Source organism: Amblyomma mixtum, chromosome 4 (assembly GCF_055824585.1).
Source record: "Amblyomma mixtum isolate Tamu chromosome 4, ASM5582458v1, whole genome shotgun sequence".
NCBI lineage: Eukaryota > Metazoa > Arthropoda > Arachnida > Ixodida > Ixodidae > Amblyomma > Amblyomma mixtum.
The window spans coordinates 89,808,740-89,880,828 of NC_143015.1; the positions used below are offsets into that span (position 1 = coordinate 89,808,740).

Sequence of the window (72,089 nt, forward strand, 5' to 3'; positions counted from 1 at the left end):
TAAAACTGGCTGTGGTTTAGCTCTGATTAAACCTGGAGTGACGTGATAGCGACAGCTAGCCGAGTGGAACTCGCTCAGTAGAATTGCAGTCAGTCTTTCTCGGTTCTATTTGGGTGGGCGTTCCTTCTTAATCTTCGTGCCTGGACGTGGATTCACTCTCTCCGCCCATCCCCCTCTTTACTTCTACCCCACTCGGTTCAGCCGGCGCGCCATGCTGCCGGCAGCTGCTCCACACCACGTGACCAATCGCGTGACCAGCCACGGCGCCGCCACGCTGAAGGCTCTAAATGCTAGCTTAATCTAGGTGTGTGGCACGCACACCAGCTTCAGGCTATGACGTCACTCCACGCAAGCGCACAACTGGCGGAGCGGTGGTGCCACGGCTCAGAGCACAGCCACGCTGACCTCGCGAAGCGGCTGGCGTAGTGTAGCTGCCGCTACACAAACCCGCTCTGATGTTTCGCTCCGATTCAATGTGCGCCCTTTGTGGTGCAGGGACAAAAATGAGTTTTGTGAAAATGCAGTTTAATAGTAGTGAGGTGCGAATAATAATTTATACATCTACCTTACCCAGAATACACGTTGTATCCAATTTCGAGATAGCATTCGCCGCAGCTGGACCAGTAAGAGCACCGCGCCGAGCATGCGTATTTATGATCGGTCGGATCGCCAGCTAGGAGAGCGAAGTTGCAAGCCAGTTGGTGCGGCATTATGAAGAACAAAAGAATTAGCTGCGGTTAAACTAATGGTTTAAGGTGGTTTAAAACCCCAAAATGACTCTGGCTATGAGGGACGTCGTAGGGATGGGCAGCGGAAATTTCGACCACCTGGGGCTCTTTAATGTGCACTGACATCGCAGAATCTAGAAGTTCGCCTGTATCGAAATTCGACCGCTGCGGCCGCGATCGATCCCGCGTCTTTCGGGCCAGCAGCCGAGCACCATAAACACTCAGCCACCGCGGCGACTGCTGAATCGGGTCAGAAAGCGAAAGCTGTGGCGTATACGAGGCTTGGCGTCTGTAACGTCGACTGTGTTCTGGACACTGGATCGACAGCGCGCCCACCCTGTCATCCTAGCAGGTGGCAGTTAATTGTTGACTACGACAGTTTGCTCACACAGTGAATTCTGCTGCCTATTCTATAGCTGGAGTACCGTGTGCGTGGCACAACGTTGTCAGCGCTAACGCCTGTCGCCCACATCCCTCTCTCTCTAGCACTACCCCACGAGCCCCAAAGTGCAATTCAGGCGTCCACTGATCCAGGGAGCCAGTTACGTCCACTTCGTTACCTTAAAATCACCTAATTCTAAAATGATCTGAACGCGAACGCCAATGAACACAATGAACGCTGACGGCGTATGGCCTCAGTGCTAAGTTGCTGCCACAACGTTGTCACTGCCAACGTATGTAGCGCACATCTGTCACAGCCACCAGGTAGATTAAAGCCCGACAGGTGTGCACTGTTTCAAGGAGGCAGTAATGTTCCGAAGCTCGCGCTCCATCGGTTTCGTCGACTAAAGCGCGACTAAGATGTCCACAGTTCCATAGGGGCCAGTTACTCCAGCTCAAGGTCATTTGAAGGCGAAACTTGGCGCCACCACGAGCCTGGCTTTACCTAGCGTCGAAATTATTGGAGGAGACACTTTAACTCCACCTTAAAGGTGGGCCTTAGTAGATTAATGCCCATATATGCAAGACTAGTCTTTCTCTACTTGAAGTTCATACATAGATCCCTGTTGATCCTCATATCCCACTGGCGCAGTGATGCAGCGTTGAAGCGATGCGATGGCAGGCGTTGCCACGGGTGTGGCGTGTGCACCTTGGTTAATCTTGCCGCGCAACGTTTAGCGGCCGGTATTTACTTGACTTCCACCTGCCACGGCCGTTTGCCCACAATCCGATGGGCAGGCTGTGTTGACGCCACAAGGTTTCGTAACCTGGTAGGCACACCTGCCTCTTACTTTGATTCTCCGGTGATTTGTCGTGAATAGTCACACCGTTGAGAACGCCGACGGCGATGCCGGATTTTCTGTGGCTGGGTCTCCTTTATGCTATCGCGTTAAAAACCGCAAAATGAGATGGGTCAGAGACTGGGACGGTCCTCTGTTGTCGCCAGCCTCTTGCCCGTCCCTTTTTGCGGTTTTTATTCTTCATAATGTCGGATTGTCAGCAGGCTGCTGCTCGTGCGCCTTTTCTGTGCGGGGTCTCTTTGCCGAACTTAAGCACCTGACATGCCGGACGTCATGGGGCCTCGCAAGCGACCACGACCCACAGAAGAAGAGCATCATCATACAAAACATCACTGCGCAGCCGGCAAGCGTCGCCGATAGGAAGCGCAGCGAGACCATGTCAAGCAACAGCGCCTACATCAGACGCGGGAAGTCTGCCATCGGCGATGCCCAGCGGAGGCTGAGATGCAAAGGAGACTATAACACAAGCATTGAGCCGACCGACAACGACCCGACCGCTAGACTGCCGAAGAACACGCAGTGAAATTCGAAAATATGCGTAAAGTTAGGCGTCGGCGTGTGCCAGGACAACCATATACTGGTGGGGTATTTGGCGCATTACACGTAGGCGCAATAACAGGCGGAGGAAACTAGAGTAGGCCATCGTTTCTCTAGTGGCGTCACTACCTCAAGCTCACGCTTCCTCTGCTAGTCAGTACATTTATTCGATCAAGGCAGCCTACTTGACGCCACATTCGGTTTGACTGCACAAGTGGGGAGCTTTAGGAAATAAAGCGCCAACGCTAATGTTCTTTTAAGGTCTCCGGCCACAAAGCCTAATTCCTCCCTTTGTTTGCCGTAACGCCACCATGCGACAAGTTGCAGTTGGCAAAACTTTCTGCACCCTTGTTAAAAGCAGCTGGCGCTTTAAGACTGCTTGTGCTTCGGGTTCTGCCGTTTAACTGTGATAAATGCTGAATACTTGGAGCTGTATCAAATATTCATTCTGGTGCAGTACTGTGAAGTCCAAACAAACACTACCATTCATTTGCTGCAACCACATTTATGAAGGTCCTGTGCGGATTTCTTTTTTGTTCGGTGTGCGGGGGCCTATTTTATGTTTCCTTGCGAATTTCAATCCACACATTTAGCACTTATATATATCCGCAAATATCCCCTAAATAGCCTTACTGGATTCTCTTTTCAGCGCTGCTAATATGTGTTTTGCGACAAGTCGAGAGCCGGTAAAATCACCACACTCACCCAACTATACGCGGTACGAACAGAAAGAAACCTGCGCCAAGCTGGAGGGCCACAAAACAGGGCTGTGCTCCGCTATAGATGGCAAACTATGCTTTCAATGCCGTTCGCCTATTTTGTGACGCATGAGCGGATGCACTTTCTATTCTTTCTTGACTGCTCACCTGTGTCCCATAGAATTTTTCTGTTTCCGTTGCAGCTGCCTTTCTATTGGTAATTTTAGTTTTTGATTTAAATACAATATTTTTTTATATCTCCCCTCGTTCTTCTATCACACCACTTTGTCTCCGGCCGTTCACATTTATCTTCTCAACACGTGCGAAAGCATAGCTGAATGCATATTCTCCCGACTGCTGTCGCTTTTGTACGGAAAGGGCTGAGCCGGATTTAGCTGAAGCACTGCTTGTATTTTTATGGATATAATTCCCGCCACATTTTCATGAACCTTACCCGTCAACGAAAAAAAAAACCGCAGCCAATTTACACTGTTAGGCCAGATGTGAATGCGTGTGTGCTTTGAGATATCCATTCAAAAATTTCGAAACACATCCTGCTAGCACAGTGGTACGCAGGTGCCACGGTCACAAAAGGCCTTCGCTGGGGCGAACAGGTGCGATTCGTTCGGCGCTTGAACGATATTTTCGCAAGCACCTCGGGATGCCTGACGCGCTCTAAATTGTCTCGCTCTAAATTATCTCGTAGTGTTGGGATGTTATCGCGCCGGCGATTTCTTTTGCCCCCAAAACATAAAATTATTGCTCTATCATAGCCTCTTTTTTTCAACTTTAAGATTTTGTTACCTAGTGTGGGGCACCACAACTGCTACTAAGTTTGCTAAAATACACAGGTTGCAAAAGAAAACTGTGCGCATAATTTCAAATGCTGCTTATGATGTCCACACCAAGCCCATTTTTGAAAACTTGAACCTAATCTCATTACCAAATCTTTATAATTCAGTGCTTGCACCACGCTATCAGACGTCGATGAAAAATAATGATTTTTATCTCAAGGAACTTGCAGAAATGGAATTACGGCACGCTGATTATAATACAAGGAGCACAGAACAATGGCAGTTACCATATACACTAACCAATTACGGTCGCCAGATGCTACGCTACACCTTACCAAGTGTATTAAGTGGTGCCCATATCGCTCACTCGAAATCAATGTGCTCTCAAACTTCTTACCACACTTCTGTGATTTTTATTTCTATATGCATTTTTTGCGAGTTTTCAATTTCCTAGAATTCCATAGCTATCCCTTGCCTTGTAACTAGTCTTTTTCGCCTTTCTTGTATCTTGTATTCTTGTATTGTATTTTTGTACCTTGTATTCTTGTATTTTTCGCCTTTCTTGTATCTTTGCTACTTGCACTGTAATTCCTACCTTGATGTATGTTTGTTTCTTCTTTTTTTGTACATGAAATAAGAATGTACTTGCCTTTCTTTTCTTATCATGTCGGTTTCTGCGTCGCTCCGCCATCTGCAACGGAGTGGAGGCCCTGTCAAGCCTTTTTCAGGCTTCTCGCTTGCCTCCCCCCCCCCCCCCCCTCAACATCACACCTGTCTAGCGGACGTTTGATGTTGAAACTAAATTTGACTTTGGCTTTGGGTAGACCGCTCAGAACCTGCAGCGTCTCGGTGGGGCCAGCTATGCACTGCTCCGACAGCCGCGCTTAGTGGGCCTTTTCTTTTTAACGCAGTAGCGCTGAGGAGCCCTTGTCGCAGGCAAGGCGCTGTGGTTGACGGCGTCACTGTCCTTAAGGGAGAGCGAGAGAGGGAATGAGAAACAACTTTACTTTTCAGCAAATCAAATGGCGGGTGTAGTGGGTCAATGAGCTCCTTTAGGTGGCCGGCAGTTGTAGTCTGTCGGTGACCTCTGGCGTTCTCGTCGTAGCCCTGGACTGAACGCCGAGGTGCGAACTGCCGAGAACAGGGTCACACTTTTCAGGAGAGGGAGTTGTAACTAGATCTACCGGTGGCGGATCCTCTGGCCAGGGCCAGATTATGTGATCCAAAGTGGCAGGCTCACCGCACAGCTGACAGAACGGATTTGCCAGATCGAAGAATACGGTAGAGTATGTCCACAAGAGGCTACCACAGGCGTCGCCCTGTGGTAGCCTCTTCTATGTTGAAGGAATCGTGCTTAGGCATGAGCACTCGTAGCTCTCTGTATATTGCGTTAGGGCCTAATACGAGACCAGTGCCTCAATTCGGGGCGCTGCCTTGTCAGAAGGCTCCTCACCTGCTCGGCTAACAATAAAAAAACCCAGAGAAGCGGCATAGGTGTGCTACCTAGATCAGGTGGGCCATCTAGATCATGTGGCCTTGTGGCGTCATCACAAGCTGCTCTGCGGAGCGTGAGCTAACTGCCAATCGTAGTAGGTAGCAGTTTACTTAACGATTAGTCAGTAGGGTTGCTTTCGAAGATCAACCTGAGTCGCACGAAGCACACAGGTGGTGTGAGTGGCGAAAAAATGTAATATGAAGGGATAGGAGGAACGGTTTAGAGCGCAGCTCTTTGGCGTCCGTTCCTGGGTTTCGCGTCGTCGTCGGCATCGGCCTCGTAACCAGTTCCGCCCCCAATGTCACGCTTTTCAATTGGTCGAAATGCTCGTGACGTCACAGTGCGCGAATTTCAAATGGGGCCAATTGTACTTTGGCTAGTAACCATGCAACCAATCAAAGGGATCGTATAGTGAAGCTGCAACTAAGTTGGACGGAGTTTAGTTAATTGCTTAATTAATCAATTAGCCTAATTAATATAGAGGAGAATGAAGAGGTCAGAAGAAAAGAAAAGAAAGACGTGCGCCGCAGCGACAACAGCGTCCGCGGAAGGAGACGCTGCTGAAAAAAAACAGATAAGTACGAAGCCGCGTTCCCTCCACCACCACGCACTTCCCCACTCAGTAAGTTGTTGTTGTTGTTGTTGTGTGACTGAGAGAAGGATGAAAAGGAAATTGCACGGGCCTGCTACTGGCTCGAGCCAAGCCACCACCGCTGCCTCGTGCAGATAGAGGAGAGTCAAAAGATCAGAGGAAAGAGAAAAGGAAAGAAAAGACGCGCGTCGCAGCAACAACTGCGTCTGCCGGAACGGACGCGGCTCAAGAAACATATAAGCGGCCGAAGCCGCGCTCGCCGAAGCGAGGACAGATACCCATCCACTCTGTGAAACGTTGCTCGTTTCATATACGTTGTGTCGAACATCCTAGACAGTTCCAACAATTGACAGGTTAATTACAGAACACGATGGATAGAAATACAAGAATATAAATATGAAATAGCCTAATTAACCTTTCTAGTTAGACCGCATAAATCAATAAAGCCGAGAACGAAATTGGTCGAGTTGGGGAATCGAACCAGGGTCTCCGGAATGCGATACGAGCACGCTAGCCACTCCGTAATGCCAGCTGAATGGTTTGGAATGAACAAAGGCGCGTCTAGCTAATACGGCGTCTTCGTTCACTCCCATCTTCCCCCTTTCCCTTACGGCGAGGTGCAGGTGTCCACCCAGATATGCGAGAGAGATACATTTCCTTTCCTCAAAAAATAAATTTACCGTCCAGCAAGGCGTACAGCCGAATTGGCGATGGCGTTCTGTGGACTCCCTGGCAGCGTTGCAAGACGCTGTCGCGTTCCACTCTTACAGGCGAAGCTTAACATGTTAACCACACATCAGTAACACACGCAGACAGCCAATGGACGCGTCATTAGCTGGCAGCACTTGATTCATCATTCACAACCACATTCTTAACGTACGCTCCCTTGCCGCACATGCCAAGGACGTACACCACGATCACATTCTGCGCCATTCCTCTGTACTTTGCTTTGTTGAAACCTGGATGGATCCCGAAGGAAGGAAGGAAAAACTTTATTTTACTCTAGTCCTTTTTCCTGCGGTTTGGGAGCATCTTCAGAGACGTTTTCTCCTTGATTTTACCCCCAGGAGTCTTCTCTGTCGAAGTCGTCCGCCTCTAATCAGTGGTCGGTTGCCCTCAGTCCAGGGCTCCGCTGGCCACTGCCGCCCGTTGAGCTCGCTGTACCAGACCTTCTTGGTCTTCACAGCGGTCGCTGGACAGCAGAGTCTCCCACTGCTCCGCACTCGGGTTTTGTATTTTGGGGACCACGTCTATCTTTTGGCAGGCCCATGTGATGTGATAGAGAGTAGGTTTTCCGTCGCACCAGGGACATTTGTCCGCGTATATGGTAGGGTGCATTTTGTTTAGTATATGTAGGTTTGGGAAAGAGCCTGTTTGTAATTGTCTCCAAGTGACAGCTTCCTCTCTGCTGAGAGATTTGTGCGGTGGGGGATACCGCAATCTTCTGCCTCTGTAGTTTTGTAGTATGGCCGAGTAATCCCTGGGTGCTGGCGCGAGTTCCGCGGGCTCATCGGATGGATCCCGAAGAGCCTCTCGAAATCATAGATTTCCTATACTGCTGTGGTGCTCGCAGAGACCACAACAGAGCGGCGGGAGTCGCTATCTACTTGCGCACAGGTCTCTCTGCAATACCAGTCGAAATGTTTGGCACGTCACATGAAGTTGGCGAACTGTGCGCCGCAAAGTTGCCCAACGGCTTGCTGGTAGTAGCTGCCTACTTCGCCCCTACCGCACTCACGAAAGACGTCGTGCACTTCCTGCAACTCGCATTAACCGTCCATCGATCCACACCGATGTTAGTAGTGGGGGACTTTAATGTTGACATAAAGACAAACAGCAATTTCCTAACACTTATGTGGGAGAACATCCCGTTCCTCTCGCTCGTAACGCGTCCCACGGCTGTGACAACCTCGCGAGGCACTTGTATAGATCTCGTCTTTGAGAATCAAGCATTGGTGTACCAAGTCGAACATATAACAGCCTATTTCTCCGACCACAAAGCTTCCTTCATGACTGTCAAGAACTGTTAGTGGAGTCTTTGTTAAAGGAATACGTGTGAAAAATAAAAAAAAAATTCTGTGATAGCGCATACATGTGTTGCTCGATTTCTTTGCCTCAATCTATCGAAAAGGTGAAACAGCTTATTTGCTGCGCTCAAATTTCGCATTAGGAAGTAACGTAATCGTCGGTACTTTTTTATCAGCTCGTAAGGGACCGATCCATACAAGCACAAGGTGGAGGTCCTAGTTTGGGACCCCCGTGGCCGTGGCCGCCGCCCAAGTAAGGCTTGTTGGGCCTGTAAGTCATGGCAGCCGAACAGGGTCGCGTCCCAGTCCTCTCGGGTTGGTTTGTGGATGGAGAGAGTAGCCGGGTTGGAGTGGCAGGTACACAGGATAGAATAGGTGTCATAAGACGCCGTTCTACAGTGGCAGCAACTGTCATCGCAGGGCAGTGGCACATCGCTTAACCACAGCATCACTGCGCCTGGAGTAGTATGAGGACTCTCAGGCATGAATGAATATAAATAGATCATGACCAATTCCGCATATATGGACATCAAGCCATGGACATTATCGCCGCATAATCTTAAAAGTGACTTCAAAATTTTTTTCCGCCCTTTTTCGGCAACTCACCGCATAGGTTCGCTCCTCTTTTCTGTACTTCTATCATTTTGCATCTCTCATATTTCTGTGTTTGTCCCAGTTAGCCACGCCAGCTTTGAGAGGTGTTGCGCGATCTCGAAACCCGGTCCCTTGCCCTGACACTCATGTGTGCAGAGGCAGGCGATCATACCTCCTCGGTCGTTCAGTGCATTATAATGACTGAATTGAATGTTGGGATCCAGCAGTGACTAAATTTTTGTTAGAACAGCGCTTTTTTGCATAGATTTGTCAGCAGTGGAGTGTATCAGAATACAGCTACGACGTGATAACTAGCACGATGGTTAACTAACCTGAAAAGTTAAGTTTCTATCTATTGCTATTAGGCTCCTTAAGTTTTGAGAGGCATGTAGCCTACCGCAGGTAATCTCCATATCATTTCTTAGAATTTCGGAAATGGCTTTTCCCTCGGCGGTGCGGCCCAACAAATTTTAGCTACACCGCGCTAAATTACATGCGGTTTCCAGAGGCTTGCAATAAAAAACAATCTCTCCAGTACACGTAACTCGTAGAAACAGCCAAAATTTGTTGAGCCGAAGCGCCGAGAGTAACTGCGTTATCGAAATTCTCAAAATTCATATAGATATTACTTGCGATGGGCTACATGCCTCTCAGTAATTAAGGAGCTTAAGAGTAACGACTAAAAGCTTAATTATTCACTATCAGTTAACCGGCCTGCTTATTAGCACCTCGAAACTGTATTCTGAAGTGCTATACCGCATACATGTTATGCCGAAAAGAGCACTGCTGTAATTCAAAAACGTATATTTAAAACTCCTATAAGGTCTTGGGTGAAACACCCTGGATAGGTGAACTAAACCTTAAGCAGCGACAATCGATGTCATTGTCAAAAGTAGGTGTAAGCATGAAAAGCATTGCAGGAAATGCGTACACCGTTCCAGGACGGCTCATGGATGGAGGTAGCTGCACTCGAGTAATGAGGATGCATCAGCAGCATTTCTTACTTATTAAACACTGCGCTCGGCCTGCCGGGTTCAAATACTGTCGTTGTGGCTGCGTTTCTTTGGATTCGAAGGGAAAAGGTGTCCGCGTGCTATGCGATGCCAATGGGAATTAATATCCCCGCGTTGTGGAAATTATTTGCAAGAAATTTGTTTAGAGAAAAGGAAGGAAGGAAAAACTTTATTTACAGTAATGGTTCTTCTGCGGTTTGGGGGCTTCTTCAGAGACGTCTTGGTTCTACCCCCAGGAGCCTTCTCTGTCGAAGTCGTCCGCCTCTAACCAGTGGTCGGTTGCCCTCAGTCCAGGGCTCCGCTGGCCACTGCCGCCCGTTGAGCTCGCTGTACCAGACCTTGTTGGTCTTCGCAGCGGTCGCTGGACAGCAGAGTCTCCCACTGCTCCGCACTCGGGTTTTGTATTTTGGGGACCACGTCTATGTTTTGGCAGGCCCATGTGATGTGGTATAGTGTAGGTTTTTCGTCGCACCAGGGACATTTCTTCGTGTATATCGTAGGGTGCATTTTGTTTAGTATATGTAGGTTTGGGAAAGAGCCTGTTTGTAATTGTCTCCAAGTGACAGCTTCCTCTCTGCTGAGAGATTTGTGCGGTGGGGGATATCGCATTCTTCTGCCTCTATAGTTTTGTAGTATGGCCGAGTATTCCCTGGGTGCTGGCGCGAGTTCCGCGGTCTCGTCGGAAGCTCGGAAAGTAATGTATCCTCGAGCTATCCTGTCGGCCTCTCGGTTCCCTGCAACCCCCGTGTGCCCCGGTACCCACACAATTTTGTGTAGGATCTTGTCGTTTTGTTCTTCCCGGTTTTTAATTCTGTCACTCGCTGCGAGGAGTATACGGAGCGCGTGACGACCTATCCTGCCATTCATGTAATTTCGGCAGGCTGTTTGAGAGTCCGTAAGTATTGTTAGTGACCGCCCGGTTCTATAGCCCTCCGCCACCGCTAGAGCAACGGCTACTTCCTCGGACTCTGCAGCTGTGCAGCCTCGGAGAGACGCGCTGGTCATTTCGCGTAAAGACGAATCGACCACCGCCGCTACAGCGATTTTGGTATCTCATCCTCTCCAAGACGCGTCTGTATACACGGTCGTGGCTTGAGGAGCGTATGTTTTCTCGATGAATTCGGCCCTCGCTTCTCTTCTGCCTCGATGGAGGTTGGGATCCATGTTTTTTGGTATTGGCGCTACCTTGAGGGTCTTGCGAAGCTCGTCGGGGATCGTTGCCGTCCTCGACATTTCTCGCATCTGCTCGCGGTATCCGAGCCTCTGCAGGAGCGCTCTTCCTGTCGTTGTTTGCAACAGCCTGAGTTTTTGCGACTCATGCTGCGCCTCTCGTAGCTCCTCAAAGGTGTTGTGTAATCCCAGGGCCATGAGTTTTTCTGTAGACGTGTTGCGTGGTAGTCGGAGCGCTGTCTTATACGCTTTGCGTAGCAAGGCATCCGCTTGTTGTATTTCATTTTTGTTGAGGCACTGGCAGGGTAGGCTGTACGTGATTCGACTAACTACTAGGCTTCTGACTAGTTTTAGTGTGTCTTCCTCACGCATGCCATGTCGCCTGTTGGTGATGCGGGTGATCATGCGTGCGACTTGTAGCGTTGTTGCTTTCAGTAGGGTAATAGTGTGAGTACTGCGCTGGTTGGATTGAACCCACATGCCCAAAATTCTTATTGTTGTCTTTTCGGGTATGGGCGTCCCATCTAGGTAGACGTTGAGTTTTAGGTCCTCGTTGGTTGGGATGGTCCGGTTTTGCTTGCCTCTCCAGACTCTCAGCAGTTCCGATTTCTCGGTCGAGCATGCGAGTCCTCTTTCTGCGAGGTATTGCTCTACACAAGAGGCCGCTTGCTGTAGCCTTTGTTCCTTCTCTCCGAGACAGCCCGTGTTTGTCCAGACTGTTATATCGTCAGCATACATTGCATGCCTGATGCCTTCGATGTTCTCTAGTTTTCGAGCTAGGCCTATCATAGCTATGTTGAAGAGTAGGGGTGAGATAACTGACCCTTGGGGTGTTCCTTTGTTTGGAGTGCGAATTTTTTCCGATCGAAGGTCTCCTATGCCGATGGTGGCAGTTCTATCGGACAGGAAGGCTTTGACGAAGCCGTGGATTCTGCGTCCGCAATCCAGGTTGTCTAGGCCCGTAAGGATCGCTTCGTGGCTGACGTTATCGAATACCCCCTTGATGTCCAGGGCCATTATGACATTTTCTCCCGTCCGAGGTACGTTTCGCAGGACATCTTCTTGTATTTGGAGGAGAACGTCCTGCGTCGAGAGCTTCGCTCTGAAGCCGAACATGGTATGTGGTACACAGTCGTTGTCTTCCATGTAATTTTGCAGTCTGAAAGTTACAACCCGTTCGTAAAGCTTGCCAAGGCACGACGTGAGTGATATGGGCCTGAGGTTTTCAATTTGTAGCTTTTTACCAGGTTTAGGTATCATTATTACTTCGGCGTGTTTCCAATCTTCGGGAACCGTCTCCGCCTCCCAATGTTTGTTAAGAAAGGTGACGAGCTCTTTTATGAGGTCGTCGCTCAGGTTGCGGATTAAGGCGTTGTCGATTCTGTCCGCTCCGGCTGCCGTGTTTCTGGTGGTGTTTCTTATGGCCGCGTAAACTTCTTCCACAGTTATGGGGCGGTCGAGTTTCTCGTTTTCGGCTCCTCGATACGTTCCTTGGTATCGCGGGGGGTTGTGATCGCCGAAACATTTTTCTCGTGCCTTCTCCAGTAGGGCGATGTCTGATCCCTCGAAGGAGTGGATGAACCGGTGGATGGCTTTATTGTTCTCTGATTTTATTTTGGTCGGATCGATTAGTGCTCTTAAGAGATTCCAGGTTCTGGCCGTGCCTAGAGTTCCCCTAAGTGAGTCGCTGAGTTGTTCCCAATTTTGTTTCGCGAGTTGCATCGCGTATTCTTCCGCCTTTGCCGTAATTTCTGCTATCTTTAGTTTTAGTTTCCTGTTGTGTTTTTGCTTCCGCCATCTTTTGGTGAGACTGCGTCTCGCTTCCCATAGTCTGAGGAGGTGGGCGTCTACTTCAGGCGTTGCTGTCGTTCTCCTTAGACTTTTTGTGCATCGTTGTCGCGTTTCTCTCAGCATGCCGCTCCATTCCTCCAGTGATTGGATACCGCCTTCAGATTTGTTGCAAGCCCCACGAAACGCGTTCCAGTCAGTGATTTTCGCCTGTCCAATCTGGCGTCTTATGGTGTCGGATGCTATTCGTGTCCGGAGGATAAAGTGATCGCTGCCTAGATTTTCCATCATGTTTTCCCACTGTGACTCTCTGCTGTTCCTTACGAAGGTGAGGTCCGGGCATGTGTCCGTGCTGACGCTATTCCCGATTCTCGTGGGGGTCGCAGGATCTGTGATTAGACTGCAGCCAAAGTATTCCGCTACTTCCACTAATGTCCTTCCCTTGATGTCTTGTTTCTGGTATCCCCAACTCCTGTCCATGGCGTTGAAATCTCCTACGATGATGAGTGCATTTTCTTTGGCCAGCTTGTGCGCTCCATAAAACAGTTCGAAGAGTTTGGCTTTTCTTTGTCTCGGCGGGCTGTACACGTTCAGTAAGAACGTGCTGCGTCCCTTTCGCTTTTTCGGAATAAGTTCAACAAGCGCGTGTTCAACGTCGGTGTCGGCGATGGTATCGTGCCTGATGGCGGTAATGGTTTTGCTGACTAGGACGGCCGCTTTACCTTCGTTTTGACTCTCGTAAACCTCGTACCCTTGTAAGGTCGGCTTGATTCCGGTCTCTTGGAGCGCAATTACATCAGGAGGTGTGAGTTGTGTGTTTATATATTGTTTTAAGAGGGCCTGCTTTTTGCGGTAGCCTCTGCAGTTCCATTGCCAAATATCTAAGTATTCTTGTTCTTGCCGATACGTATTGATCATGTTTACGCATTACTGCTGTTGCCTTGTTCGCTTGCGAAAGCTGTTAGCGCTGGACGGTTGTACGCCCTTTCCCTAATGTTTTCGGTATGTTTTTGTTTTCGAAAAGCGCTTCTCATCTCTGAGATTTGCCCTTGGAATTGTACTTGCATCTGTTGCATTTGCGATTGGATTTGCTGCATCATATCCTGCATCATCTGCTGCATCATCTGTTGCATTCGTGTTTCAAGGTCTCCTTCGTTCGATGCCTGTGGTTGTCGTTTTGGAAGGGCTCTAGTCATGTCGAGTTCCCGCTGTTGTTCCTTTAGTGTTTTTGTGAGTTCCTCAACTTTGCGTTCAAGCTCGTTTTGTTTGATTCGAGCGAGTTCTAGCTCGCGTCTGAGCGCATCGCTGTTCGCGTCCTTCGGTTCTGTGACACGACTGTCTTTGTTGTTTGTGTTGTTTATGTCACTACCCTTTCCTACCGAGTGCGAAGCAGTGGTAGAAGCCCAGCTCACCTTGCCGCCGCTTGTCTGGGAAAGCTTCTTCTTTTTCTTTTTCTCTTGTTTCTCCCCCTCCTGTGGGCCGGCTGGTGGTAGAGGCGGGAAGGAGTTGGACCTCGATCGGCTCCTCGATGTGTCTCCCTCTGAGCTGAGCCATGGCTTGGGTGGTCGCCCGCGTTGGTCGCTCCGTCCTCTTCCTCCTGTGGGTTTTGGCCTTGCTTTTTTCAATCTCTCTCGGCACTCCTTGGATCCGGTCCGGTGTGCCTCGCCACAGATTATGCACTTGGGCGCGCACTCGTGGTCGTCGGGCGGGTTTGAAACTCCGCACAGTCCGCACACAATAATGTTCGGTGTGGGGCAGACGTCGGAGCGGTGTCCTTGCTGGAAGCAGACGTAACACACTTGCCTAGTGGGGCGGTACTGGTAGCATAGTACTTCTCCTCCGTAATATATGACGAATTTCGGCAAGACCGGGCCGTCGAACGTGAGCACTGCCGTCTTGGATTTTCCGAGCATCCTTGCCTGAAGTATGGTCACTCCTTGAGTTCTGACTCGTAAGTGTGCTTTGAGTTCTTCAGGAGGGGTACCTGGGTCTACACCGTGGATCACGCCGCGCAGGACGTCTTCCGGTGCTGCCACGTAAGCGTTTACATCATAAGTCTTTCCGTCGAATTTGAGACGGGTAATGTGCCGCACTAGCTGGGCCGTTTGCTCGTGCGGGGTGCTAACGATAATGATATTGGATCCGGTGCGAAGCCTTACAAGTAGGTCATCGTCCTTGCATTGCTGGCCGCACGCCATGACAATGGAGCGCGCTACTTGGTGGGTGGTGAGGGACTTCACCATGAGTCCTTTCTTAAGTCGAATAATGATCTTGTAGTCGCTTATGGGGAGTGGCGGCATTCTTCGCCTAGGCCTGCTCTGCTCCCTTGATCCATTGTTGTTGCAGCCGGTCGCATCACCCGGTAATTTTCCATCTTGAGGTTTGGCGGCCGGGCCCGTTCCCGTGCCTTTGCGTTCTTTTCGCCTTTGAAGTTTTCTCTGGCGCTTGGATTGTGCAAGCTCCCAGCTGGCATCGTTGTTGTACCCGGCTGGCCTCGACGAGGAGTCGGACGGGATCTCGTCCTCACTTCCGAAGTCGGCGTCTCCGAAGTCGCCTTCATCCATCTCTTGGAATTCGTTGAGAAGGACGTTTGGTGATTGTAGTGGCACATCGTTGTCTTGGCTGGGCCCCGCCATTCGGTCTGTCGTTGAAACGGCGTCGATGCTAGGCGTCGGCGTCGTCGACAAGGTTAGCGGCCCATGCTCTCACGATGTCGAGCTGGGTGGCCCGTTAGGGTTAGCGGGCCGGCGCCCGCTGTATAACTTTCAAGTCCGGTAGAAAGCCGAAAACTGGTCCTACCGCTTGAAATTTCTATCCCGGGGATCCAGCACTTGATATCTTTCCGTTCCGAAGAAAATCCGGTGGCGAGAATGATTCGGTCCGGTCGAATTCGGTCAAAATGTGCGGAACCGATGCGACGCGCGTCCGCTTGCTTGAACCGCCATGTAGCGTCCCTTTAGAGAAAACGAGGGACGCTGCAACTGTCCCACTTCTCTGTGGACACATCAACCAAACCGTGATTGTAAAAAGGAAAGTGAGAGTCAACGAAGGAGTCAACACAAGTCAACAGAAGCACTGAGGGAAAAATGCTACGGCACAATCATGCACCCAAAGCAAGACCAAGTATACACCGGCGAAAACAACCCCGAGATGGATAGGCCAATCACCGAGGAGGAAGTAAGGGCAGCCATAGGGGAAGCAAAAAGAATACGGCAGCCGGAAAGGACAGAATAAATAACGCTACCATTAGAAACATGGGAGACAGGGCCATCGCCGAGCTTACGAAGTACCTAAACGCTATCTGGGAAAAAGGAATCGTGCCGGCGGAATGGAAACATGCAGAGGTAATTATGATACCCAAGCCGGGTAAAAGACTTCAAATTGAAAACGTAAGACCAATCTCCCTAACCTCCTGTCTAGGGAAGATATACGAGAGGGTGATTAATGAAAGGATCACAAACTACTTGGCGGACAAGGGATATTACCCTGATGCCATGTTTGGCTTCAGAAGGGGACTGTCCACGCAAGACGTACTCCTACAATTAATGGAAGATGTCCTCAATGAAATACCAAGAAGCGGCGAACACATAGTGCTCGCACTCGACATAAAGGGAGCCTTCGATAACGTGGGACATGCGGCCATCATGGAAGGTCTCAATAACATAAACTGTGGAAGCAGAGCTTTCCGTTATGTCAAAGCCTTTCTCACGGAACGAACAGCTATGATAGGCATCGGATATACAAGATCGGAGAGCTTCACGGTGCCAAACAAGGGTACCCCGCAAGGCTCAGTAATATCACCGCTACTATTCAACATAGCGATGATAGGACTCACGAAAGTACTAGACGAAATAGAGAACATCAGCTACGCAATGTATGCAGATGACATAACAATATGGACAACCACAGGCTTCCTAGCAGCTAAACAAGAGCGGCTACAAAGAGCGATCGACCATACTGAACAATACGCCAGGGCCAGAGGATTATCGTGCTCAGCAGAAAAATCAGAATACGTAAGAATCAAAAAAGGTACACGAAAATACGACTCCCAAATCACCCTGAAAGTCGGAAACTAGACAATACCTGAGGAAACGGAAGCCAGGGTACTTGGAATGTGGCTGCAAAACACAGGACGATGTAGCAAAACCATTGCCTCTATTAAGAGTACAACAGAGCAAGTCGCAAGAATCGTGCGAAGAATCAGCAGTAGAAAGAAGGGAATGAGAGAACAGGACACCCTAAGACTCATAGAAAGCCTCGTCACGAGCAGGGTTACGTACAGCCTACCCTACCACGAACTAAACAAGCAAGAGACTACAAATCGACACCATACTACGCAAAGCGTACAAAATGGCGCTCAAACTTCCAATGTCCACACCAACCGAAAAACTAATGGCCCTGGGAGTATCAAACACCTTCGACGAACTACGAGAAGCGCAATGTAGTGCGCAATTAGACAGACTCACTCAAACCAGAACGGGAAGACACCTACTGGAGAAATTACGGCTACCTCTAGGTACACAAAGAGACAAGGAACAGATAAATAATGAAGACAGAAACAACATCCGGGTAAGACCAATGCCCCGACACATGAATCCGAATTTACATCATGAAAGAATGAAAGACGACAAGCCAGAGTCCGAGCACTCACCAGGGAACTCAGCGACAATCCCAACGTAGTCTACACGGACGCAGCAAAGTACCGATACCAACGCAAAACGATCGCCGTTGTAACAGACGAAGGAGGACAAGAAATAACCAGCGCAACGATAAACAACCCAAACATAGAAGCAGCTGAAGAAGCCGCCATTGCTCTGGCAATATCGCACGGCAACGCAACAGGACACAACCTCACTATAGTGACGGACTCCAAACAAGCATGTAGAAACTATACACAAGAGGCAGGATCGACAGCATCGCCAATCATATTCTACACACGACGAGAAGACACAAAAACACTAAACATAGTATAGTGTGGGTTCCGGGACATGAGGGGATGAGGGCAACGTGGCAGCAGACGAGTTAGCTCGAGGATACGTCAACCGAGCACACTCAGCACTTTGCACCACAGGCACCTTTGACCCAGTTACCCCCACGTACTCAGATATACTCGATCATTACAGGGGTCAGCGGAAACGCTACCCAGCCCCACACAAAAGGCTCACCAAAGAGGAGGCGGTAGACTGGCGCAGACTACAAACTGGTACCTACCCACACCTGCACAAACTACACAAGATTTTCCCTACACAATATGCAGACGAATGTCCGTGGTGTCAGGGTAAACCTACACTAGAACATATCACATGGACCTGCCCAAAGTCAGACTTAGAGCCAAGAATAAACCCGAGTGTGATGCAGTGGGAGCACTTGCTGGCCAGCGAGGACGAGGAAGCGCAACGATTCCTTGTGCGCCGAGCCACGATGGCAGCAGTCAAGTGCGGCATCCTGGACCAAGGATCGACCACGGCGCCCAGTGACCCGTAAGGGTCAAGAACACCAATTTATTGACAATAAAGATTTTTTTCCATCCAGCCATTCATCCGTATAATTTCGAGAACCTGAAGATCTTTAAAGGGCAGTGATATCGTAAAACACACCGGTGCCCTTTGGGTATCATCGAAACGTGGCCGCCGCAGCCGGGTTTCAACCCCGTTACTGAGCGCCCTAGCTACTCAGCCACCGTGGAGAGCAATGTATTTTTGATTCCCTCCATAACGGACCCGGTTTGTCTCTCTTCTTTCACTATCACCTTCCCCCTTCTCTAATGGTGCCGTTGAGGTGTTCACCGAAAAGTCATAGTTACCGCGCCTTTTATTTCCTGACAAATCAATCTCAGTTGGCACCGTCGAGGTTCCCGCAAGTAGAGAGAGCGTTACTGTGTCTTTTCTCCCTACAAAAACTTATTTCTTCAGCCGCCTGTTTCGTGTTTAATGGCAGAACCAAGTATAGTGAACTCTAGCTGCTTACCGCCGAATTGCGCCTGCTTGCGCCATCTACTGTTCCGGAGATGTTCCGACCTGCTCTCGCTTCGCGGTTGACATGTCCCCAAAGAAGCGAGATAGTCCCATACTGCGTCCTTCTTTTTCTCAAAACTAATTTTTCGCGTAGTTGTGCGAAGAAGAGAAAAATAGTATGAACACAGAAATTTAACCAGCGAGAACTGAATAGCAATAGCGGCTGAGAGATCAGAAGCGTCAGAACGCTCCGGTACATCCGCGTCATTGTAGTCCGTAGTTAGGACGGCTACTCAGCCGGTGGCTCCTCCTCCTCCTCTATCCTCCCCATTCCTTCTCCTCCTCCGCGAATGATTATTCCTTCTGGCGCCTGACTCAAGTAGCAACTCGCCGCGATGGCTCGATGGTTACGACGTTGGACTATTGAGCTGGAGTGCGCGGGTTCGATCCTGGCTGTTCCATCGAGAACTGAGACAGTTACTGCTGTTTTCACTTCCTCAAAACGAATTTTCTGAACCTCTTTCTTTCTTTCATCTATCACTCACTCCTTTACCCTTCCCTTACAGCGCTGTGCAGGTGTGCACCAAGATAAGTGAGACAGTTACTGCGCCATTTCCTTTCCTCAAAAACAGTTTTCATTTTTTGCTTGATGCTGAGAATATTTTAATCACTCATGCCACTCTTTATTGTGTTTTTCGCTCTCCCTTATTTTGAACGGAGTGTCTAGCGTTCCTTTCAGACGGAACATTTGCTGCCGCTGCAGTTCCGTCCAGACGGAATATTTACTGCAGCTAGGGTTCCGTCCATACAATAGACAGTTTTAATTTGACGTACGTAGAAGCTTCACGTAAGTAGAGCGCTTACGGGTCACGAGTGGGCATGCGCAGAACGTGAAGTGTCTGCGTGGGTCGCACGGACCTAAGCGAGATTCGGATCTTTGCGTTGCGGTCTTCACGTTGCTTGCGTACAGGCTCTGCCATAAGTAAACGGAGCAGGCTATTTCGTTCGAAGTGCAATCACGCCTTCTCGACTGGAAATGAAGAAGCCTTGTTTGTCTACAAGAAAGCCCACCAACGTCCGCTACCAGCATGCGGGCACCACTGCTGGAAATATCATTTAGGTGTCGCGTGAAAAATATTCGAAGGCAGTTGCGTGCTCCGTTTACTTTTGTCCGCGCCTGTACGTGGCGTTGGCAAGATGGCGGCGCCCTGCCCGTCCGCTTCAGAGCGAATACAGCATGGAGGAAAGAAGGAAAAGAGGAGAGGCTGCTACGTCACATTTTTTGAAGCCGGAAGCGAGGGCTCCGCCATGACACTTGGCCACTGTCTCAGCCAATGGCATGCGAGCGCCGCGAGCAGACGATTTCGCGCCGCGCCAGGCTGTCGGCAGCTGTCAGACACGGCGGAAAGTGAGACTTCAGTCCTCCCATTGACAACAAAGACGCTGCGATGCCCAGCTGCTGCGTTCCTGGATATCAGTTAGTTAGTTAGTTATAAGGGGTTTTATGGCGCATAAGCAACTAGGGCTATCATGCGCCAAACACAAGGTTAGATGATGTTATGTCAAGTGTACAGAGGTTACATTATAATAGATTTAAAACATTGGCTTTCTTTAGAAACTTACAAACAAGTGAAAATTCGACAAGTGTTTGCTCGCCTAAAAGCAATGCGGGATGAAATGGAATGTGTTCATTGTAAAATACCGTAAAAATTTTTTTTCTAAGTTCTTCGAGATGTGAACAAGAAATTAAAATGTGATTTACTGTGAGCTCCTCACCACACATTTCACACACAGGTTTGTCTTTTTTTGTTAATAAGAAGTTATGGGTGATGTGTGTGTGACCTATGCGTAAACGACATAAAATTACTTCGATAAAACGTTCTTTATGGCGGCATGATTTCCATTCTTTTAAAATGGGCTTTATGGTATGCAGCTTGTTGTGTCGTTCATTTTCCCAAGAAGCTTGCCACTTGGCTCTTAGTCTGCTATGCAATAACTTCATGTAATCCCTAGGAGGCAAATTCACATGTTTTATTTCCATGGTTCTGGTTTGTGCAGCACACATGTCGGCTCTTTCATTGTCCCTAATGCCAATGTGACTGGGAACCCAGCAGAATTTTATAACATGTTTTTGTGCTGTGACCTTTACTATATTGTGTATGATGCTTCCAATCATTGGTTCTGTGGCATTTTTGGAGTTTAATGCTGTAAGGACGCTCAGTGAATCTGTATATATGATGCTGTTTTTGATGTTTTCATTTGTTATTTTCTGTACCGCAACACTAATAGCATAACACTCCGCGGTGAAAACTGTAGCACATGAGGGAAGTCGTACTGCATGTTCATTTTTTCCTTGTATTACTGCGCTTCCTACATGAGCATGAGTTTTTGACCCGTCAGTATAAAATGCAGTGTAATTTCTGTATTTTTCTTGTAGTGCTAGATATTCTTGTATTATATGGTCGTGTGGTGCACAGGTTTTACTGAAGCGTGTTAGTGTGACGTCACACACTGTGGGGAGAGTGTACCACGGTGGTAGGGCTTCGTGTCTTGGGGCAATATTTTTAAATTCGTTTAGTATGTCCAGAGCTTGGCATTTTTCTTCGAAGCGCAAGAGCAACGGCTTAATCGCGTGAGGCTTGTTATTGAAGAGTATTCGGGATGGGCATTTCGTCACAATTGGGTAACAGAGATGTTTGGGCTGAGAAAGAATTTTGAGGATGTATGTACAAGTTAGTGCAGTTCTTCGATCTTCTAAGGAAGGTTCATTCATTTCCACATACAGACTTGCTATTGGTGAAGTTTTGTAAGCACCTGAAGACAACCTTAAACCAAGATTGTGGATAGGATCCAGTCGTTTTATGTAGGATGGTCTTGCTGAGCCATATACGATGGACCCATAGTCTAACTTAGAGCGAACCAGAGAACGATATATATGTAACAGGCATGCCCTATCAGACCCCCAGCGTTTTCTTGACAGTAGTTTCAGTATATTAAGGGCCTGGGAACCTTTTTTCTTTAAGCTATTTATATGTGGCAAGAAAGTGAGCTTTTTATCGAAAGTTACTCCTAGAAATTTATGCTCTTGTTTGACAGGTAATGGGGTCTGGTTTAGATATAGTGTGGGGTCGGCCTGTAGGCCTCGTCTCAAAGAGAATAGAACCGCTACTGTTTTCTGAGGAGAAAATCTAAATCCGTTTCTATCTGCCCAGGTGGCCAGTTTATTTAGTGTTATTTGTATCTGTCGCTCACAGGTAGGTATGCTGGAAGACGTGCATGCTATTTGGAGGTCATCTACGTAAACTGAGTACATTATGGATTTTGGGATTACTTTGCCTATTGAGTTCATTTTGATTATGAATAAGGTCGTGCTGAGGATGCACCCCTGGGGTACACCAGTTTCTTGAATAAAAGTTTTGGAGAAGGTTGCGCCTAGGCGGACTCGGAACGTGCGGTTGGTTAGGAAGTCGTTCAAACAGCTCAGCATCCTGCCGCGGATACCTAGGTCCGCTAGGTCACGGAGGATACCGAACCTCCACGTGGTATCGTAAGCCTTCTCCAGGTCGAAGAAGACCCCGATACAGTGTTGCTTGTGGATGAACGCTTCCCGGACTGTGTTCTCAAAGCGAACAAGGTGATCAGTTGTGGAACATGTCTTTTTAAATCCGCATTGGTGTATATCTAAAAGTTGCCGGGACTGAAGTATGAAGGTTAGTCTGATGTTTAGAATGCTTTCGAATGATTTTGCTATACAGCTAGTGAGTGCTATTGGCCTGTAACTGGTGGGACTAGTTGGTGGTTTGCCAGGTTTTAGAAAGGGTACAATGATTGCTTCTCTCCATGCTTGGGGGATTTCTCCACTCATCCATATTTTATTGAAAAATTTCAGGAGAGCTTCTATGGCAGTCTCAGAGAGGTGAGCAAGCATGGCATAATGTATATTGTCTGGGCCTGATGCTGTCTTTTTACCGGATGTTAGTACTGCGTTTAGTTCCTGCATTGTAATTAGCTGATTGTAGTTTTCATGTACGCATGTTCTGAAGGGAAGTTTTTGTTTTTCTACTATTTTTTTGTGCTTTTGAAAAGAGTGTGTGTAGTTGGCTGAGCTTGATACTGTAGCAAAATGCTCACCCAATATGTTGGCCTGCTCTTCTAATGTTGTTTGAGTACCGGGTGTTGTTAGCATTGGAAATGTGAAAGGAGTAAAATTTCCAGTGAATTTCCGCACCTGCTCCCACATTTTTTTGGATGTTATTGAGCTGTTTATCGAGGATATGTACTGTTGCCATGATGCCCTTTCTGCGTTGCGTCTGATGTATCGTGCTTTTGCTCTTGCTTTTTTAAAGTTTATGAGATTCTCATGTGTTGGATATCTCCGAAAAATGCCCCAGGCTTTGTTTTGTTTCTTTTTTGCATCTTTACATTCTTTTGTGTGCCAGTATTTGTGATTTTGTTTTACTATTCCAGAGGATTGAGGAATAGCTAAATGTGCGGCAGCTAAGATACAATTTGTGAACTTTTCATTGATCTCATTGATGTCAGTATTTTCTAAAACTATGTTCTCTAATGTGGCTTGTGCACTAAAAAGTTGCCAGTCAGCTAAATGTAGCTTCCAACATCGTGGTTTTGTGGGAACGACTGTTGGTGATGATGAGAGACTTATTACAACAGGGAGATGATCACTTCCATATGGATTATCTAAAACACTCCAGGTAAAATCGTTAAAAACAGACGGTGAACTAAAAGACAAATCTAAAACACTCATTTTCCCCGAGGTTGGGGAGCAGTATGTAGGTTTATTAGAGTTGAGTAAACAGACGTCATTGCATAAAATAAAATCCTCTACGAGATGGCCTCTAGCGTCAGTTTTCTCACTTTCCCAAAAATATGAATGTGCGTTAAAATCTCCAACTACCAGGTATGGCTCTGGTAGCTGTTCTAAAAGATCCTCTAAGTCATGTAGTGTTAAATTAAAGTGCGGATCGATATATAGTGAGCACACTGTGATGGTTTTATGGGCAACCAGAGTGGCTGCGGCAGCTTCAAGTCTTGTTTTTAGTTTAAGCTCTCGAGCCGGGACGCCGCTTTTCACTACGATGGCTACGCCTCCCGATAGTCGGCTCGCCTGTTCCCGATCGCGGCGGAAAACAGTGTAATTCTTTAGAAAGTTATTTTTTTGGGGACCTAAATTTGTTTCTTGTAGACATAAGGCGACAGGAGCGTGTGCTCCTAGTATGTCTTTTATGTCACTGTAATTGTTTAAAAGTCCTCTACAGTTCCATTGTATTATGAAAGCCATCTTAATTTTGTGTTTCTATAGGGTGGAAAGGTAGATCAAGTTGTTGTTGGCCCCGTGACTCGGGGCCTGTCTTTTTTTGATCGATCCAGAGAGCTCCGCCGACCGTCCGATGTGGACGGCGCGGGGCTGCTCGGGGCCGTGTCCATCGCCTCTGCGGAGGCGCTGGACGACCGTGCAGGAGGCACGGTCGCGTTCGAGTTTGACCTCGACCTGTGGGAAGAGGTCTTGAGGCCCGCCGACCCGGGGGTCTGCGCAGCCTGGATTGCAGTTGGCGGAGCAGCGTTAGCTGCTCTGCCTTGGGGCGCGGATGGCACCGCCACAGGCTCACTGCGTGTGACCTGGACGGGTGCCGAAGCCTCGTGTGGTGCGCCGCGCCCACGCACCACATCGGCGAAGTTTTGTTTTGTTGTGAAGGAGAATGAGTTGGTGACTGCGAAACGCCTTCTCGCTTCTTGAAATGAAATGTTTTCCTTTGTCTTTATGGTGATTATCTCCTTTTCTTTTTTCCAGGACGGACACGCCCTGGAGTATGCTGCATGGTCTCCGTCACAGTTTGCGCAGTGCGGGGCTGCGTCACATTGATCAGAATGATCCTTCGAGGCGCACTTCGCGCACGTTTTCCGACCGCGGCAACTTTGTGAGCCGTGGCCGAACCTTTGGCAGTTGAAACATCGGCGAGGGTTGGGAATGTATGGTCTTACGTTAACTTTCAGATATCCTACTTCGACTGTGTCGGGCAGTGTGCTAGTGTTGAACGTCAGGATCATATGTTTTGTGTCTATATCCTTATTATCCTTCCGGATCTTAATTCTGTGAACGTCTATCACGTCTTGGTCACTCAGACCTTCGAGCATCTCTTTTTCTGTGATGTGGACAAAATCATTTTCGGATATCACGCCCCGGACGGTATTCAAAGATCGGTGTGAAGTCACGGAGACAGGAATATCTCCAACAGACACAATGTTTACGAGTTTTGAGTGCTGGATGTTGTCTCGCAGTTCGAGCAGTAAGTCACCGCTGGCCATTTTTGATACCTTGTAGCCAATGCCCAAGGCTTCTGTCAAACACTTTGATACTAGGAAGGGAGACAGGATTCTTGCTTGCTTATTTTCTACTTCACTATGGATGACATGGTATTTAGGAAAACTCACTTTTCTTTTTTGGAAAAAAACATCTGCTTCGTTCCGCCCTCTCTTGAGAGAGCGATCAAGTTTGGAAAGTGGGGGAGCCATAAAAAATTGATGTTTTTCGGTCATGGTGCCAGCCACCCACCATGGAGTCCAACAAGGGGACGCGACAGGAATTTGCGAGCAAGTCCTGCCCACGCCAGCTGTACACCTTAACTATAACCTAATATGACTCAACTCAGGGTAGTTGGTCACACATGGTTAACCCTCGCCGCCAGGAAAAAGAGGAACAAACGAAGAAGAGAGGAGGAGACAGGAGAGTTGTAAGAAAGAGATAGGAAAGTGAAAGATAGAGGGGAGGATAGGAAAAGGCGACTGCCGATTTCCCCCGGTCGGGTCAGGCCGGAGGTGCCGTCTACAGGAAGCTGGGGCCAAAGTGGTGTGTTGCCTCCGCCGAGGGGCCTTAAGGGTCCAAACGCTCGGCATCGGCTCAACCACCAGGATCCCCTTTTCCCCGGACACGGCGATGCCACGCACGGCTAAGCGCGGATGCTCGGGTCCGTGGTGACGCATTGTTCACCATCATCCCCTTGCGGGGATGTCCCTGCGGATGCTCGGGTTAACCCCGTGGTGTCGCCACTCACCAACGTCTACATGCTGCAGACGCCTCCCTGCGGGGACCTGGATGTCGGTCGCGCACGCCAGGACAAGAACCGGGCGTCACTTTCCACACGTAAGTATACTGCATTTTGTTTTCGTATTTAATTGACTGCGTAATGAGTAAAATGCATGCTCGCAGAACATAACGCACGACACGGCGCGAACGTGGTATTCGTACCGCCCCGGCCTTATTGGTGGCTCTTTGTCCGAGTGCAGTGTATTGTTTTCAAACAGGTTTCCGAAAGATCCGGAGCGAAGGAGGCAGTGGACTGAGGCCGTTAGACCAGGCCAAAGCGACTGGGAGCCAGCAAAATGGTCATGCGTATGTTCGAAACATTTCCTGCCTGCGCACTTCGATCGGATGTCGCCGCTCGTAGTTCGGATACGTGCGGATGCCGTCCCCCTTCAGGTGAGGAACCACCTTCGATACATTCTCAAGAGATTGGAAAGAAATGCTCTTAAGGTGCTTGCTTGACTGCAGCATGCGTTCAATATGATGTTTTAGGTGTTCGTGCAAGAAATAGAACGATTTGCGAATAAATGGCTTTAGCTAGACGTTATGATCTAGTAGCGCGGCTACAGTATTCCCGCACTGATAAAAAGTAATTGTGTCATTATACTCCTAAACTGGCTGCGGTTTATACCGGGTGTCCCAGCTAACTTGAACCAAGGGTTTAAAAATGAAATATTGGAGTCAGGAGAGTGAAACTACCTGCATATTGGTGATAGGCATTTGGCGCACCACGGGAAATTTTTTGTATCGCAATTACTTAACTAGTAATTAAGATAATTTTTTTAAATTTTTTAATATTGACTTTAGACACTAAATGTGATTCGCAAAGTTGGAGAGCACTTTCAGAAACCCGCATTCCATTATTCGCCATAAAGAAAACCTTACGTGTACCTCTTTTTCCGAGCTCGAAAGAAAGCCCGCGAAATACAAAAAAAATCACGTGACGAGCACATTTGCGCGTCGCGATCGTGCTGCTCTCAACCGTGCTTTCAGTGAACGAAATCAGCTCCGGCCTTTATTCGACGGCCCCGTTGCAGCGGCAGGCCGATATCTTGGCGGGGGTTTTTCGTCCGCGTCAGCTAGTTGGCACCCGGCGACGACGACTTAGTCCCAATCTGATAAGATACTGAGATGGCGAGTCTGCTTTGTCACTCAGAATCAAAAGAGAAATACAGGGAATAATGTTTCGCCGCGAGGTGTTGGCGGCTGTGTGTTGCAGTTTCCTAATGAGGATTTTGAAAGCTGGAAGCAGCGGTGAAGCACAGTTTGTCGTGTGCTCTTCTTATGCCACTCTCATGCGAGACTGAATCTTTGGTGTAGTGATTACTAGCACTGCAGACATGCCGTTTACAAATGAAGAGAAAGCAGACATGGTTCTGGCTCTAGGTGCATGTCATGGGAACAGAAGGCGCGCTGCAGACCTTATGCAACAATGGCACCCAGGCAGGCGGCCAAGTTCAGTAACGATCCTGCGTGCCTTCGAGACGCTGCGACGGATGGGCAGTTTTACGTCCACACGACACAGAGCACCTGTTTTTGACGAGGACTTCGAGACGCATATTTTATCGCTGTTCGCTCTGGAACCCCAAGCAAGCGTGCGCAGCGTGAGCGAGGATACCGGAGTCTCCAGGTCATCAGTTTGGCGAATACTGCGCAAACACCGCCTGCATCCGTACCACGTACAGCTTCATCAAAATCTGTTGCCACGGGACTTCCAAAACAGGACCGATTTTGCTAATTGGATTCTGATAAAGATGCAGGACGACCCGGATTTTTTGAACAAAGTGATATGGAGTGACGAAGCTAGTTTTTCGCGCAATTCACAGGTGAACCTGCACAATGCTCATTACTGGAGCGATTCAAATCCCTACTGGGTTTTACAGACGCAGCACCAGTACCAGTGGTCATTTAGTGTTTGGTGTGGACTTTTCGACGGTAGTTTGATCGGGCCTGTGTTTTTCGACCAGACGCTGACAGCAGATCGCTACACCAATGATATCCTCAGAGGACCCGTTGACGACTTCCTTTCGGATCTACCGCTCGCCAGGGCCACAAATGTGTGGTTTCAACACGATGGCGCCCCCGCGCACAGCAGCGCCAAGGCTCGGACCTGGCTCGACGCAGCGTTCCCGCAGAAATGGATAGGACGACTAGGTCCCGTGAACTGGCCAGCCAGGTCTCCTGATATGACACCTCTGGACTACTTTTTGTGGGGTCATATCAAGGACAAGGTGTACAGCACACCAACTTCCACACCGCAAGACCTTAAAGACAAAATAACGGAAGTCTGTTTAAACATGCCTGAGGCTGTCATACGAAATGCAACGGCTGATTTGGTTACAAGATGCCATAGCTGTATCGTCGCACAAGGTGACCTATTCGAGCACTTTTTATAATTGGTAAGAAACCGAAATGAAATGGAGTCAGGACAACCGCATGCCACGGCTGTCATCGCCGCACAGCCAAGCCGTAAACCGCCACTTTTATTTTCTTTGCAACTGGCAAATAAAACTCCTCTCATTTGAAAACTTCGAGCTTGGCAGTCTTTATCGCGACTGCAAAGCGCAGCGCACTCGCTGCAATTTACACCGTCACGCGCGAACTGGCTGACACGGCCGAAGAAACCACCACCAAGATATCGGCCTGCCTCTGAAACGGGGCCGCCGAATGAATACCGGAGCTGATTTCGTTCACTGAAAGCGTGGTTGAGAGCAGCACGATCGCGGCGCGCGAATGCGCTCGTCACGTGGTTTTTTTTGTATTTCGCGGGCTTTCTTTCGAGCTCGAAAAAAGAGGTACACGTAAGGTTTTCTTTATGGCGAATAATGGAATGGGGGTTTCTGAAAGTGCTCTCCAACTTTGCGAATCACACTTAGTGTCTAAAGTCAATATTAAAAATTTAAAAAAAATTATTTTAATTACTAGTTAAGTAATTGCAATACAAAAAATTTCCTGTGGTGCGCCAAATGCCTGTCACCAATATGCAGGTAGTTTCACTCTCCTGACCCCAATATTTCATTTTTAAACCCTTGGTTCAAGTTAGCTGGGACACCCGGTATATGGCTCTGGTGAAATTCTGCTTACTGTGATAATTTATTTATTTATTAGCTTACGCACTCCCTCATTAGAAGAAAAAAAAAAGAGCATCGAGCTCACCACAGTTTCCTTGGGGCATCATTAATTATTACTTGTAGTGTGCAAATGTTTGCGCCTAGCAGTAGGCGGTGAATTTTTTGTTGTCATCTGGGCCATAGCACCTGGGAAGTGTCACCGTTTTATAACTAAGAGAGCACTGTGATTCCTTAAAACTATAGTTCGTTTACGTTTTTTCTTTAATTAGGGCTCCAAAAAGAGGGTGCGCAATTTACGCGCAAGCGAGTTATCCGAACACGTCCTAAAAAAAAGGTTGGCACCCCTTGCCCCATGGCAACAAGGTTGACTCGTCCCCCCCTCCCCGCGGGATGGCATGACATGACGGCACGTGCTTAGCTCAAAGCAATAAACGCGCAAAGATTCAATCGCGAAGTCAGCCGTGGGAGGAGATAACGGGCAATAAAACGGGGCCCTTGCGTGTGGCCCGGCTGACTCGCGGCAAACCGTATAGCAAACGGTACGATAGAGTTTTGGATTCGGCCGCGCGCGCAACTGTTCGTCCGGGATAGCGACCGCCAGCGCGAGCAAGCCGGGTAAACGGCACAGTTCGCACCCGCATACATGCTGGTGGTCTGGCTCAGCATAGTGCTCAAAATGTGCGAGTAGTTTTTTTGTTTTTTTATTGGGTTAAAAGTTTGAAACTTTTTGGGGTGCACAATCTATGTGCGGGCGCAAATTACGCGAGTAAATACGGTAAATGTATAGCTTTCCTTTAGCCGCATTGCTGCGCTTGGGGGTGGATGCCAATGAGTATAATTAGCTCCTTTATTATACAGATACGGCAGTTCTGCATGTATAATTCATCATACACATACCATACACACTTCATGGGGTATAGCTGGGTGAGCCTGAGGAGAGACGCCCCATTCTCCCTTCTCAAAAATATGCTAGACCTGCTGTACTAACAATGCATTTCTCTGCTGTTCCTTTCTTAAGAAATGGGTGCACTCTCGCCCACTGGCTGTGTTCCATATTAACAGTCTCAGATTGGTACATCTGTCTGTTGAATTACATGCATCTTTTTAGCTAAGGCTGGCGTTCCACTGAGAGCATGTGATGCACCTCATTATTCATTTACAGCAGGAACCCCTTTCACAGCAGCCAGGCGATGGCACAGCTGTTGCTGCCACTGCTCAGCATGGCGCCCAGCAAGCACTAACACAAAGTCACACATCTCCAGCGTCTCCACTGCAACAGGTATTTTCAAACAGCGCTGTTTTGCCACTACATCAGCTATTCGAAGCATCACAGTGGCTGTGTATATGTTGGAGTAGGAGCTACAAACACTGCTTACTGGCACGGGCTCACCAGAAGATTTATCCGAATCCCATGACACACTAGTCATCATATTCCTTAACCTTTCAGACAGCATTCAAAACAGTCTTAAAGTGTGATGTTCCACCTTCATCTTTCACTAGCTGCTTAAAGCTGAACACCTTGTATGCTTGGTACATGATGTATGCGTTAACAGACAAAGAGGGCAATATCATTAGCAATATGGATAAGATATCAAATAGCCAAAGAGACACAAATCTATGCAGTAGCCAATGCAATCAGAACGTTAATGAGAGAAGCTGCAGTGCACAGCAATGGGACATCTCGTAGCAGTAAGAGAAGAGGAAGTAACGGAAGCCTTAGTAGGAATGAAAAGCGGGAAAGCAGCCGGTGAGGATCAGGTAACAGCAGATTTGTTGAAGGAGGGAGGGTAGATTGTGCTAGTAGAACTAGCCATCCTATATATGCAATGCCTTGTGACCTCGAGAGTACCAGGAGCTTGGAAGAATGCTAACATTATCTTTATTCATAAGAAAGGAGACGTCAAGAACTTGAAGAATTACAGACCGATCAGCTTACTGTCCATTGCCTACTAAGTATTTGCTAAGGTAATCGCTAATAGTCAGGACAACCTTAGGCTTTAATCAACCATATAATTAGGCAGGCTTTCGTAAAAGATACTCAACAATAGATCATGTTCACGCTATCAGTGATTGATAGAGGAATGCACAGATTATAACCGACCCCTATATATGGCCTTCATTGATTACGAGAAAGCATTTAACTCAGTGGAAACCTCAACTGTCATGCAGGCACTGCAGAATCAGGGTGTGGAAGAGTGTTATGTGAAAATATTGGAAGATATTTATAATGATTGCACGCCTACCATAGTCCTCCATATAGTCAGCAATAAAATTCCAATAAGGAAGGGTGTCAGGCAGGGAGACACGATCTCGCCAATGCTATTCACTGCCTGCTTACAGGAGGTATTCCGCGGCCTGAAATGGGAACATTTTGGGATAAGAGTTAATGGAGAATACCTGCGTAATTTGCGATTCGCTGATGACATTGCCTTGCTAAGCCACTCAGGACAAGAACTGCAAAGCATGATCAATGAGTTAGACAGGCAGAGCAGAATGGTAGGGCTAAAAGATATGCAGAAAACCAAAGTAGAAACAGCAGTTCGCAATTGGTAGCGAGGTGCTGGAAGTAGTAAGAGAATATGCCTACTTAGGGCAGGTAGTGACCGCTAATACAGATCATGAAAGGGAAATAACTAGAAGAATAAGAATGGGTGGAGCGCATATGGCAGGTTCTCCCAGATCATGAATGGCAGTTTACCAATAACCCTCAAGAGAAAAGTCTACGACAGCTGTATCTTACCGGTACTAATCTATGGGGCAGAAATGTGGAGGCTAATAAAGAGGGTTCAGCTTAAGTTAAGGACAACACAGTGAGCTATGGAAAGAAAAATGATAGGTGTAACGTTAAGAGACCGGAAGCGGGCGGAGTGGGTGAGGGAAAAAACGCGGGTTAATGACATCCTAGTTGAAATCAAGAGGAAGAAATGGACTCGGGCAGGGCATGCAATGCGAAGGAAGGATAACCGCTGGTCCTTGAGGGTAACGGAGTGGATTTCATGAGAAGGTAAATGTAGCAGGGGGCGACAGAAAATTAGGTGGGTGGATGAGATTAAGAAGTTTGCGGGGATACGGTGGCCACAATTGGCAGAGGACAGGGTTAACTGGAGAGACATGGGAGAGGCCTTTGCCCTGCAGTGGGCGTAGTCAGGCTGATGATGACGATGATGACATTCCTCCAGAATAAATTTTTTTTTGCAGGCACCTATGGATGTCGCTGAAAGCCAGGAGACTTTGGCAGGCCCATCACAACAGGTATGTTACGATATACCATTTTGTGACAGCAACTGCTAGAAGATTGACAGTGTCTGAGTTTATCTCGCAGCACGAGTCACGAAACGGGTGAATTTTTATGTAAAAGAAAGCTTCCTGGCACAGGCTCAGAGGAAGTTTTGACCAAGCCACCTCAGCACACCAGTCATATTTTTATTCCTTCAGACATAACTCAAAACAGTCTAGTAATGTGATGCTTCTCCACTCTTCACTAGGTGCTTAAAACTGAACGCTTGTTATGTCTTGGTACACACACATTTCTCCTGAACAAAATTTTTTTACAGGCATCTATGGATGTGGCCACAATGCTGGACATTCAGCCAGGGCCATCTCAAGCCTTTCAACTTACACCAGTAAGTTTCATATCGTCCTGTGTGGTTTCCATCCAGGTTTATTCACTGCATGAGGTAGGATGTCGTTGCAATTCTGCAATGTAAAGTGCAGTAGAACCTGCAGTTGTTTGTCAGGCCCCATGCTTACTGGAGACAGTAGCAGAGTGCAGTACGTTCTGCAAAGATCCTTCATATAGGATGGTACCTTTTCGTGGAACCACATAAGCACATTAGTAACTGCCACAATATTCTTTCATGTGCCTTCATTGCTTATGTTCGTTACACAAATCAATATAGTCATCTTGTCAGAGTTCCACTACAAATAATCTGTCAGTATCAAGAAAAATTTGGCTATACAAGACATACTCCACCAGGTCAGTGATATCTTTTCTACCAAATTTTCTCACGTTATTCCAAACTGGTTTTACTGATTTTGGACAAGGTCATTGACAGCTATGTAGAAAGTATTCGGTGCAAACTGGCATGCGTGCTACATGAAAAATTTGTACTGTCATGTTTTCTTCTTTTTCAGTTGTTCCTTGTATAAGTTTTCATGAAATACTTCTTATATGGGTACATGCCAACCTCTTTAACGTCAGTTCCAGTGGGCATTCAGAAAAGGAGATTGCACGACACAAAATTTAATGCAATAATTTTTAAAGCTGTATGTATTCACGCTTCTACACAGTTGTGCTATTAACCCTGCTTTATTTCTGCAACACTTTGAGTTTATAATAAAAATAAAATGTGTAGACATATAACATTACCTTAACATGCTAGTTGATATGAGTTTAACAATGTGCGAGCGTTTTTCTTTTGCAGTGACATCGAAAGGCATTGAGTACATATGAACTGAAGCTGTTGCATGGCCCAGTAGTGGGTATGCCGAGTAATTTTGTGATTAGCCTCATGTCCTGCTTTCCTTCTTATGCCTTGATGCATGGCGGAGGAGAACAGGACAACAGGCATTCAAAGGTGGGCTGCATTACTGAACAGTTTATCTTATGCAGGAACTTCCGACTTTGCCAACCGCCCCAGCCTCTGTTGGGACGCCACGAAGAAGGAGGCCTGCAATGGTAAATGGACCTGTCAAATGTGCCTATTTCGGAAGCAGAATTCAACACCATGAATGTCAAATGCTTGTGCATATGACAAGAGCGTATTTGATAGCATGAGTGGCCCATCCACAGCATGCATTATTAGCATAATCTTTAACACAGCATGTGCAGGCACCCAGACTGTGTGAATGGACTTAGCTTGATTTCGCCGTGGCAATTTTTACTAATATCTACTAAATGATCTGCATGGTATATTGTATGCAATGATGAATCAATAAACCAATGAATTTTTAACTGTGTGAGTGGCCTGCATATCAAGCTGAGGAGCACATTATGGAATCTTCTTCGTGGACACCTCTCCATCTACCAGAGGAGAATCGGTGAGTCAGAGCTTTATTGATCTATTCAAGTACCCTAAGGGTCCACTAGGGGCATCACATAGGGGGAGATGGGGGGGACTCAAAGCGGAACAAAATTGTTTCAAAAACAAAAAAAAGCAGCGTAGGTACGGCACTCAGGTGCAAGTCGAGAAACATCATTGCCAAGTAAATATTCTTACAAAAATTCACAAAGAAAAATAAACAGCAGGTGCGAATTAGTCATCTGAGAAATCAAATTTTGTTACTGAAAGTGTGAGGAATCCATATAAGAAAGTGATCCTGACTGAAATAACAAAGACTCTGTTATCATGGCAATCCTGGAAGGTAAATCATTGCATTTTTTCATCATTAAGGTTTACAGGTGAATTTTTGTACTTTTCCATCTGGACAAAAACAGGGTTACCCTTGTAGGCATTACCGGCTTGATGCGAGGTGAGGTGCTGGTAAAATATGTGACGGGGCAAATGATCTGTTGCTATGGTACAATGTGCGAGAAAAAGATGATCAAGTGAATTTTCTGTGCGTTGTGAGTGATGGCATGTTGAGCATTTCCATCAGAGGTGAAACACTTTGATATTAAAGTAGGACGAGAAGATTAACTGAGCCCCTTCATTCTCCTTTTAATGGAACATTCAGAGTGCTTTGTGTTTTATATGTGCACACTGTTGTAACTGTGGTATGCAAGGCTTGGGTGTGCATTGTTCTAATGATGCATTGCATTTTCTATCTCTCTTCATAGGAGGACACACCCGAAAAAGCTTACTTGAGAGCAAGGGCTGCATGGTTTTCTGCAATGCATGCTCAGTCAAAAAAAAGCATAAAAAGGCTGCAGCAAACAAGGCGGAGACTGCAAAAGAAAAATGCGGAACTAAAATCTGTTTTGTCGGCTTTAACTAAGGAGAATATCCTCCTGACAGAGCAAGTGTCTGTTTTAGATGGCCTAGGTAAAGTAAATAAGCACCTACTTGAGAGACAAGTAGGAAAGCATGGTGGAATTGGCACTCCAAAGCAGTACTCCCCTGAATTGAGAACCTTTGCCTTAACACTAAATTTCTATTCCCCACGAGCCTATCAGTATGTCAGGAAAGTTTTTGACACGTGCCTCCCACATCCCAGAACTCTGCGAAAATGGTATGAGACTGTTGATGGCCAGGCAGGACTGTCAACAGAAGCGTTCAATGCACTAAAAATGAAGTGTGCTGAAACAGCAAGCAAGGGGCACCGAACAGTTTGCAGCCTCATGGTTGATGAGATGGCTATTCGGCAAAACATCCAGTGGAACAAACGAAACTTTGAAGGGTTTGTCGACTTCGGCAGTGGCATTGACAGCGACTCTCTGCCACAAGCAAAGGCTGCATTCGTTATAATGGCTGTGGCTATTAATGGGCGATGGAAGTTGCCCCTTGGGTACTTCCTAGTTGATAGCCTAATTGGAACACAGAGGGCTAACCTTGTCACCCAGTGCCTTCATAAGGCACATGATGCTGGAGCTATGGTTGCTTCACTCACTTGTGACGGGGCGCCCGCAAATCTGGCTATGTTGCAAGAGCTTGGGTGTGATTTCCAACATGTGGGAGAGCTAAAAACAACCTTTCGACACCCAGCTACCCAGGAACCAGTGGCAGCTTTTTTGGATCCCTGCCATATGCTAAAACTTGTGAGGAATGCACTGGCACACAAGAGGTACTTTATTGACCACCAAGGAAGGACAGTGTCATGGGAGCATATTGAGCGGCTGCATACTGTGCAGCAGAAAGAAGGCCTACATTTGGCTAACAAGTTGCGCAGAGCTCACATTGAGTGGCAGCGACAGCCCATGAAAGTTAGACTTGCTGCCCAAGTGATGAGCACTTCTGTTGCGACAGCACTAGCCGAGTGCAGGGAACTTGACCTGGAAGGTTTTTCTGGCACACAGGCAACAGAGAATTTTTTGTTGAAAATTAATGACACATTTGATGCCCTAAATTCTAGAAGCCTATATCAGAAAGGTTGGAAGAAACCTATAAATGAAAAGAACATTGAAGCTTTCGAAGGCGTGTTCAAAACCACAACCCATTACCTCTCTTCCTTGAAGGAGTCTGCAAATGGAAGACGAATGATTGAAACAAACCGAAAGACAGGTTTCTTAGGTTTTATCATCTGCATGCATAGCCTGCTTAGGCTTTTTCATTTTCTTGTCACTGAGAAACGAGTGCTGAAGTACATTCCGGCCCACAAAATTTGCCAGGATCATTTGGAACTGTTTTTTGGCCTGATTCGAGCACATGGCGGGCATAATGACAACCCTACTACACAGCAGTTTCGTGCTGCCTTCAAAAAAGTGATTGTTCAAAGTGAACTGGCTGATGTATCAACAGGCAACTGTCTGAGCCTGGACAGCATCTCCATATTGTCATGCAGCAGTGCAACAGTTATTTCTTCTCAGGTCTTGAATATATCTGCACCAAGGAGGCAACTTCTAGACAGTGATGCTGTTCAGCAGTCTCAGGTAACAGCTGCAGACCATGACTACATCATAGCTCCAGGCTACATCAGTGAATGTGGAGGCCGAATTGTGGCTTACATGGCAGGTTATGTAGCTCATAAATTGGCTGCAAAGCTGACTTGTGAGCACTGCACAAGTGCACTACTCACAACAGAACGAGGAAACATTTACTCACTAATTAAGAGGAAAAGCAGAGGAGGGCTTAAATACCCATCAGAAAGTGTACTGAAGATCTGTCAAAAATCGGAGGCGGTGATCAGGACGGCAGTGCGCCTGAACAAATTGGCATCAAGAACACTGCTCACTGATCTTCTCCACGAGGTTCTTTACGCATTCCACGGTAGAGAGCTCTTCAATGAACTTCATGAGCACATGTTTGACAACTCTCCACTCGACAATCATTACATACACCTTGTCAGAAGTGTTGCAGAAAATTACATCAACATGCGCTTGTTTCATGTTGGCAAGCAGGCAACCGAGAGCCTGCACACTGCTCAGGTCCGGCAGATGTTTAAAAAAATAACTCAATTCAAGGGGCAGTGACTGATGCGACAGTGAGAATTCAAAAATCAGACTTGGTTTTCGTCAGCACATGTCTTAATTTACCGTAGAGTATGAATGCAACTAGCCCATAGGGGTCCCATGCTTCATGTTGACACTGCAGCTTGCTGCCGCAATATGAGCTGAATAAGAATCTTACATGTAACAGACTTTCATGTCTGACTTTGTCAGAATAAAATTCTATTCAAACGGCCGCTCACAATTTAGAGTACATTACAACCTGTCATACTGAGTATTGAAAAGAATAGCTTTGTAATGTGAATGCGTCATGTACACCACCGACTTAGGCTCATGCTTGATGGTAGTCACTGTTAGTTTCTTCAGGTATTGAAAAGAATAGCTTTGTAATGTGAATGCGTCATGTACACCACCGACTTAGGCTCATGCTTGATGGTAGTCACTGTCAGTTTCTTCAGGAGTAATCAGGGCTTTGATTTAGCTTGATTGCTACTGAATCAACCAGAAATTACCTGCTTCCTAAAATCAGATTTTTGTCTTTTGTGGCAAATGAACAATACGCACATTTTAAAAAAGAAGTCAGTTAAGTAACATCAGTACATGTCCAGAGCGCAAATGCTAGTTCTTGTTCATGAATCTATGTGCTGTAGATTCACAGATGGACATGTACTATTGGTCACTGATGTTCAAGAATAGGGGCTGCAGTTAGCAGTCTCCCAGAGCTTTCTTTACAGCGTGCCTGCACTACTGTCCTTTAGGGTACAGGGTGACTGAAGTATCTCGTATTTTGTAAAAATATGGAGTGCATGTTTTTCATACTATAGAAGCCGGAATAATCAAGAGAGTAATTAGTGTACCATACTTACAATTTTAGTTCTAGATATTCAACACAACTGAAGGTGATTTTGGCCTTTCAAAGTAATAGTGTCAAAAGGGGGTGATCATCCCACTGCACACAGCAACAGAGTAAGCACTAGCATATAAGTTTTGCAACAAATTCATGTTCTTAAATGATGAAAACACTTTTCCACATGCACTTGGTACATTCATGCATACAGAGGAAAACCTTATCATTCTACCAGCTGCAATTTGTACATTATATTAAACATTCTTTAGCTGTCATCATGCCTTAGTTGTGCACAGCTCAAATGCCCGTCTTATGTGCAGACTATGTTGGTTGGCTCGTGGTTTTGACAAATATAAAACAGCACGTGCACACAAGTACCACATAGCACACAACAAACAGAACAGAAAATTGGACAGAAAACTATGCTATTTCTATACTGTTTCAGGCTAGGGAGATAAAGAGTCAAATACAACAATGCAACAATAGAAACAGTGTCGGCAGGGTGCTCTCTTTCTTTACATATATTACAGAAAGGAATACGTGAAGCAGAAGGGAGGAAAATGATTCACTTTTTCCACTAGCTGCGACAACTGTTACCAATTTTTGAAGTCACTTCCATGTAGTGCTCCAATTACTTTGCATTTGTATCGCTTAAATTTTATCAACTTTGTGATGCAGAAACAACTACCTAGAAATGAAAGATTTCACACAATTTGGCAAGATCAGTCCACAAATATTTTTCTGTCTCAAAGCCCCCATTTACTGCCTTCCTATATATGTTTTACTCTCTCTGTTCGAATAGTTCATGGTTGCAAAGTGATCTAATTCAGTTGTGCATTTCTTCTTCTTTCTGGTCTTTTTTGTTGAATCCTTTTCATGTGTGTTCTCCTTCCATGTGTTATCACTTTTGTTAAAAGATTTTGCTTGCTTCAGGTAGCAAGCTATGTTTTGTAATAAGTGTTATGCTGTATCAAACCTTTTTAAAGCTCATATTTTGATTGTCCAATAAACTACAAATTTTGGACTTCACTAATGCGTTTAATCAGCTGAATGCAAGAAAGTGCAACTCGGCGAGGTGGTCGCGAGGGTCGACTCGGCATCTCGGTAAACGGTAAGTTGCGAGGTACACTCAATCTTACAGTGGCATGGCCTTACACTTCACCACCCTTAAGCGCAAATATTTTAAACCTAACACTGCGCCTCCTAAACCCGGCTGTGTGTCCTTACGCTCGCACAACAGCACTCGATCGAGACAGCTAGCAGCGCGGGTCGGTCTATCCACTGGGTCCATATCGGAGAAAACTTGCACGCAGTTGACATATCGCTCGCACAGCGTACAGTAAACATGTGGTACGCTTCAGACTGCTTCGCGTATCGCTTTGCTGACGGATACCATTGGATACGGCGCGGCTTTCTTGGCACTGCACGCTTCGGTGAGCACAGCGCGGCCCACGCATATCGGTCGCCAACAATTGTGATCGTCATGCATAGGGGAATGTAGACGCAACGGGTATACTTACAAGGACACGGTCTGGACGGGTTTGTATTTATTCGTGGTTAAAACAGCGCGGGAAAAATACACAAAAATGAAGGAACACTCAGAACACGTATACATACACAAAACAAGCGCCGGCTCCCAAATCGCTTTTTCTTCCCTCACTGCTGTAACCATATAAACCAGCGTGTCACCGTCTTCTATCGCTTTATGAGCCGTCGGCACTGTCAATTTCTCCTTGGAACAAGACTAGCAGCGTTGAGGGACGCAACCGCACAAAACGCGAAGCCGAAAAAGAATAGCGAAGCTGCAGCGCCAAGCCTTTTCAGAGATAGCTGTCGCGGGCTTCCAAAACAACCGCTTTCGTCAAGACGGCATCCTGAATGAACTAAGCGCACAGCAATGAAGACCGGCACCGACTACAGGCCTCTGGAACTTTGTGCCTCCCGCGGACCACAACGATTGAATAAAAATGCGAATTTCCAACTCTACTCGACCGGCTCTGCCGACATGGGTGATGCGTGAAGCAGACGACGCCGCTGCGCCCAACGCTGCTATTGGCTGCGCCGCTGGCCAAGGAATCCCAGTAGGCCTTGCGAAACCACGTGACTTCCTCCACGTTTTTTGTAACGCGGCTCGGATAGCGAGGGCCTCTCCTATGGTTTCCTTCCTCCATGGAATACAGCTTCGCCGCTAATCCCTCGACGTGGTATCATGCTGTAAACTGTTGTATTTGCCTTCATTTGGCCCATTCTTGCTCTCGCATGAAGTTTTAGGTGATAACTAGCTTTTGTTTTCCAGATAGAAATCCGTTTCAGCCGCTTCTAAGCCTGAAGGAGAAGCGTTTGTGGTCGTCATAGCAACGAGTGTGCCGACGATCTCGCGAGACCACGCGAAGCTCAAAACCTCGCGGGATATGGCGTGACCCTCGGCACAGCCAGCGGGAAAAGCAAAACGGTGCACGTTTTGGCTCCATACGCACACGTTGTCATCATGAGTGGGACACCAGCGCGCCTTCGCTTCTCAAAAAGCGATGATTTCAATATGCTGCGGGACGTGAAGGAATGCAATCCCTTTGAAGATAACATGCAACATACAGTTCGGTGGAATGAAATCGCTCAGCGTTTGTCAGAAGAAAGGGGGAAAGTATTTACCGCCCGCAGTGTGGCTTGGCCTAGCTCCGCTCCAACCAGCTCGACTGAACAAAATTAGTTTTGTTTATCTGTACTAGATGGCGCGGCACGACATGCTAGCGCATTTTTTAGGTTCTATGCCAGATCTACACAGTTTGCCTCTCGTACGTCATAGAGTTTCTATGTCGTACGTGTAGCTAAAAAAGTACGAAGCGACACGAGCGTACGCTGCGTTGTCTGCTCACGTTTACGTGCGTGGAGGTTCTACGTACGTAAAACTAAAACTGTCTAATATCCGTACTCTCTATACTATACAAAAGGGGTGATTTCTACCGACGTAACGCATTTATTTGCCTCTGGAATAACCAGTTCACAAAGCCGTATCCAGATGCTCTCTCTACGCATGTATACGGCACCAAAATATCTGTCCGCGTACTGCGTTTAGTTGCATTCTGGAAAGTGTAACTTCCGTGCATGCATGCAGGATCAGGAAAATGATACTGTTAAGCAGAGTGCAGAAACTCTTCGCGAAGTGATGTGAAGCCCTGTCGCTGTTTGTGCTGCAAGATGACGTAGCGCGAAAAAGACTAAGACGTACGCAAACGGTCAACGAGCATTATGCAAACGCACCAACAAACCCAAGCCAAAACTTGCTCTATTGCCATTTCTCACTGACTGCATGGAAAATAAAATGATGCAGCAGAATATCCTGTCACACATTAGGCGGAACAGGATTGCCACTTTTTTAAATGGACATGCAAAAGTCTGCAATCAAACTGGTTTCCCAATCCCTAACGCCAGCTTTAATTACGTCTTGACATAACTCTTGTGGCAGATAATGCTAGACGGAACTATATGGTGTCAGATACAGTTCCGTCTGGACGGAACCCCACCGCTACACGCAGTTCCGTCCGGACGGAACTCTAGCGCAAATTGTAGTTCCGTCTGGACGGAACTCTAGCCACAGCCTATATTGAAAAGGTCCGCTGTCCGGATGGCATCTGACGTGTGTATTGATAAGCGTTAAAAATTGTTTCCGTTTGGTGTCTTTATAATTCTTGGATTTCCTCATTCTTTGAAGGCACGAACTTAGAGCTTGTTTTTAGAACGCTTATTGCTATTGTCACACTTAATTCAAGCTAACCAGTGCATGAGCCAGTGAGCTTCTGCAATGTCACGCTAACAGATAAAAGCAGTCGACCGCGACATCATGACAATAAGTTGATGCCATTGGCTGCAATTCTGAACTGATGCGTGATTCCTGCTTTGTTTTGCAATTGTAGCAGTGTGTAGCCTTTCAGCATATATATTGGCGTATAGCTTTGTAGTGTTTATTTGCGTACGCTAAGGGCCGCCGGCACGTGACCTGTTTACTTTGTAACGTGAGATGCTGTTAGGCTTATCTGGAAGGATCACACTCATGCGGAAGCATTCTACGCTGCTCCACACTGATGTGGGTGTATTGCACGCTGTATCTCGAAAGTTCTTTGTCGCCTTTAAGTTCAGCATAGCCGAGAGCGGGGGACATTCAGTTCGTCGACCGCCGAGCTCACTCGTTGCTATGGCCGCCTTTAAATCATTCAATTCTTTGTGGGTCTAGTGAGCCCGAAAAAGCTTCTTTTGGAAGCCTTTTTCAATGCCGGACTGGCGACGCCTATATGCGACGTCTGGTAACTGTACTCAATCGTCCACAGGCCATGATTAGGAAAATGGAAAATGACACCCCAGTCATCGCCACTCGTTTTCCATCTACACCGGGAGCGGCCGATTTTCCGCGGACTAACAAATCGAGATGCAAAGGTTTGCCTCGACCAGTTTAAGCGTGCGGCAGACTTCAATCCGTGGGACAGGACTAAACCCCGATACGTCTACTTAGCTCTAGTTGGCCCTGCCCGACCCTCGTATGAGCATAATGAGACCATCGTTCACTGCTCAACTCCGGCCACTCTCATACACATGGTGTGGACTTGTACACATTACAACACAAACAACTCAAACACACCAGAGACGTGGGAGTCTCTCCTGCGTACTTCCAAGCCGGCAGACCGGTGGAGGCCGCGACATCCCAAGGGATCCCCGCCTACCTCCTCTAAGCCAGCGCAACCGGTCTTTGGACTGGTCCTCTGTTTTTGGGAGTTATAAAATAGATCACCACCACCACCACCATCTGGCCTAACTTAGACGAGGTTATGAAACAAGTACTGAAGGTGTTTCCTAACATCATCCGCAAAGAAAGAGCGGGGCATTACTAAAACGAAGGACCAGAGAAAGGAAACACAGGCACAGCGCCTTAAGTGCCTTTACTATTACTGGCCCTTAGTTCTAGTTGCCCTTCTTCCGAATATTTTTTATTGCGTAAATTGCCAGGCAATACAGCAGGGCTGTCCTATGCAACCGTGCAAACGTTTAGGTCACCCGCGGGTTCTCCTGTTTATTGAGCTTTCGTAGTGGTGAAGTGCGCGAAGTGGCTACTATGCCCGCTAACCTACGCGACTAAAATGATCCGGAGCACTTCTCCGACTGTTATGGCAAACTGTCTGGAAAGAACTCGTCCTGCGAGTCTGAATAATAAGTAAAAGCCAATATTAATGTTTCCGACCCCGTCTGCATGCTGCGGGCACGAATTTGTGCTGCTGCGAGAATGTGTGCCTCGAACTGCTGTAATAATGCGCACTTTAGGCAATTTTATGGTGGCATGCCACCAAGAATTTAAACTTGCGGGGATAGCAGTGGATGCCAGCTGAAACTGATGCACAGCAAGAGAGCAGTAGTTCTTAGGAGTATAGACAAGATGCGGTTTGTTTACAGCGATAGCTTTCAGTGTTGCACTCGAAACTTTCTTAAGATACGGGGCCACATTTGATCCGTAGGAAAGTTCGTAGCACAAGTGTCTTGGTTCCACAGACGATACCGACAGGTCACGGCTGCGGAATGGTAACAACATCATCATCAGCAGCCAAACTACACCCACTGTGGGAGAGATATTCTCTATACCTCTCCAATTATCCTAGCTTGTGCCAGCTACTGAGATTTCTGAACTTCCTAATCATAGCCGCCCACTTGTCTTTATGCCTCCATCTCCTACGCTTGCCTCGTCTTGGAGTAGGCCGCTTTCTTTACAGAACATCCTTCATCCTGCCTTCGCAACACACCCCCTGTCCATGCTCATTTCATGTTCTTCATATGGACTACGAAGCCTTTAATGTCAGTTTGCTCTTTGACCCACACTGCCGGCTTCCTGTCCCTTAGCGTTACACATTTAATTTTGCTTTCCATAGCTCGCTGCGTAGTCTTCAGTTTAAATTCAACCCGTTTCGTTAGCCTTAACGTTGCTGCCACCTAGGGAATTCCAGTAAGATACCGCCGTTTGTAAACTCTTCTCACGATAAATATCCCCAAACTGCCATTCTTCATCTGAGCGTACGCGCGAAATGCATGCCACTCTATTCTTAATCTGACAGTAATTTTACTCTCGTCGTCCAGATCTGCGGTCATTAGCTGAGCGAACGTAACCCCTAAAAACTTCTAACGCTTCGCAGCCTATCGTAAGCTGCTGTTTTCTTTTGAGACTGCTGAACATTAGTTTTCTTTTCAGGATATTAATTTTCAGAACCATCGCTCTGCTTTTCCGGTTTAGGTGTTTGATAATGCTTTGCAATTCATGCGATAAGTAACGTAGCGAGGCAATTTGTGACACCTCAGTAAACATATACCAAGCATAAAAAAACCACTAGAGCAAGGTCTGCTAGACATCGGAACCAGAAACCAAGCAAGGAACCGCGATAATCCGCTTCAGATTGGAAAAGCAACCCCTTATTCAGCCGGGCTCTATGGAATGATGGCTGACAGAGAGCTCATTTAGCTGGTGATTTTTGGGCTTGAATGATTTCTCGCGTAGATGTGTCATCGTTGTTGGGCAGCACGCTCGTGCTACTCAGCTCAGGTGTCCTTTTATAATCTTGGCAGTGAATACCCAGGTGTCGTTAAATCCACTCTGTAACATTGTAGTTTATTTATTCCATAACTGTGCCATGAGGCAGAAGTTGAGAAAAGGGGGAAAAGAATGCAGGAGATAAATAGTTAAAAAGACAAAATCCAGTTTCACTGAGGTAGTCGCTGTGATTGCTGCTGTACTAATTATTTATTGTCCACTGCTGATAATCACGTTTGTAGTTTCACCGGAGGCCAACCTCCCAGAGGAGCCGTTTTCTAACAGGCGCCGTTGTTGTACCAAAGCAATTGCCGCAGATCACAAGTATGGGGTGCCGCAGTGAGTTGCTGGCAGATCTCGCCACCGATGACGGGCACATGTGGTCAGAGTGGCCCGTAGCCGAATCGGGCGCTCGGATACCCTTCTACCGAGTAAGACTGCGAGTGAGAGGGTGCTAACGTTGAGGAATAAGCGCTCTTGTTCACTGGCGAAGAACTTTTAATCGAAAACATGGTACAGGAACGGACCAGTGGGAACAGGGGAGTGTGGCGGGTCGTCTATTGCGTCAATATATTTAATATCATCCGCTTGAATGTTATGTGGACCATGAACAAGGCTGCGAATCCACTGTATGCGCACAGGACGTGGGCACTTCGCGCAGACCAGATCAATGCATTTTGTAATCGTGAATGCGCGCCAAAGGGCCTAATTCTGATAATGGGTGGCGCGGTAGTCAGTGTAAAGATTAACTGTATTGAATGCGGGAACCAGCGAAAGGGAATCAATGGCACTGTAAGTGGCTTGAAGTTCCACCGTGAGGGGGTGCACGTATCCGCGGTATGTGTCGGACGAGAGTTAAGATGCGGATGGCGGGGGGACTACACAAAGCAGTAACTGCCTGCTCTGCAATATGGGATGCATCGGTATCCAATATGCACCATTCAGGCCGATGCTGGCGGATACGGGCGGAGAAACAGTGGAGACGTTGTCTGTGAGCTGACAGGCAATGTCGAATGCATTTCAACAATGGATCTGTAGATAATGTTTGCGAGCTCTATTTGCCACCCGCTGGTCGATGAGTTCACTGAGTGTATTAACCCATTCCGATCAGGTCTATATAGGTCTACATTCAGTAGTGACTATTGCATCGGTCATTCTTTTGTACACAGCTGTTGCTTACTTTTTCTTGAGGGATATTGGTACCGGTGAGATACAACCGCTGTATCTTACCGGTACTGACCTACGGGGCAGAAATGTGGAGGTTAACGAAAAGGGTAAAGCTTAATTACCACCTGTTCCGTATTTATCTGCCCGTGTTAGGAAAAATTCTCGTGTGCTAATACTGGACTATACGGACTCAAACGTCGACTACAAGGTAGCTTAAGATGGTCTCCTTGTTTAGGTAAGTAATTTAACATCTAAACTCTCCTGCATTTTCAGGAATCGGCGAAAAACTGCATTCGGCTGCAGCAGAACGTTTCGTCCAGGCGAGCAAAGAAGCCAGTTTGACAGTCTGCGCCATCTGGCGCGCGGTGAGGCAACCGATGTCACGGCTCGGGGCGGGAATGCGCACCTCGAGCGGTTTCTTTGAATATGCGTGTCATCTGCTCCTTAAAATTAATACGATCGGAAAGAGATATCGTTCTTCTTTCGAAAAATCACCCAGAACAATGTTTAAAATAACATCCGCCAAGACACTAATAAACGGGAGCTGGTTACTTCTGTTTTCGATCTTTTTTCAATGCCGTTTGTTTTTGGATGGTTTGGCCCGGACGTTACGGGAGCTTCGTTTTAGCCCTGTGGTTTGTGTTTGTGCTGTGGGAAAATAGCAATATGCCGTCATACTTCGCGGACAAGAAGGCTGCTGCTGTAATGCGGGTTTTCGAATCTAGGTCAATTCACTTCGTCCGTCATTAATTCAAGAAGAAGTTGCGTCGTCGTCCGCACTCTGGTATTCAGTTCCCTAATCTTTATGCCGGTTTTTTTTCATTCATTTCTTCCCGTAATTTCTTTTTATCCATAATTCCATCTTTAATTCCTCGCAATACGTACCCAAAGTTAATCATTAGCTTGGCCCCAAAAGGTTATCCATTAGCTTGGTACCAATTTGCCTTCTTTGGGCTCTCCTCACTGAACCCTGGCCAATCCGGTTTGGTTTAGGTTTGGTTTATGGGGTTTAACGTCCCAAAGCGACTAAGGCTATGAGAGACGCCGTAGTGGAGGGCTCCGGAAATTTCGACCACCCGGGGTTCTTTAACGTGCACTGACATCGCACAGTACACGGGCCTCTAGAATTTCTCCTCCAAAGAAATTCTAGCCGCCGCGGCCGGGATCGAACCCGCGTCTTTTGGGTCAGCAGCCGAGCACCGTAACCGCTGAGCCACCGCGGCGGCCCTGGCCAATCCCCCGTCGTGGGTATGTGCCATGCCACCAAGGCAACAACAACAACGACAACTCTGAGAAAGCAGTGCGATGGTGGCGGAAAATATTCGAGGAAAAGCGAACGCTGTAAAGGAAGGAGCGGAGCGACAAAGGCAAGGCGCACAGCAGCATAGCAAACGCTGTTGAAGGAGTATTTGCATCGGACCCGCACTTGTCCTGCAGGCGCGCTGCGCTTTCGTTCGGGGTATTCGTCAACGATCAGCCGTTCACTTACAAGGGAAAATACCCGTTCAAACTGCAAATCGCACAAGAGCTTGCGGAGCAGGACATGGAGCGCCCGGCTCGTATTCTGTCGAGAAGAAAACCAAAGACTTTCGCAGGATCGTGGCCATCTGCAGTTCTTGCTGTTCGCGGATGAGGCAGTTTTCCACCTGGACGCTCAGGTCAGCAGCCAAAATGCAAGGTGTTGTGCGCAGGAAAATCTTAAATATTTTACCACAAGAAACGCACAGTTCACCCGCGTCGTCGTTTGGTGCGGGATTTGGGGGGAAGGTATCGTGGGGACTTCTTTTTTTCGACGACACAGTGACGGCGGATTCCTACTTGGACATGTTGGAAAACAAGATTTTGCCCGAACTCGAAGGGCTTCACATTCAGAAATAAAATGTGATATTCCAACAGGACGGGGCTCCTGTTCACTATGCACCGAGCGTCTGAAGTTGGCACGAGCAAACTTCCCCAACAGGTGGATGGGACGAGGTTCCCTCAACATGCCATGGCCGCCACGTTCGTCGGACCTTACACCGTGTGACTACTTTTTCTGGGGCTTTTTGAAGGCGCAAGTGTACAGCCGTGGCCGTGTGCCAAGCTGCAGACAATTAAGGCAGCGCATTGAAGATGCCTGCCTCGCGATTTCGAACCGCATGAGGGCTGCAGTTTTGAAAACGTACGAGAAAAGGCAGCAGGAATTCATTGAGGTTTCTGGGGGACACTTTGAGGTCTGAGCACGGTGTGCTAATGCGTGAAACATTCAGGGAACCCCGCTGCTGCGCAAGATCATAATAATTTCAACCAGGTCGCGACCCGCACCTTTGAAGCCATTCCCGCCCCGAGGCATGACATTGGTTGCCTCATCCGCTAGCCAGATGGCGCAGCCTGTCAAGTTCGCTTCTTTTCTCGCCTGGATGAAAAGTTCTGCCGCAGTCGAATGCAGGTTTTCGCCGATTCCTGAAAATGCAGGTAAGTTTAGATGTAAAATTAGTTATCGAAACACGAAGACCATCATAAGCTACCTTGTAGTCGGCATCTCAGCCCATATAGTTCAGTAGATTGCGCAGAAGAATTTTTCGTAACAGGGAGAGATAAATACGAAACACGAAGTACAACGCAGCCAGCTATGGAAAGAAAAGTGATAGGTGCCAGGTTAACAGACCGGAAGCGGAAAGAAAGGGTTAATGACATCCTAGTCGAAATCAAGAGGAAGAAATGAGCTTGGGCAGGCAAGATACCCGCTGGTGCTTAAGGGTAACGGAGGGGATTCCAAGAGATGGGAAGCGTAGCAGGGGTGGCAGAAAGTGAAGGGAGCAAATGAGATTAAGAAGTGTACGCTCATAGGGTGGCCGCAGCGGCCAAAGGACAGGGTTAATTGGAGAGAGATGGGAGAGGCCTTTGCCCTGCAGTGGGAGTAACTTTTGCTAATAATGACCAGTTCTCTTAGGAAGGAAAGGAAGGGAAGGGAAAACTTTATTTACACTAATGGTTTTTCCTGCGATTTGGGGGCATCTTCAGAGACGTCTTGGTTCTACCCCCAGGAGCCTTCTCTGTCGAAGTCGTTCGCCTCTAATCAGTGGTCGGTTGCCCTCAGTCCAGGGCTCCGCTGGCCACTGCCGCCCGTTGAGCTCGCTGTACCAGACCTTGTTGGTCTTCGCAGCGGTCGCTGGACAGCAGAGTCTCCCACTGCTCCGCTCTCGGGTTTTGTATTTTGGGCACCACGTCTATGTTTTGGAAGGCCCATGTGATGTGGTATAGTGTAGGTTTTTCGTCGCACCAGGGACATTTGTTCGTGTATATCGTAGGGTGCATTTTGTTTAGTATATGTAGGTTTGGGAAAGAGCCTGTTTGTAATTGTCTCCAAGTGACAGCTTCCTCTCTGCTGAGAGATTTGTGCGGTGGGGGATATCGCATTCTTCTGCCTCTATAGTTTTGTAGTATGGCCGAGTATTCCCTGGGTGCTGGCGCGAGTTCCGCGGTCTCGTCGGAAGTTCGGAAAGTAATGTATCCTCGAGCTATCCTGTCGGCCTCTCGGTTCCCTGCCACCCCCGTGTGCCCCGGTACTAACACAATTTTGTGTCGGATCTTGTCGTTTTGTTCTTCCCGGTTTTTAATTCTGTCACTCGCTGCGAGGAGTATACGGAGCGCGTGACGACCTATCCTGCCATTCATGTAATTTCGGCAGGCTGTTTGAGAGTCCGTAAGTATTGTTAGTGACCGCCCGGTTCTATAGCCCTCCGCCACCGCTAGAGCAACGGCTACTTCCTCGGACTCTGTAGCTGTGCAGCCTCGGAGAGACGCGCTGGTCATTTCGCGTAAAGACGAATCGACCACCGCCGCTACAGCGATTTTGGTATCTCCTCCTCTCCAAGACGCGTCTGTATACACGGTCGTGGCTTGAGGAGCGTATGTTTTCTCGATGAATTCGGCCCTCGCTTCTCTTCTGCCTCGATGGAGGTTGGGATCCATGTTTTTTGGTATTGGCGCTACCTTGAGGGTCTTGCGAAGCTCGTCGGGGATCGTTGCCGTCCTCGACATTTCTCGCATCTGCTCGCGGTATCCGAGCCTCTGCAGGAGCGCTCTTCCAGTCGTTGTTTGCAACAGCCTGAGTTGTTGCGACTCAAGCTGCACGTCTCGTAGCTCCTCAAAGGTGTTGTGTAATCCCAGGGCCATGAGTTTTTCTGTAGACGTGTTGCGTGGTAGGCGGTAAAACTTCTTCGGTAAAACTTTTTAACTCGGTAACCGCATCGCGAACATTGCACATACGAATGACGCGGAGTCTTTAGGTCTACTAGTACCGCTGATGAATGGCGAAGGGTGAATATACGAAATGCAGTAATAATAAGACGGACAAGGAATGAATAAGAACAAATTGTCAGTTCGTCGACTCGGCGACGTGAATGTTTTGTTCGGCAGCCGATGGTGGTGCTAGGTGATGCGTCAGCGACACGGTATATTTACCGATCAGTCCACCGACCGCCCAGCCGTTGATGTCGTGCCTGGCGGATGTTGCATGTCGCCCTTCATAGTACGTCAGGTTACTGTTCCATGATGTCATTAGTGTTCACTGATATCGTTCCAAACGTTATATGTCTCCAACTAATCATGCTAGCGGTGGGTCTAGATTGTAAGAAAGAGCAGTAAAGGATTTTTTGGAGGAGAATTAAAACATAGTTTCAGCATTTGCTGCATCCAATAATACTCTGAAAGGCGAGAGTTCAGTCCCGGCCGCGGCGGTCGAATATCGGTGGAGGCGGAATTACCGAGGCCCGTGACCTTGCCTCTACACATGCCCATTCGAGAGACCCTTCCCTCCAGTTCTCTTACCCACCTCGATTTTCCTAGAGCGCCTGTCCGACCTCGGACTAGCTAACAGAATCAAATGTCGCAGGCAGAACAAGGGCGTTATTCCTTCAGCGAATATAACAAAGTTGCCTTATAAATTGCTTTCTTTTTCAACGATCAAGCTAAACGGGGCATAAAGCTCACCGCTTCTGCATCTTGCAGAAGACCAAAAAGCTCGCGAACGCAGCAATTTAAAATCACAATCCAAAACTTAGAGCTTGATGTGGGTGGCTACCGAAGCACAGGTGAGCAGCCACGTCACTGTTACTGCGCCTTGCATTACGGTTTTCACCCACTTGCATCACTCTTGCATTACCTTGCAACATCTCGCACCAAAGTTGCGACGGCTCAACACCCCGGTCTTTGCAGCGGGAGCGACCTGGATGTTGAGCAGTGGCATAAATTTTAGCCATGGGAAGCCCCAGGATGCAAGAAAATTGATTTGCTCCTTCGAAGGAGCAATCCGCCTTCTCGACGCGGAGGTCCAGGACGCAGTCCGAACAGCAGCGGAAGGGATGCTATCCCGCATCAGAAACAAGAAATGCCAGTCTGCCCTGTTGAAAGCTGAATCCTTGGCCCTCGATTCCTTAAGGACCAACACTGACATTGCCATTCTGCCCGCGGTCTAGGGGAACATGACAATTTTGCTAGACCGTTCAACCTACCACGAGAAAATCATGAGCATGTTGGGTGACGAATCAACGTACTGATAGCTGGAGAAGGATCCGACTCCAAAAATACAAACCGGGTGGCGGAAAGTACTCTAGAAAATATTCGGGAGCCTTCTGCCGTCGAAAAGGATCCTTTATTATTTTACCTGCTTTGCACCAATGAGTCCCGCCAGCAGTATATCGTCTCGCAGATATTCACAAGACAGGTATTCCGTTACGACTCATAGCTGATTTCACAAGATCGCATTTCCATAGGGTTTCGGGGTACCTACGCAAGGTCCTTCGCTGTTGGTCGGTAAGACAGAGACATGTACGCAACACAACTTATTTCATGAACAAAGCTGCTGGCACCGTTCTGGAAGACGATGATTCACTGGCTTCATTTTACGTCTGCTCGCTATTCACAAGCATTCCTCTCGGACTTGCTGGCGACATTTGCAAGGAACGTCTCGCCAAGGACGCATCCTTTCAAGACCGTACACGATTTGACGCCACTTATTTCTCACACACACACACACACACACACACACACACACACACACACACACTCACACACACACACACACACGCACGCACGCACGCACACACACACACACACACACGCGCGCGCACGCACACACGCACACACACAGCCTTGTGAATTCATAATAATGATTTAGTTTTATTCAGGGATATCTGACGGCTGGTAAATCCTGAACTTACATGCTGAAGTAAAACTGAAGAAACATACAGCAAACAGGCCCCGCGAAAAAACGCTGCTCAACCAAAAACACGCTGGGAGGCAAATGTCGGAAAGAACCTCATGTGTCTTGAGTGGGACAGGACATGTGAGCTGATCTTGGGAATATAAAAATCTGACCCCTGCTACATGAACGGCAAGATAAAAATTATATCAACAACACAAAGAAGACCCAAGCGGATGGCGACAAACCAAAAATCTGCCATTGGTGAAATACAAGCTTTTTCTCCGGCTACATAAGTTCAAAACGAGGCTATTCTTGACATCCTTATATGAGAAAAAGAACTCAACGAAGTCCGTTTGTCACGGAAGAGAAAACGCTGGCAGTTTATTTCTCATATTCTATGCCAGCCACTTCAGCAGCCTCTTTGCGGATGTTTCTCCACAGGTCCATCACCGCCGATGTTTGTTCCGTCCTCCTTATAGCAGCCTCCATGTGCCGGAGATGTTCTCGAGAGAAATATTCTCTCCAGCCGCCAACCTTGGCTTTTCTTACGAAGTTATATTTACTGGTGTCATCCTGATATGCGTCCTTCCATGCTTCTTTATGGTTTTCACTCCATGCATTTGCCTCAGTTAGTGCGCTGATGGCGAAATTGGCAACCATTACTTCTCTCATATTCTCCGCCATGCTACGTTCCAGTAGCTTCTGGAACAAGTGTTCGTTTTCTTGCAACTCACGGCCGTAGCTTTCTCCGAGGAAGTGCGCCAGTTTCAGTATCGTACCCTGCGTGTCTTCCATGAGGTCCTCATAGCAAACGAAGAACACGTTAGGCTCATCCTTCATAGCAAATCCGGAAACTACATGGTCAAAGTAGGTGCCGTAACCGGCTATGCCCTCACTGAGGAAGGCCTCAACAAACTCATCAAAAGAGCCATCCTGAAAGCTGTAAAGGCTGAGTTTGGTCACGAAGTGAAAATGAGATACAGCCAAGTCCCACGGGTTCCGAGCTACGTAGATGTACTTTGCATCGGCGCTTGCGGCCCCCTGTGGCGGTGAAAGGTGCGTTTGCAGAAGCCGCAAGGGCAGGCTTGGCATCCAGCCTTCCAACTCTGATGCTCCAAGATAGCGCATGTTCTCTTTGAACTGTTCATAAGAGCTCACGGGCTGGCCTCTTTTCAGTATGAGCTGTACGATATAGAGAACCCAGTGCGTCCCTGCTTTCGGGTAAGACATCAGGACCAGATCGCCCTTTCCAGGAAGAAACTTCAGTGCGTCCCTCAAGAGGTCCGGGTCGTAGTGAGGATCCCTGGGTACACCATCTATTATTTGAACGGACGGCTTCCTCTTCGCCATGAGGAGACTTGAGACAATACACCTGCACAAATAATAAATTTGAAGCAAAGATTGAGTGAAATTTCAGAGCTTGAGATTTTTTTTTGTACTTAAACGTATTATGAAGGAATGCGCTGGCAGAAGCCAGCTACCGGATGTGAGCAGCATGATGTTCAGCTAAAAACAAAAAAAAGCTTCGTGAGGTAGGTGTTTTAACACACGCTTCTGTATACACCGGTTTCTTGTTTGTGTGCTCTAGCGTTCCGCGAACCGTGTGGAGCCGTACGAAGGGCGCAGTAGCGAACGGCTCGGCTACCCGCATTAACATCTTGCATTTGCCAAAACTGGAATGCTGCGGCCGCTGCCGGATAAAGTCCCTATGCATCGAAATCAGCTTCCTGGCAATCGACGCCTTAGGGCTACTACTACTGAACCATCGCAGCGGGGCGATTTGACCCGACAGAGTATCAGCTTGCCCGGTCGAAAATTGCCGAAGACACTGCAAATTCTAAAGTGTGCTTGGCGAAAGCCTTGCGGTATACCCTCTGTCGCTTCACAAAACCGCTTGGCGCGGAATCACTGGGCGTCTTCGGAGCAATGCGTCTCGCTCACTCGACTGCAATGATACGTCTGTCGAAGGAGGAGCAGTGCAGGTGCCGCCGCCGACGCGCGCGCGCGCTCTTCTACCGCTACTGACTGACGCCACGGTTGCTATACACAGCTGCGCCCCTCACCGGCGCACCGGTTTTTAAGGGGGGAGGAGGTTGCGCCGCTGCGCGGAGGAGAGACCACAACTGGCACAATTTAAGGGCACCAAAGGACACCGCGAGCATGAGCCACTTTCACCTTAAAACTGGCTGTGGTTTACCTCTGATTAAACCTGGAGTAACGTGATAGCGACAGCTAGCCGAGTGGAACTCGCTCAGTCGAATTGCAGTCAGTCTTTCTCGGTTCTATTTGGGTGGGCGTTCCTTCTTAATCTTCGTGCCTGGACGTGGATTCACTCTCTCCGCCCATCCCCCTCTTTACTTCTACCCCACTCGGTTCAGCCGGCGCGCCATGCTGCCGGCAGCTGCTCCGCACCACGTGACCAATCGCGTGACCAGCCACGGCGCCGCAACCAACTCCTCAAAAGGCCAGACAAGAGCATCCAACTGGCACTCATTTCGTGGGCCCAGGAAGTCGCCCCCACCTGGGGGCCACACCAAGCCCACCTGCCCTAAATCCCTCCAATCTATTGCAATAAAGTTGTTTCTCTCTCTTTCTCTCTCTCCCACGTTGAAGGCTCTAAATGCTAGCTTAATCTAGGTGTGTGGCACGCACACCAGCTTCAGGCTATGACGTCACTTCACGCAAGCGCACAACTGGCGGGGCGGTGGTGCCACGGCTCAGAGCACAGCCACGCCAACCTCGCGAAGCGGCTGGCGTAGTGTAGCTGCCGCTACACAAACCCGCTCTGATGTTTCGCTCCGATTCAATGTGCGCCCTTTGGGGTGCGGGGACAAAAATGAGTTTTGTGAAAATGCAGTTTAATAGTATTGAGGTGCGAATAATAATTTATACAGCTACCTTACCCAGAATACACGTTGTATCCAATTTCGAGATAGCATTCGCCGCAGCTGGACCAGTAAGAGCACCGCGCCGAGCATGCGTATTTATGATCGGTCGGATCGCCAGCTAGGAGAGCGAAGTTGCAAGCCAGTTGGTGCGGCATTATGAAGAACAAAAGAATTAGCTGCGGTTAAACTAATGGTTTAAGGTGGTTTAAAGCCCCAAAATGACTCCGGCTATGAGGGACGTCGTAGGGATGGGCAGCGGAAATTTCGACCACCTGGGGCTCTTTAATGTGCACTGACATCGCAGAATCTAGAATTTCGCCTGTATCGAAATTCTACCGCTGCGGCCGCGATCGATCCCGCGTCTTTCGGGCCAGCAGCCGAGCACCATAAACACTCAGCCACCGCGGCGACTGCTGAATCTGGTCAGAAAGCGAAAGCTATGGCGTATACGAGGCTTGGCGTCTGTAACGTCGACTGTGTTCTGGACACTGGATCGACAGCGCGCCCACCCTGTCATCCTAGCAGGTGGCAGTTAATTGTTGACTACGACAGTTTGCTCACACAGTGAATTCTGCTGCCTATTCTATAGCTGGAGTACCGTGTGCGTGGCACAACGTTGTCAGCGCTAACGCCTGTCGCCCACATCCCTCTCTCTCTAGCACTACCCCACGAGCCCCAAAGTGCAATTCAGGCGTCCACTGATCCAGGGAGCCAGTTACGTCCACTTCGTTACCTTAAAATCACCTAATTCTAAAATGATCTGAACGCGAACGCCAATGAACACAATGAACGCTGGCAGCGTATGGCCTTAGTGCTGAGTTCCTGCCACAACGTTGTCAATACCAACGTATGCCGCGCACATCTGTCAACACCACCAGGTAGCTTAAAGCCCGACAAGTGTGCGCTGTTTCAAGAGGGCAGTAATGTTCCGAAGCTCGCGCTCCATCGGTTTCATAGCTTAAAGCGCGACTGAGGTGTCCACTGTCCAAGGGGGCCAGTTATACGCCTTTCCTTTCTTTTCAAAGCTCTCATTCTTCATCGGTTTCGTCAACTACAGTGCGACTAAGATGTTGACAGTTCCATAGGGGCCAGTTACGAGCCTTTTTGCTTGCTTTGGAAGCTCAAGGTCATTTGAAGGCGAAACTTGGCGCCACCGTTAGCCTGGCTTTACCTAGCGTCAAAATTATTGGAGGAGACACTTTAACTCCACCTTAAAGGTGGACCTTAATAGAATAATGCCCATATATGCAGGACTAGTCTTTCTCTACATGAAATTCATAGATCCCTGTTGATCCTCATATCACACTGGCGCAGTGATGCAGCGTTGAAGCGATGCGATGGCAGGCTCTGCCACAGATGTGGCGTGTGCACCTTGGTTTATCTTGCCGCGCAACCTTTCACGACCGGTATTTACTTGACTTCCATCTGCCACGGCCGTTTGCCCACAATCCGATGGGCAGGCAGTGTTGACGCCACAAGGTTTCGTAACCTGGTTGGAACACCTTCCTCTTACTTTGCTTTTCCGGTGATTTGTCGTGAATAGTCACACCGTTAAGAACGCCGACGGCGATGCCGGATTTTCTCTGGCTGGGTCTCCTTTATGCTATCGCGTTAAAAACCGCAGAATGAGATGGGTCAGAGACTGGGACGGTCCTCTGTTGTCGCCTACCTCTTGCCCGTCCCTTTTTGCGGTTTTTATTCTTCATAATGTCGGATTGTCAGCAGGCTGCTGCTCGTGCGCCTTTTCTGTGCGGGGTCTCTTTGCCGAACTTAAGCACCTGACATATCGGACATCATGGGGCCTCGCAAGCGACCACGACCCACAGAAGAAGAGCATCATCATACAAAACATCACTGCGCAGCCGGCAAGCGTCGCCGATAGGAAGCGCAGCGAGACCATGTCAAGCAACAGCGCCTACATCAGACGCGGGAAGTCTGCCATCGGCGATGCCCAGCGGAGGCTGAGATGCAAAGGAGACTATAACACAAGCATTGAGCCGACCGACAACGACCCGACCGCTAGACTGCCGAAGAACACGCAGTGAAATTCGAAAATATGCGTAAAGTTAGGCGTCGGCGTGTGCCAGGACAACCATATACTGGTGGGGCATAGGGCGCATTACACGTAGGCGCAATAACAGGCGGAGGAAACTAGAGTAGTCCATCGTTTCTCTAGTGGCGTCACTACCTCAAGCTCACGCTTCCTCTGCTAGTCGGTACATTTATTCGATCAAGGCAGCCTACTTGACGCCACATTCGGTTTGACTGCACAAGTGGGGAGCTTTAGGAAATAAAGCGCCAACGCTAATGTTCTTTTAAGGTCTCCGACCACAAAGCCTAATTCCTCCCTTTGTTTGCCGTAACGCCACCATGCGACAACTTGCAGTTGGCAAAACTTTCTGCACCCTTGTTAAAAGCAGCTGGCGCTTTAAGACTACTTGTGCTTCGGGTTCTGCCGTTTAACTGTGATAAATACTGAATACTTGAAGCTGTATCAAATTTTCATTCTGGTGCAGTACTGTGAAGTCCAAACAAACACTACCATTTATTTGCTGAAACACATTTATGAAGGTCCTGTGCGGATTTCTTTTTTGTTCGGTGTGCGGTGGCCTATTTTATTTTTCCTTGCGAATTTCAATCCACACATTTAGCACTTATATATATCCGCAAATATCCCCTAAATAGCCTTACTGGATTCTCTTTTCAGCGCTGCTAATATGTGTTTTGCGACAAGTCGAGAGCCGGTAAAATAACCACACTCACCCAACTATACGCGGTACGAACAGAAAGAAACCTGCGCCAAGCTGGAGGGCCACAAAACAGGACTGTGCGCCGCGATAGATGGAAAACTATGCTTTGAATGCCGTTTGCCTATTTTGTGATGCATGAGCGGATGCACTTTCTAATCTTTCTTGATGGCTCATCTGTGTCCCATGGAAATTTTCTGTTTCCTTTCCAGCTGCCTTGCTTTTGGTAATTTGAGTTATTGATTTAAATACAATATTTTTTTATATCACCCCTCATTCTTCTATCACACCACTTTTTCTACGGCCGTTCACATTTATCTTCTCAACACGTGAAAAAGCATAGTTGAATGCATATTTTCCCGACTGCTGTCGCTTTTGTACGGAAAGCACTGAGCCGGAATTGGATGAAGCACTGCTCTTATTTTTATGAATATAATTCCCACCACATTTTCATGAACCTTACACGAAAACGAAAAAAAAACGGCAGCTGATTTACACTGTTAGGCCAGATGTGAATGTGTGCGCTAGCAGGTTGTGCTTTGAGATATTCAAAAAATTTCGAAACACACCCTACTATCACTGGTACGCAGGTGCCAGGGTCACAAAAGGCCTTCGCTGGGTCGAACACGCGTGATTCGTTCGGCGCTTGAACGATTTTTTCGCAAGCACCTCGGGATGCCTGACGAGCTCTAAATTATCTCGCTCTAAATTATGCCGTAGTGTGGGGATGTTATCGCGCCTGCGATTTCTTTTGCCCCCAAACATAAAATTATTGCTCTATCATAGCCTCTTTTTTTCAACTTTAAGATATTGTTACCTAGTGTGGGGCACCACAACTGCTACTAACCTTGCTAAAATACACAGGTTGCAAATGAAAACTCTGCGCATAATTTCAAATGCTGCTTATGATGTCCACACCAAGCCCTTTTTTGAAAACTTGAACCTAATCTCATTACCAAATCTTTCTAATTCAGTGCTTGCATCACGCTATCAGACCTCGATGAAAAATAATGATTTTTATCTCAAGGAACTTGCAGAAATGAAATTACGGCACGCTGATTATAATACAAGGAGCACAGAACAACGGCAGTTACCATATACACTACCCAATTACGGCCGCCAGATGCTACGCTATACCTTACCAAGTGTACTAAATGGTGCCCATATCGCTCACTCGTAATCAATGTGCTCTCAAACTTCTTACCACACTTCTGTGATTTTTATTTTTATATGTATTTTTTGCGAGTTTTCAATTTCCTAGAATTCCATAGCTATCCCTTGTCTTGTAACTAGTCTTTTTCGCCTTTCTTGTATCTTGTATTCTTGTATTGTATTTTTGTATCTTGTATTCTTGTATTTTCCGCCTTTCTTGTATCTTTGCTACTTGTACTGGAATTCCTGCCTTGATGTATCTTTGTCTCTTCTTTTTGTTGTACATGAAATAAGAATGTACTTGCCTTTCTTTTCTTATCATGTCGGTTTCTGCGTCGCTCCGCCATCTGCAACGGGGTGCAGGCCCATTCAAGCCTTTTTCAGGCTTTTTGCTTGCCCCCCCCCCCCCCCCCTCAACATCACACCTGTCTAGCGAGCGTTTGATGTTGAAACTAAATTTGACTTTGACTTTGAGTAGACCGCTCAGAACCTGCAGCGTCTTTGTGGGGCCAGCTATGCACTGCTCCGACAGCCGCGCTTAGTGGGCCTTTTCTTTTTAACGCGGCAGCGCTAAGGAGCCCTTGTCGCAGGCAAGGCGCTGTGTTATACGGCGTCACTGTCCTTAAGGGAGAGCGAGAGAGGGACAGAGAAACAACTTTATTTTTCAGCAAATCAAATGGCGGGTGTAGTGGGTCATTGAGCTCCTTTAGGTGGCCGGCAGTTGTAGTCTGTCGGTGACCTCTAGCGTTCTCGTCGTAGCCCTGGACTGAACGCTGAGGTGCGAACTGCCGAGAACAGGGTGACACTTTTCAGGAAAGGGACGTAACTAGATCTACCGGTGGCGGATCCTCTGAGGAGGCCCAGATTATGTGATCCAAAGTGGCAGGCTCACCGCACAGCTGACAGAACGGATTTGCCAGATCGAAGAATATGGTAGAGTATGTCCACAAGAGGCTACCACAGGCGTCGCCCTGTGGTAGCCTCTTCTATGTTGAAGGAATCGTGCTGAGGCATGAGCACTCGTAGCTCTCTGTATATTGCGTTATGTCCTAATACGAGACCAGTGCCTCATTTCGGGGCGCTGCCTTGTCAGAAGGCTCCTCACCTGCTCGGCTAACAATAAAGAAACCCATAGAAGCGGCATAGGTGTGCTACCTAGCTCAGGTGGACCATCTAAGTCATGTGACCTTGTGGCGTCATCGTAAGCTGCTCTGCGGAGCATGAGCTAACTTCCCATCGTAGTAGGTAGCAGTTTACTTAATTATTAGTCAGTAGGGTTGCTTTCGAAGATCAACCTGAGTCGCACGAAGCACACAGGTGGTGGTGGTGGCGAAGAAATGTAATATGAAGGGATAGGAGAAATGTTTTTATCAGCCCGTAAGGGACCGATCCATGCAAGCACAAGGTGGAGGCCCTAGTTTGGGACCCCAGTGGCCGTGGCCGCCGCCCAAGTAAGGCTTGTTGGGCCTGTAAGTCGTGGCAGCCGAGCGGGGTCGCCTCCCAGTCCTTCCAGGTTGGGTTGTGGATGGAGGGAATAGCGGGGTTGGAGGGGCAGGTCCACAGCATGTGATGGATGTCAGAAGACACCGCTCTATAGTGGCAGTACTTCTCATCGCAGGGCAGTGGCAGATCGCCTAGCTACAGGACCACCGCTCCAGGAGTAGTACGAAGACTCCCAGGCATCAATGAATGTAACTAGATATGGACCAATTCCGCATATATGGACATTAAACCATGAATGTTATCGCGCCATATTCTTAAAAGTGACCCCTCAATTTTTTTTGCGCCCCTTTTCGGCATCTAACCACATTTGTTCGCTTCTTTTTACTGTACTTGTACCACTTTTGCATTTCTCATATATCTGTTTTTGTCCCAATTAGCTAGCCCAGCTTTGAGATCTGTTGCGTGTTCTCGAAACCTGGTCTCTTGACCCTCACTCTCATGTGTGTTGCAAAGGCGGACGATCATACCTCCTCTCTCGTTACGTGCATTATAATGACTGAATTGAATTGTGATCCTGCTTTGATTAAAGTAATAGGGTACACGAAAATATAGGGTCTTTCACCTATGATTTTACAGAATCTTTAAAAATAATGTTTTGGACTTAGAAGAGCGAATTTTTGGCATAGAATTGTAAGCAGGGGAGTATACCCGAATAAAACCAAGACGTGCTAACTAGCACGATGGTTAACTAACATGAAAATTTAAGTTTCTAAACCATTGCTATTAGGCTCCGTGAGTTTTGAGAGGCATGGAGCCTACGCAGGTATTACCATATAATTTTTTAGAATTTCGGAAATGGCTTTTCCCTCGACGGTGCGGCTGAACAAATTTTATCTACACCGCGCTAATTTACATGCGGTTTCGAGAGACTTGCAAGAAAAAAACAATCTCTCCATTACACGTAACTCGTAGAAACAGCCAAAATTTGTTGATCCAAGGCGCCGAGAATAACCGCGTTATCGAAATTCTCAAAGTTCATATGGATATTACTTGCGGTGGGCTACATGCCTCTCAGTAATTAAGGAGCTTAAGAGTCACGACTAAAAGCTTAATTATTCACTATCAGTTAACCGGCCTGCTTAATAGCTCTTCGCAACTGTATTCTGAAGTGCTATACCAGTGACATGTTATGCCGGAAAGAGCACTCCTATAATTCAAAAGCGTTCATTTAAAACTCCTATAAGGTCTTGGGTGAAACACCCTGCATAGGTCAACAAAACCTTAAAGGGCAACTCCGGCGATTTTTCGATGTGCATCGATTAAAATGCAATTTTAAGTCTGTATTCTTTATGATAGTCTGATGCCTCATGTAAAATTTCGCACCTGAAACCGGCGTAGTTTTTCCGCAAGCGAATTTTGAAGACAAGCGCTCCTCGAAGCGAGCGGCACCCACTGATCGAGCAACTTCTACAGGCCACCCTGTTCTGTGACGTCACTGGCGGGGCGGCGTGTCAAGCTGGTTGGGCGCGCGCTGGCGCTGGCAGTGCAGGGGAACACTGAAAATTGGTTTTGAGGAAAGTAAATGACGCAGTAATGGACACCCGAACCGCGACGTAAGGGAGGAGTGAAAGAAGAGGAAGAAAGAGGTCCGTAGTGGAGCTCTCCGGAATTATTTCGACCACTTGTGCAATTTCGCGCCATCTCAACATGCCTGATGTGATGTGTACGACAGAGTGATGGGTCACGGCAACTTCTGTTGTGCTGTGGGGTGCACAAATTCTTGATCTGTGACAACGGGCGTGATCTAGCGTAGGTTTCCTTGCGATAAGAACCTTCGCGACAAGTTGGTGAGAGCTGTCCGCCGTATAAACTGGTCTCCGAGGAAGCATTCCCGCTTGTGCTCGGAACATTTCGCGCCAGATTGCTATGAAGACAGCGTGTACTTCAAAGAGAGCTTTGGACTCGCTAAGGCTTCATTCAACTGGCGCTTGAAGGCTTTTTCTGTGCCAACGTTATTCTAGTACAACCGTCTATCGCAGCGGCCAGCTGAACGAAGCGCGGCCGTCAAGAAGAAGCGGTATGTTGGATTGTACAACGGTAGCTGGCGTGAACTCACTTCCAAAAGCTCGAGATAAAGCTTCGCAGTGAGGACTGTTGGTGATGCATGCCCCTGTAAGGACGTTGTGCACTGCGGGAACGTTCCGGCAGCAGATTCTTTCATCAGGCTGGGTCGGCCGGCACTGGCTACACGAACAGCAGTCGGCGGGAGCATCTCATTAACTTTTGTTCTGACGACTCTGTCACAAATGCATGCACGAGAAATGACTCAAGTAATCACTTCTCCGAGTTCACACCGTCTCCGTGCTGCAGGTGACGCGGCCTGTGGTGTGACTCGGCTGGCTCGCGCGGCGGTGGATCATACCTGAAAGGCGACTCGTCCAGTCCAGAATCGTCGAATGAGTCGTCTTCTAGAGACTCGCTGGTCTCAGAAAAGCTGTCCTCCGCGCTTTCAGTCATGTCAACAGCGCGGCTCAGGGTAGTTGTGATATCTTCGGGGACTTCACAGCGCGGCGAACCCGCTCGTGACGTCACAGTCAATACCGCAAGAAGGCACCTCCCCAGTTTCGGTTTTGCGGTTTCGAGTTTTGCGTTTTTTGCTGTTTAAAAATTATTTTACGGTTGCATTTGAAAACCTTGTATCGTACACATTACAGGAGGTTCTTAAGAACACAAAACAGCCATTAACTTAAAATGGCTGAAAAATCGCCGGAGTTGCCCTTTAAGTAGCGACAATCGATCTCATTGTCAAAAGTAGGTGTAAGCATGAACAGCATTGCAGGAAATGCGTACACCGTTCCAGGACGGCTCATGGATGGCGGTAGCTGCACTCGAGTAATGAGGAGGCATCAGCAGCGTTTCTTAGTTATTAAACACTGCGCTCGGCGTGCCGGGTTCAAATACCGTCGTTGTGGCTGCGTTTTATGCGAAGCATACTACTTTAGCTACCACTTCAGCCCTTCACCGTGGTTATGCGCCTCCAAATCACGTGATACATGACGTCACACCACGTTACACGATGACGTCACGACAGTAGAGAAACGGGGGCCCACCTCGCGCCGTCGCTGTGGTTGTGCGCCTCCAAATCACGTGATACATGACGTCACACCATGTGACCCGATGACGTCACGACAGTGACGCCACACCACGTGACACGATGACGTCACGACAGTGGAGAAACGGGGGCCCACCTCGCGCCGTCGCTGTGGTTGTGCGCCTCCAAATCACGTGATACATGACGTCACACCACGTGACACGATGACGTCACGACAGTGGAGAAACGGGGGCCATCTCGCGCCGTCGCTGTGGTTGTGCGTCTCCAAATTACGCGACACGATCATGCTTCGCATTCTCCAGGCTTAACCAAGTTAAGCCTCAGCCATTTTTTTTGGATTGGAAAGGAAAAAGGGGCCCGCGTGCTATGCGATGCCAATGGGAATTAAGATCCCCGCATTGTGGAAATTATTTGCCAGAAATTTGTTTAGAGAAAACGAGGTACGCTGCAACTGTCCCACTTTTCCGTGGACACATCAACTAAACCGTGATTGTTAAAAGGAAGGTGAGAGTCAACGAAGGAAGTGATGCCGTAGTCGAGAGGTCCGTATAATTTCGAGAACCTGAAGGGCAGTGATATCGTAAAACACACCGGTGCCCTTTGGGTATCATCGAAACGTGGCCGCCGCAGCCGGGTTTCAACCCGGTTACTGAGCGCCCCAACTACTCAAGCACCGTGGAGAGGAATTTATTTTTTATTCCCTCCATAACGGACCTGTTATTCCCCCTTCTCTAATGGTACCGTTGAGGTGTTCGCCGAAAAGTCGTAAAGTTACCTCGCCTTTTATTTACTGACAAATCAATCGCATTTGGCACCGCCGAGGTACCTGCGAGTAGACAGAGCGTTACTGTGTATTTCCTCTCTTCAGAAACTTATTTCTTCAGCCGCTTGTTTTGCGTTTAATGGCTGAAGCAAGTACAGCGAACTCGACTTGCTTACCGCCGAATTGCGCCTGCTTGCGCCATCTACTCTTCGGGAGATGTTCCGACCTGCTCTCGCTGCGCGGTTGACATGTCCCCAAACAAGCGAGATAGTCCCATACTGCGTCGTTCTTTTTCTCATAACTAATTTTTCGCGTAGTTGTGCGATGAAGAGAAAAATAGTATCAGCACATAAATTTAATCAACGAGAACTGAATAGCATTAGCGGCTGAGAGGTCAGAAGCGTCAGAACGCTCCGGTACATCCGCGTCATTGTAGTCCGTAGTTAGGACGGCTACTCAGCCGGTGGCTCCTCCTCCTCTATCCTCCCCGTTCCTTCTCCTCCTCCGCGAATGATTATTCCTTCTGGCGCCTGACTCAAGTAGCAACTCGCCGCGATGGCTCGATGATTACGACGTTGGACTATTGAGCTGGAGTGCGCGGGTTCGATCCTGGCTGTTCCATCGAGAACTGAGACAGTTACTGCTGTTTTCACTTCCTCAAAACCAGTTTTCTGAACCTCTTTCTTTCATCTATCACTCACTCCTTTACGCTTCCCTTACAGCGCTGTTCAGGTGTGTACCAAGATAAGTGAGACAGTTACTGCGCCATTTCCTTTCCTCAAAAACAGTTTTCATTTTTTGCTTGATGCTCGGGATATTTTAATCACTCATGTCACTCTTTATTGTGTTTTTCGCTCTCTCTCATTTTGAAAAGGTCGGCTGTTCGGATGGCACCTGAAGTTGGTATTCATAAGCGTTAAAAATTGTTGCCGTTTGGTGTGTTTATAATTCTTGGATTTCCTCCTTATTTGAGGGCACGAACTTAGAGCCTGTTTTTAGAACGCTGTTATTGCTATTGTCACACTTAATTCAAGCTAACCAGTGCATGAGCCACTGAGCTTCTGCAATGTCACGCTAACAGATAAAAGCAGTCGATTGCAATATCATGACAATAAGTCGATGCCATTGGCTGCAATTCTGAACTGATGCGCGATTCCTGCTTTGTTTTGGAATTGTAGCAGTGTGTAGCCTTTCAGCATATATATTGGCGTATAGCTTTGTAGTGTTTATTTGCGTACGCTAAGGGCCGCCGGCACGTGACCTGTTTACTTTGTTAGGCTGTTAGGCTTATCTGGAAGGATCACACTCATGCGCAAGCATTCTACGCTGCTCCACACTGATGGGGGCACATTGCACGTTGTATCTCGAAACTTCTTTGTCACCTTTAAGTTCAGCATTGCTGAGAGCGGGGGGCATTCAGTTCGTCGACCGCCGACCTCTCTCGTTGCTATTGCCGCCACCAAATTATTCAATTCTTTGAGGGTCTAGTGAGCCCGAAAAAGCTTCTTTTGGAAGCGTTTTTAATTCCGGACTGGCGACACCTATATGCGACGTCTGGTAACTGTACTAAATCGTCCACAGGCCATGCTTAGGAAAATGCAAAATGACACCCCAGTCAACGCCACTCGTTTTCCAGCTACACCGGGAGCGGCCGATTTTCCGCGGACTAACAAATGGAGATGCAAAGGTTTGCCTCGACCAGTTTAATCGTGCGGCAGACTTCAACCCGTGGGAGAAGACTAAACCCCGTTACGTCCACTTTGCTCTAGGTGGCCCTGCCCGACCCTGGTATCAGAATGATGAGACCATCTGGCCTAACTGAGATGAGTTTATGAAACAACTACCGAAGATGTTTCCTAACATCATCCGCAAGGAAAGAGCAGGGCATTACTAAAACGAAGGACCAGAGAAAAAAAAACCGAAGCACAGCGCCATATGTGCCTTTACTATTCCTGGCCCTTGGTTTTAGTTACGCTCTTTCCAAATATTTTTTTATTGCGTAAATAGCCGGGCAATACAGCAGGGCTGTCCTATGCAACCGTGCATAAGTTTAGGTCACCCGCGGATTTTCCGATATGTTGAGCTTTCGAAGTGGTGAAGCACACGAAGTGGCTACCAAGCCCGCTAACCTACGCGACTAAAATGATCCGGAGCACTTCTCCGACTGTTGTGGCAAACTGAGTGGAAAGAACTCGTCCTGCGTGCGAGCCAAAATAATGAGGTAAAAGTAAATATTAATGTTCCCGCCCCCGTCTGCATGCTGCGGATATGAGTTTGTGCTGCTACGAGAATGTGTGCCTCAAATCGCTGTGATAATGCGCACTTTAGGCAATTTTATGGTGGCATGCCACCAAGAATTTAAACTTTCTGGGATAACAGTGGATGCCAGCTGAGACTGATGCACAGCAAGAGAGAAGTAGTTCTTAGGAGTATAGACAAGATGCGGCTTGTTTACAGCGATAGCTTTCAGTGTTGCACTCGAAACTTTCTTATGATACGGGGCCACATTTGATCCGTAGGAAAGTTCGTAGCACAAGTGTCTTGGTTCCACAGACGATACCGACAGGTCACGGCTGCGGAATGGTAACAACATCATCATCAGCAGCCAAACTACACCCACTGTGGGAGAGATATTCTCTATACCTCTCCAATTATCCTAGCTTGTGCCAGCTACTGAGATTTCTGAACTTCCTAATCATAGCCGCCCACTTGTCTTTATGCCTCCATCTCCTACGCTTGCCTCGTCTTGGAGTAGGCCGCTTTCTTTACAGAACATCCTTCATCCTGCCTTCGCAACACACCCCCTGTCCATGCTCATTTCATGTTCTTCATATGGACTACGAAGCCTTTAATGTCAGTTTGTTCTTTGACCCACACTGCCGCCTTCCTGTCCCTTAGCGTTACACCTTAGATTTTGCTTTCCATAGCTCGCTGCGTAGTCTTCAGTTTAAATTCAACCCGTTTCGTTAGCCTTCACGTTGCTGCCACCTAGGGAATTCCAGTAAGATACCGCCGTTTGTAAACTCTTCTCACGATAAATATCCCCAAACTGCCATTCTTCATCTGAGCGTACGCGCGAAATGCATGCCACCCTATTCTTAATCTGACAGTAATTTTACTCTCGTCGTCCAGATCTGCGGTCATTAGCTGAGCGAACGTAACCCCTAAAACCTTCTAACGCTTCGCAGCCTATCGTAAGCTGCTGTTTTCTTTTGAGACTGCTGAACATTAGTTTTCCTCTCCGGATACTAATTTTTAGGACCATCGATCTGCCTTTCCGGTTTAGGTTGTTGATAATGCTTTGAAATTCAACTGATAAGCCACGTAGCGAGGCAATTTGGGACACCTAAGTAAATATATAGCAAGCATGAAAAAAACCACTAGAGCAAGGTCTGCTAGACATTGGAACCAGGAACTAAGCAAGGAACCGCGATAACCCGCTTCCGATAGGAAAAGCAACCCCTTATTCAGCGTGGCTCTATGGAATGATGGCAGACACAGAGCTCATTTAGCTGGCGATTATTGGGCTTGAATAATTTCCCGCGTGGTTTTGTCAACGTTGTTGCGCAGCACGCCCGTGCTATTCAGCTCAGGTGTCAATGTATAATATTTTCAGTTAATACCCAGGTGTCCATAAATCCACTCTGTAACATTGTACTTTTTTATTCCATAACTGTGCCATGAGGTAGAAGTTGAGAACGGGGGAATAAAATGCAGGAGATAACTAGTTAAAAGGACAGAATTTCATGATGAGGAAGTTAGAGCGCAAAAAAAAACAACTTTATACCTCTTGGCTACCTCAATTTTATATTTTTTTTTAACAGGTGCTCGACGAGCCTAAAATTTACCCTTGAACTACCTCAATCTGTGTCGGTACAGTTTTTAGACATTCGCTTGTTTTTTAATGACCGTGGACCTGTGTGCTGGGCGTACACGCCACGTTCTAAAAAGGCATTGCTTCCTTTTGACTCAGCTCACTCCAAGTTAGTCAAAAGAGGGATAGCTACATCATGTCTTCGTGCAGCGCTCTTGAAGTCTTGCCACCATAAAACAAAAGAAAGTTTCCACACCCAAGTGGAGCGTTTAGGTATTTCTGGGTACCCCGCCGAAATGATCGTAGCTGTTGCGGAAACGTTGATACGGAAGATGCAAACACCCTTGCAAAGGCGCACGAAGGAACAAATGAGCAAAAGCTTCGCTGTCATGTCTTACGTGCACCGCGTGTCGTATAATCTGAAGAGAATTGCGGCTAAATTCCTGGTTAATGTTATCTTCAAGGCGCCATGCAAGCTATCCAAGTTATGTCCCATGGTGACTGGTGAGCGTCAAAACAAACCTGAGTGCAATAAGAAGCACGAAGAAAGATTTGTTCCCTGTAAAGAAGGCGTTATTTATCATATCCCTCTGAGCTGTGGTCAAGTCTATATCGGTCAGACAGGTCGCTGTTTAAACGACAGATTGAGGGAGCACGCCAATTCACTAGATAAAGGCTACGGCTCGAGCCTCCCACCCCATTGTAAGGACTGCAAATGTCTACCGCTGCTGAAAAGCACCTCGGTAATCGGAAGGCATAAAGGTAGGCTCGAACGTGAGTTGTTTGAAGCCGCTAAGATCGCTCAGAACGATCTATGCATCAGCACGCCCTTAGTGCACATGACTCCAAAAGAACATCGATTTTTGTTATCATAATGTGTGTAATCTTAACTATTATGAACCGTGTATGCCTTCACCACCTTCTGTACACGGGCCTCAGGGTTTAACAACAGCAAGTTTCGGAGACAAGAGGTTTAGCGCTTGCGCGCCGGCCCCGCTAGGTTCCCTTCCCGCACTTCAATAAAGAAGAAAGCAGTGCGATGGTGGCGGAAAAGATTCGAGGAAAAGCGAACGCTGTAAAGGAAGGAGCGGAGCGACAAAGGCAAGGCGCACAGCAGCATAGCAAACGCTGTTGAAGGAGTATTTGCATCGGACCCGCACTTGTCCTGCAGGCGCGCTGCGCTTTCGTTCGGGGTATTCGTCAACGATCAGCCGTTCACTTACAAGGGACACTACCCGTTCAAACTGCAAACCGCACAAGACCTTGCGGAGCAGGACATGGAGCGCCAGGCTCGTATTCTGTCGAGAAGAAAACCAAAGACTTACGACGGATCGCGGCCATCTGCAGTTTTTGCTGTTAGCGGATGACGCAGTTTTCCACCTGGACGGTCAGGTCAGTAGCCAAAATTCAAGGTGCTGGGCGCAGGAAAATCCTAAATATTTTACCACAAGAAACGCACAGTTCACCCGCGTCGTCGTTTGGTGCGGGATTTGGGGGGAAGGTATCGTGGGGACTTCTTTTTTTTCGACGGCACAGTGACGGCGGATTCCTACTTGGACATGTTGGAAAACAAGATTTTGCCCGAACTCGAAGGGCTTCACATTCAGAAATAAAATGTGATATTCCAACAGGACGGGGCTCCTGTTCACTATGCACCGAGCGTCTGAAGTTGGCACGAGCAAACTTCCCCAACAGGTGGATGGGACGAGGTTACCTCAACATGCCATGGCCGCCACGTTCGTGGGACCTTACACCGTGTGACTACTTTTTCTGGGGCTTTTTGAAGGCACAAGTGTACAGCCGTGGCCGTGTGCCAAGCTGCAGACAATTAAGGCAGCGCATTGAAAATGCACTGCCTCGCGATTTCGAACCGCATGAGGGCTGCAGTTTTGAAAACGTACGAGAAAAGGCAGCAGAAATTCATTGAGGTTTCTGGGGGACACTTTGAGGTCTGAGCACGGTGTGCTAATGCGTGAAACATTCAGGGAACCCCGCTGCTGCGCAAGATCATAATAATTTCAACCAGGTGGCGACACGCACCTTTCAAGCCATTCCCGCCCCGAGCCATGACATTGGTTGCCTCATCCGCTAGCCAGATGGCGCAGCCTGTCAAGTTCGCTTCTTTTCTCGCCTGGATGAAAAGTTCTGCCGCAGTCGAATGCAGGTTTTCGCCGATTCCTGAAAATGCAGGTAAGTTTAGATGTAAAATTAGTTATCGAAACACGAAGACCATCATAAGCTACCTTGTAGTCGGCATCTCAGCCCATATAGTTCAGTAGATTGCGCAGAAGAATTTTTCGTAACAGGGAGAGATAAATACGAAACACGAAGTACAACGCAGCCAGCTATGGAAAGAAAAGTGATAGGTGCCAGGTTAACAGACCGGAAGCGGAAAGAAAGGGTTAATGACATCCTAGTCGAAATCAAGAGGAAGAAATGAGCTTGGGCAGGGCATGTAATTCGAAGGCAAGATACCCGCTGGTGCTTAAGGGTAACGGAGGGGATTCCAAGAGATGGGAAGCGTAGCAGGGGTGGCAGAAAGTTAAGGGAGCAAATGAGATTAAGAAGTGTACGCTCATAGGGTGGCCGCAGCGGCCAAAGGACAGGGTTAATTGGAGAGAGATGGGAGAGGCCTTTGCCCTGGAGTGGGAGTAACTTTTGCTAATAATGACCAGTTCTCTTCGGTAAAACTGTTTAACTCGGTAACCGCATCGCGAACGTTGCACATACGAATGATGCGGAGTCTTTAGGTTTACTAGTACCGCTGATGAATGGAGAAGGGTGAATATACGAAATGCAGTAATAATAAGACGGACAAGGAATGAATAAGAACAAATTGTCAGTTCGTCGACTCGGCGACGTGAATGTTTCGTTCGGCAGCCGATGGTGGTGCTAGGTGTTGCGTCAGCGACACGGTATATTTACCGATCAGTCCACCGACCGCCCAGCCGTTGATGTCGTGCCTGGCGGATGTTGCACGTCGCCCTTCATAGTACGTCAGGTTACTGTTCCATGATGTCATTAGTGTTCACTGATGTCGTTCCAATCGTTATATGTCTCCAACTAATCATGCCAGCGGTGGGTCTAGATTGTAAGAAAGAGCAGTAAAGGATTTTTTGGAGGAGAATTAAAACATAGTTTCAGCATTTGCTGCATCCAATAATACTCTGAAAGGCGAGAGTTCAGTCCCGGCCGCGGCGGTCGAATTTCGATGGAGGCGGAATTACCGAGGCCCGTGACCTTGCCTCTACACATGCCCATTCGAGATACCCTTCCCTCGAGTTCTCTTACCCACCTCGATTTTCCTAGAGCGCCTGTTCGACCTCGGACTAGCTAACAGAATCAAATGTCCCTGGCATAACAAGGGCGTTATTCCTTCAGGGAATATAACAAAGTTGCCGTATAAATTGCTTTCTTTTTCAACGATCAAGCTAAACGAGGCATACAGCTCACCGCTTCTGCATCTTGCAGAAGACCAAAAAGCTCGCGAACGCAGCAATTTAAAATCACAATCAAAAACTTTGAGCTTGATGTGGATGGCTACCGAAGCACAGGTGAGCAGCCACGTCACTGTTACTGCGCCTTGCATTACGGTTTTCACCCACTTGCATCACTCTTGCATTACCTTGCAACATCTCGCACCAAAGTTGCGACGGCTCAACACCCCGGTCTCTGCAGCGGGAGCGACCTGCATGTTGAGCAGTGGCATAAATTTTAGCCATGGGAAGCCCCAGGATGCAAGAAAATTGATTTGCTCTTTCGAAGGAGAGTTCCGCCTTCTCGACACAGAGGTCCAGGACGAAGTCGGAACAGCAGCGGAAGGGATGCTATCCCGCATCAGAAACAAGAAATGCCAGTCTGCCCTGTTTAAAGCTGAATCCTTGGCCCTCGATTCCTTAAGGACCAACACTGACATTGCCATTCTGCCCGCGGTCTAGGGGAACATGACAATTTTGCTAGACCGTTGAACGTACCACGAGAAAATGATGAGCATGTTGGGTGACGAATCAACGTACTGATAGCTGGAGAAGGATCCGACTCCAAAAATACAAACCGGGTGGCGGAAAGTACTCTAGAAAATATTCGGGAGCCTTCTGCCGTCGAAAAGGATCCTTTATTATTTTACCTGCTTTGCACCAATGAGTCCCGCCAGCAGTATATCGTCTCGCAGATATTCACAAGACAGGTATTCCGTTACGACTCATAGCTGATTTCACAAGATCGCATTTCCATAGGCTTTCGGGGTACCTACGCAAGGTCCTTCGCTGTTGGTCGGTAAGACAGAGGCATGTACGCAACACAACTTATTTCATGAACAAAGCTGCTGGCACCGTTCTGGAAGACGATGATTCACTGGCTTCATTTTACGTCTGCTCGCTATTCACAAGCATTCCTCTCGGACTTGCTGGCGACATTTGCAAGGAACGTCTCGCCAAGGACGCATCCTTTCAAGACCGTACACGATTTGACGCCACTTAGCTTTGCAATCTTCTAAGCTTCTCCTTAAGCAACGCGTACTTCACGTACAATGGATCCGTATACAAGCCAACATTTCGAAGCGCTAT

General features: G+C 47.7%; 2 protein-coding genes across 2 annotated transcripts; one reads left to right on the forward strand and one right to left on the reverse strand.

Annotated features, from left to right (window-relative positions):
* Nucleotides 1-20,064: 20,064 nt before the first annotated feature.
* On the forward strand, nucleotides 20,065-33,632 carry LOC149347367 (uncharacterized). Its single transcript, XM_089587018.1, has 7 exons — nucleotides 20,065-20,096; nucleotides 25,737-25,790; nucleotides 25,952-26,126; nucleotides 29,964-30,080; nucleotides 32,000-32,053; nucleotides 32,356-32,424; nucleotides 33,414-33,632. Exons 1-7 carry the CDS (start codon nucleotides 20,080-20,082, stop codon nucleotides 33,576-33,578), a joined length of 651 nt encoding a protein of 216 aa, XP_089443144.1. The 5' UTR covers nucleotides 20,065-20,079; the 3' UTR covers nucleotides 33,579-33,632.
* Nucleotides 33,633-51,986: 18,354 nt separating this feature from the next.
* Nucleotides 51,987-52,955, reverse strand: LOC149347368 (sulfotransferase ssu-1-like). The gene has a single exon (XM_089541568.1). It carries the CDS (start codon nucleotides 52,953-52,955, stop codon nucleotides 51,987-51,989), a length of 969 nt encoding a protein of 322 aa, XP_089397694.1.
* Between the last annotated feature and the right edge of the window lie 19,134 nt (nucleotides 52,956-72,089).

Coding starts and splice junctions, on each gene's coding strand:
- LOC149347368 (XM_089541568.1), bottom strand. CDS start 52,955: ATGGCGAAGAGGAAGCCGTCCGTTCAAATAATAGATGGTGTACCCAGG.
- LOC149347367 (XM_089587018.1), top strand. Junction 25,791..25,951: donor CCGGGCGTCACTTTCCACAC/GTAAGTATACTG, acceptor GTTTTCAAACAG/GTTTCCGAAAGATCCGGAGC. Junction 30,081..31,999: donor CAGCGTCTCCACTGCAACAG/GTATTTTCAAAC, acceptor TTTTTTTTGCAG/GCACCTATGGATGTCGCTGA.